The sequence below is a fragment of the Rhipicephalus sanguineus genome, chromosome 11, assembly GCF_013339695.2.
Source record: "Rhipicephalus sanguineus isolate Rsan-2018 chromosome 11, BIME_Rsan_1.4, whole genome shotgun sequence".
Taxonomy (NCBI): Eukaryota; Metazoa; Arthropoda; class Arachnida; order Ixodida; family Ixodidae; genus Rhipicephalus; species Rhipicephalus sanguineus.
Genome location: NC_051186.1, coordinates 143,164,605 through 143,236,693, shown reverse-complemented (window position 1 = coordinate 143,236,693; position 72,089 = coordinate 143,164,605). Strand labels below are relative to the sequence as shown.

The 72,089-nt window shown below is 47.3% G+C and overlaps 1 protein-coding gene across 1 annotated transcript; it reads left to right on the top strand.

The window, feature by feature from the left end:
* The first annotated feature begins 35,542 nt into the window (after positions 1–35,542).
* Positions 35,543–54,531, top strand: LOC125756459 (uncharacterized). Its single transcript, XM_049411268.1, has 3 exons — positions 35,543–36,703; positions 36,916–37,041; positions 54,307–54,531. The coding sequence occupies exons 1-3, from the start codon at positions 35,543–35,545 to the stop codon at positions 54,529–54,531; spliced, it is 1,512 nt and encodes a 503-aa protein (XP_049267225.1).
* The last annotated feature ends 17,558 nt before the right edge of the window (positions 54,532–72,089 follow it).

The following is a 72,089-nucleotide window of genomic DNA, read 5'->3' as shown; positions in this document are numbered from 1 at the left end:
AGGCCCGAACAATTAGTACTGTAGTCGCTTACTAGCAAGACATACCAGGAAAGAGAGGTACAAATCGAGAAGCGTAATGACATCACTACTCTAGATGACATGCTTTGGAAGTGTCCTGTGGCTTTCACAGACTGTGACAAAGAAAGACACTGGCGGCGACGAGTCCTTCACAGTGGAGTTGCTTTATATCAAGTACAGGCCATGCGGAAGGCCCCTAGTATGGCGGCTCTGTGGCATGACCACTCGTGAAATGTTGCGATGAGGGAAAAAAGAAAGAATAGGAAGGTAGACAGAAAAAAAAGCATGATCAACCAAGATAAACAAATATATACTCTACATATTCTGTAGATGTTTTATTTTTTATCAGAAAGTTGTTTTCCTTAGGAGTGTTGTATGATAATGATGTTAAGTTGATGTGAAATATTATTAGAATATAAGTACAAAGAAAATATCGTTTAGTCTCGAAAGTACTTATATGTAGTTCGTAGTAAAGACATACCAGTCGTCAGAAATTGTAAGGGAATGAGAGACACTCAGAATCCGAGAGGGGAGAAAAAAGAAAATTACGAAGCGAAGTAGCTCGAGGTCTTAGAGGAGGAGTGGAGGGGAAGAAAAGGCCAATGAAGAGCCAGGTCTCCTTCGGCAGTCTACGCAGGATTTGGAGAGGAAAAAGGAGCACCAGAGCCCAGATGGTGAACACACAAAAACAAGACAAAAGAGTCAGCAAAGATACAAAAACTAGAGTTAAAGTGTCGAAGACGGGTCTATTTTTGTAAGTCAAGAATACTTGTAAGTCAAGCATATTCTTGGAAGAAAACTTTCGAATGTCAAATCTATAAATTGTGTATTAGTAGACAAAAATAGTATTAATAAAATACGCTTATCTGCCGGCTTGTTCCCTTGGCTGGGGTTTCCTAGCCGGTAGTAATGTCCTTCTTTTTCTCTTTCTTCAAAATATTCTTTAGACGCCTGTCCTATTCATTTTTTTTCCTCCGATTCGGTAGCCCGCAATACTCTGGTGCAGCAGGCAGGGCATACTTTGTTCTTTTAAGCTGTTATTAATTTAGGATTAGTTTTTACCCACAAAACCCTTTCTGTCCCAACGTGCGAGCCGCCTGCGTCAACCTGAGGGTTTATCTTCGGGACCCGAATAAAGTTCATCATACCGTGCCAACTAAGTTAACAAGCATAGTGTTTGTGCGCACAGGCTATCGAGACCGCAGAGCACAGGTGACGACCGCGAACGCTCGCTGTCAAAATGCTGGCGTACGTAAACGCAGCCGCTGAAGCAAGCAAAGTGACCTTCGGGACGTCCCTTGCCCCCTTTTTCGCACACACTTCTGTCCTCTCGGCTGAAGGAAGGCGGCCAGTTTGACGATATCGAAGGCGCACTCCCGTCTGCTCTTCTCAAAGCGCCGACGAGAGCCGCACATTGTGAGAAACCAACCGACTCATACGACCGCTTATGTTTTACGTTATATATTTTTGTAATCATCGAGAACAGTAGTTTAAATCATAGTGTTAGCATTGCTTCTGCGCTTAATATGAGCTACGGAATATTTCTTGGTAGACAAGAGTATTGCATTTTCAAAAAATATGTTTGCGTCTATGCGAGAACAAGAACAATAATACAGCGAATGCCAGCATCGGAATACTTCGATTTCATTGTCGTTTACTAGAATTCGAAAAATACTTTGCCACATTTCTTATTGCACCTTGCAAACAAAGATTTATTTCTTCTTCGCATGCGTGGGTGTCACGTACGTGTTGCCCCGTAAGTCTGTTCTTAGCCTCCTGCAGTCGGGATCCTGAATCGTCACTGCGAGCATGGCTTGGTTCTAAATTTAGGCTTATGCAGCACCCTCCTATTTGGCGGATGGTAAAAGCGAGCCTCCGGATTGAGGAAGCACAGCAGCCGAGCTCACGAATGCGTTGCACAGCTGAGGTTGCTCACGCTTGAGCGCTTCCTGTACAACGATATTCGCCCCTCCGTCCAGAGACCGGAAGAAACTGGCCGCGATCCAGCAAAGGTGGCGTTGTTGACGCACCCGACGGTGGTTTCCTTTGCAATGTGAAGACGAATTGTGGAACGGGGCTTACATGAGATGATGAATCATTGTCGGCGCATTGTTAGGATCGCTTATCGTCGATTCTTTTCATTGGTTGGTCCCAGTGACAACGTAGAGGGCGTCGCGCTTGGACAAGTGATCAAGTCCGGAAGCAAACCTAAATGATCGAATCAAGTATATTACGTAAGCACAGGATTCGCAGTCTGTTGACTGCAGGACTGATATTATTGGTTCCTTGTCACTAGATTGCGTGCACTGCTGCAGGAGGAAGCAGTCAAGGCGGTGATGCGGGCTAGTTGGTTTGAATCACTAGTAAACATATTTGTAGCGCAAAAAAACCAGACGTAGACACAAGTAAGGAACACATACACAGGACTTGTGTCTACGTCTGGTTTTTTTGCGCTACAAATATGTTTACTAGGAGGAAGCAGTAAAGGCCATCCTTCTGTAAAGTCATACAAAACCGAACGGCGATTAAGAAATGCAAACTGACGTATGGGCTTACGTACTGGTCGTGATTATTCAATATAAGAAGTCGATGCCCTTCAAAATAGCAGCACGTGGTCTGTCGATTCTGCCACTGGGCTAAAAAGGGGAGTATATATAGTTCAAGTTTGAGCATTTGATCATGGTAATCGAGTTAAAATGGGCCAGTGAACTGTCAGAACACATGGAAATGACTGCGTCGCTTAAAGAGTGGAGCGGTGTAGTTTATATTTGCTTTGAGATTTTCTAATCGCGTCGACGTTTCATGCAACGCTTAGCCCCATGAAAGGAGTGTAGACATCGAAGGCATTGAAGTTTTAAGTTTATTTTCAGTTTTGACAATACATGAGACATGAATTGTCATTGGATGAAGACATTGGATGAAGACTCCAAAAACACCCGTCAGGAGGTAGAAAACGTTTGTGTGACGACATCATCGCGCTATCCCATGACAGCAACTTGACGAATGGTACCAAAGCGGTGACGTTAGCAAACCGATAGGCCGTCTGCTGCATTTCACACGTGCGTCTCCGCATGGCGGCACCACTTGCAACGAAACGCGCGGCTGTGTCTTCCGGCATGTCGTCGTCGCTGTCGGCTTGGAGTAATCCGACCATGAGCCCCCGCCTGGACGCGAGCAAGTTGAGGTAGAAAGCCTGTTCATTTTCGATCCGCTGGCATCTGACGCTGAAATGTTTTCGTAGAACTCGTGGTCGCAGTATCGTGTTCGCCGTGCACATTTCCAACGTCACACATTCTGCAGCTCTTTTTTGACGTTTTCCCTGATGATTATCGCGACAAGTCTGGAAGATTAGGGCAGCTACGCGCAATTGGTACGAATACCAAGGGAACAGAGGAGCTGCTGACGTTCCCCTCGCCCTCACTTCCCTTTCCCACCCCCTTGCTTTACTATGCTTTACCATCTGTCCCTCCTGCTTTCCTCACCTTCACACCATTCCTGTTTACCCTCGCTTGTCTTTCCGACATCCTTGCTATACTAACTATGCTGGACATGGCTATGCTATGCTTCCAGTTCACTTTGCACAGCTGAACCGAGTTTTCTGAAGTTGCCGGCCACGGAAAAACTCAAGCTTCAAAAGCTCCGCCGTTGCGTACCTTTGTAAGTACGCAAAGCTCATGGTGCAGTCAGTTTCGTGTCAGGTTGCCGTCCGAAATCGATGTATACGGTCCTTCAAGGGGCAAAACCTTGAAGCTAGGCGCCCTGAGTCAGCGTGACGCGCCTCGCACGTAGGAAATGTCCTTCGCCATGCTGGAGAGGCGGAGATTACGCACTGGTCGCCGCCAGATGGCCAACACCAACTCGCAGCTGAAAAGCTTGTGACTTGTGCCCCGATGAGACAAACGGCCGGCAGATGGGACATGCAGCGCGCTTCTCCTCTTACTGCGCGACACCCAGAGCAACAAACCGCAATGTCGGGAGACTAACGGCGTCACTAGCACTGCGGTCGCTCAGCGTGGAGCAAGCAGTCGGCGTCGCTGGCAGCGATGACAGGCCCGGCGGGCTCGCCAAGCTCTGACTCAGGCGTTATGCCTGCTTGCGACACCGACATCTCTCGAGAGTGAATCTTGTTTACGACTCCGATCCTCGTCACCGCTGTACGGTAAACAACAATATTTCGAAGACGGAAGTGACAATCACTGAGAAAGCGTTACCGGGCAAATCGCCTGTCTGCGCACGCTGCATATAGAGATGGGTGAGAGATTATGAGGTGCCAAAAAGAGCTGGATCATTCCCTCGAAATGCTCGCGAGCACTACTGGTTTTGGACCGAGGTCTGTGGAGCGCTCGAGCTATGCTTTTGTAAACACCTTGGTGCTTGCCCCTTCTTGCTGGTGAGTGCCAGCATGTCATCTTATTTCCGCGCAATCGCAGTATGATGAATACATTGTGAGGACGCACGCGCACGAGCGAGAAATTCAGGAGCAACCTGTAAGGGCGGGTGACCAGCGAAGCTGTTCGGCACAGAGGTGACACAGAATATAGAGCCATAAGACAGCCTGCAACTAAATTCCAAATCTCTGTCCAGAAAGTGCCTTTTCCGCTCATGCAAATAAAAGTGAAATCTCTACCGGGAAAGTGCCTTTTCAGTTTCTGCAAATAAATCCGAAATGACTCTCCAAAAACTCCAATTTCAATTTAGCGTGCGTCTCTTCAATGTTTGTTCATTCCAGCAGCGTGCGTCTTTCTGCGGCGGCGTAGGTCGTCTTGTCTGGCTCACCGCATGCGCTACACTGCAAACGGGTTTGAGCCTTTTAGGGAATTTCGGGCTCGACACATAACGTGCATCCAAAAGGTACTACGCAAAACCCCCTTCAAAAGGAGGTTTTATTTACATCCTTTGTTAAGGCAGTGATTAGGCGGAACTAAGGAGGTAAATTTGTGTTTTTATTGAACTCGTTTTGAGGGCTTGAACGGAGCGCATTGGATGTTTTTCTGGTTCTTTTGAGAGCTTTTAAAGCCTCCTTTTGGAAGTAAAGTTGGTGTTTTTATGTAACCCATTTTGGGGGCTTGAACAGACCACATTGAGAGTTTTTCTGCTTCTTTTGAGAGCTGTTAAAGCCTCCTTTTATACGAGGCCCTGAGTGGTAGCGAAATGAAAAAAAGAGTACATTTTAGGCACTATATTACGTTGACCGGCGAATTTCCGCTACTATTCAACACTAGAACATAATTGAAAATGGACATCAAAGTATTTATGGATAACCAAGACATTTGCATACAAGTACGCACGACACAGGAATCGAACTCGCGACCACACGCACCGAACGCAAACACTATAACCATTGCTCCACAACGCACCACTTGCTTGCGCGCTTTTTTCGTGGGTTTATATATGTACCAATATATGTACAAAGCGGCTGGTAACCCGTCGGCACAACTTCGAACTTCTGTTCTTGTACCATCGGCGTGTGTTTGCTGTTGCGTAAGCTCAATACATAATTTGTGGGGCGTCATGCAGGCCGAGCCGACGTAAACACCCTCGGCTCCGAATTCTCCGGTTCACCGTGTCGGGCCGCTAGAAAAATGATAAACGTGTGCCCTCTTTAGTGCTTCTCCATATATCGTAAATGCTTCCCTCGCGCTAAATTCGTGAATACCAGTGTGACAAAGGTATCTTCAGATGAGCGAACGTATGTGCATTCCATGAGCGTATGCTGTGGAGCAATTTTCGTTATTTCTGCAGCCGCGAACTGCGCGCGTCCAGATGCGGCAGCGTGTTCTGAGCGGTTCGAAGACCGCCTGCGTCATCATATGAAAGTTACACACGCAGATGCCCGACTTACAAGAACATTGTAACGCGCCTACATTAAGTGCATTTAGTGCGCGCGTACTGCCGCGAGCTGCCCGCAGGGGCAGCAGCGCGCTCTGGGCAGCTCTGGGAAACGAAAATCTGTTTCCGCAATTAGCGCTTATTCGCAATGCACTCTTTAGCGCGGCATACAGTGGTTCTCTATAACTCGTATTCAGTATTTAGTTGCTTTCATACTCGAAGACGACCTACTATATTACTCATTAATCTTTTTGTTAAGCATCACGCCTCCGCGTTAAAGCGAATACCCGAAGCTTGCCCCAAGGTCAAGCACAACCTCCCCAAACATACCAGTGACAGGTCCCCTGCAAAATAAAAAAGTTAATGTGCTTGCACTACTCTCTTGTGAACGCCCATGTGTACTTGGCCCTCCTCTAGCACAGATGATGTAGTATGAATTAAGAAATAGACATTACCGCCTTCCTCAATGAAACAGCGGTTATTCAGAAAATGATGGTTCTTTTGAATTGCTAGTATGATATTTTCACAGCAGTATGGTATTTTCACAGCGGCAGACAGGTTGGCTTGTTCGCAATTATGAAGTTCACATTCATAACACAGAAACATGAGGACTGTACCAAATATGCAAAAAAACTGGAAAAACTATCATGTGTGTACTCCTTCGACCACCTGCTCATTATGTTAAACTTTATTTATGCAACAGGCACTTTAAATTATGCTACTATGTATGAAATATCACCCAATCTACGTTAGCACACTGATTTCTGCCTAACTTTCCGTTGTCTATCTGTGCTCTACAATGTGTCATAATGCGTGCATCATCTGTTCAACTCGTTTGGTAAAAAAAACACAGGCAGTTATATTAAGCAGACAGTGTTTCAGCAATTTGTTTTGCATGCACAAGTTCATTTCTTTCATTTCTTTGCACGACAAGTAGTCATACTTCAATTGATACAAGAACCAGTGGTTGCAATATTTTATTGGAATCAAAACAGTAGCAGTCTCGTGTCAATGTAAGGATATATATATATTTCTGTCGTGGCGCTCACAACCTACTCCCGATACTGAACACGTGGAACAACATATACAGTAGAACCTGAGCACTATACATAATTCACAGCAGTAAAGGAACACGAAAGTGGGGTGTAAAATCATATGACAATGCACACTCACATGTGCACTTCAGCGTGCCAGTATGGAAGTACAATCCAAAGAAATGAGATACACGAGAAACTTGGTGTCAGCCTACACATGAAGGCAACTAAATTAGTACAAAAGGCTAGCATCACTTTTGAGAAACATGCAACCGTGAATACAGGCAGGTTGTACGGTTTTTGTTGCGTTAGTTTGCCACATGGCATCAAAACATATCACACATGACTGTGCAGTTAAGTTTTCTGCAGAAAAGACCAAAATAGACCTGTGGTGCTGGCTGTATGTCCACTCACCAAAATTCATAAAAACATTCAGCAATGCCCACAAAATGACAAGGTTGTCTTCACATATTGCTGTACATATTTACTCATAGGTATCTAAAATCTATTGTAAATTTCTGGACGTGTGCTTGCGAACTTGTCGGCATAATCACACGGCTGCAATATACCAGTACTTCAAATATGCATAATTAGTACAGCTATGTTTCAATGTTTTCATGCCAGCCAGTGCCATCTTTAATTCCTCACTTTATGGCTTATGCATAATTACCCCATTGAAAATTAATCCAAGTAACATGGCTGCGAAGTCAACTTGGAATTTCGCAATCACATGGAGTGTACAAAATTTTCCTATATATAGTGACTGGTGGCTTTGCACATTAGGACTTCATATCTTATGAGGTTGAATAAAAATCGACCACAAATGTATAGATGCTGTAACACAGCCAGGATTTAAGTTCATATGTAGTTTAGAAGAACTTGTTGGTGGGCGAGTTGGTGCATCTTAATACAAAAGGGATAACTGCGCTACCTGACACACACGTAACAACCATAACAACCTGCGCCTGTGTGTGTCTATGGTTGTTACGTGTGTGTCAGGTAGCGCAGTTATCCCTTTTGTTTTAAGTTCATAGTTAAACAAAACAGGTGCTAGTAGCGCGTCGTCCTGTCCCATTCATTTCTCTGTGTTGTGATTTTTTTAGCACCTTCTTTAACGACGAGTTTACACCAACTCGCCCAACTGTCCTGTTAGGACATAAGTTTGCTGAATAACGCTGGCTCCACTCAGCCTCTTTTTAACACAATGCGAAATTTTAAAATGCACACGATATCGGAAAGGTTACACACAGAATTGTGCATAACACTCAGCCTCAATCCCAGTAGAAGAGAAACTTGGGCTAGTTGGTGATTCTTCATTGTGAAGGAAAAAACAGCGCTACAAATGGACGAGGACTAAAGAAGAAAACACGACACAGGCTGCTAATGTCTGCTCCCAACAAGATGTCCTTGATTTGCCCCCGCTTGCATGCAAGAACTTCGGGGGTGCGCAAAACATGTACTTTCTGTCCGGTCAGGAAGAAGAATATATATGTTCATTGTACGTCTTGTGTTGTTGATAGGTTGCCATTACCATGCGGGAGGCTGTATAGAGGACACTCCGGGCGGTGCGGTAATGTTAGACTAAAGGAACACCTATCATCGTTAACGGCTTCCGGAGGTTTACATTTGCCGGCTCACTGTAGAGAGTGTGCCTGCCAGCCCATGGTGCAGGAAACCACGTGTTTGCTTGGCCATCGGGACAAGTGCACTAGGGAGGTGATGGAAGCATTTCACATTGAAAGGGAAGGGGAAGGGTGCGTGAGCAAACCGTCGGTTGCCCTTGGTGAGAAAGAAGTTAGATACCTGGATTCAATGCTGCCGCGTTAATAGCGTTTTTTTCTTTGTGGAATGCTATGCAGGCTTTTATATAGATGGGTTGTTCTTTTTTACTTTTTTTTATCGGATGTTCTTACAAATGTATAGATTCGTCATGAGTTGTTAGTTATGTAGATCTGGTTTGCTCTGCTGCGCAGACGATATGGAGGGTCATGTGACTGAGTCAGCTGCTGTATATATGTGTGCGTGTGTTTTCCAATAAAGTTCAGTTGCGAGTTCAGCGCGTGTGTCGTGTTTTCTTCTTTAGTCCTCGTCCATTTGTAGTGCTGTTTTTTCCTTCACAATGCTCAATCGCAGTGTTTGCTCAAATGTAGTAAGATGTACGAGATGTCCTACATAGTGTATAGTGAGGCACCGTAGAGTGTTCTCGCAATCGTGAGCATTGGCAAGGGGTTCCGAATGAGGCACTTGCCCCCCCCCCCCTAAACACAAACCAGCACTTCGCCTCATCCAGGCTACACCAGTGCTCTCCCGCTTACCCGGCCGCTATGTTACACCAGCTTGCACCCCCCAAGACAAAATCCTGCCGACACTCATGCCCACAATAGACTGTCTTGAGCACAAACAGGTGGGCGAGCAACTATTGCTGTTCTTGCAGAAGTGTATTGCTAAAAATGACACAGACAAGAAGCCCATAAAGTTTTCTGCATCCATAAAATGATTGTCTTAACCATGAAAGTCTCAACCAGACTCGCACTTGACTATCCTTATTGCATACTTTTTGACAAAACACAAAATAAATAAAAAATTGAGATACTGCTAATATTTCCTTTTGAGCTTTTCACTTAGTGTACACAGGGCGAAAAATAAACGCAAGTAAAAAAATACGAAACAACAACAGAAGTGTACTCTTGTCACGTTTACCATCATTCGGGTAGTTTTTGATGTAAGTAAACTAAGCATTACAAGTGCGCTTTAAAAGGAGCATGAATGTTGGTAAGGTCTTCTTGATCAGCCGCAGCTACTCTGTTTAGGAGTGAAGATTGGGCAACTTGGTATTGATTCATGGCAAAACAAACAGTGCACTTCTAATGAGTATAAAATAAGGCCTGGACACAAGAACAGCACTTTCACCTTGTCAAAGTGTGTCAACAGTCATAATACTGTGTATTGATCATAAAAACTACGGCAACATAATGCAAAACAGCAAAATAACAAGAGGGAATAAACAAGTTGACTCAACAACGTGGTTCAAAACAGATTCCACTGACTCTTATCAATGCACTTAAATTAGCCTTGCACATCTCCTAATGGCTGAGAATATGCACATGTAACCTTGGCAAGTTCCACTGCTGATATGTGACTAATGAAATTGCATTGCTTCCATGCCGTTGAACGGCTGTTCACTGTTTTCTGTTTTCACTGTTTTCTGATTTTCATTGTTTTCGCTAGCGCAAATGTTCACCCTTTTTGATTTTGTCACTTTGCAGTTCGCGTATGTGTTTTGCCTTTGAACGTGCACATGTTTCTGCTGCTCTGTCTTTTATTGTTTTGCTCAACAGTGCCTCATGCACTTCTCAAGCTACCATTGGAGCTTTTTGCTCGAGGCGCATGTCTTGTATTTTGCTGGGATAAAGGTTCATTCATTCAATACCATAAAATGCATGTGCTTCACAATACGCAGTCACTAAGCAGATGTCTGTCACATACTATGGCGTTAATTATATCGCTTTAACGTGATTTATTCTTTCTAGCTAAATGAATCCAGATAATGATGTTTATGTGCCTAGATATTGTATTTTACTGTACCTTGATACATATGTAGCAAGGTACAGTGCGTATGTACCTGAATATGGCATTTCAGGAGACAGGCAGAGTGCGCAATCCAACTTGTTGTCGAAAAGTCTTCTCACTTGCTGATAATCTGTGCTTCGGTGGGTTCTCACAGTTGCATGGCGGCAGAAGGATGTTCAGGGTAGTTCACAGTATCCAAGGTAGATGCTGCAAAACGAGAGCGCACGGATATGTCACACGTCAATGCGCACAAATCAACACTGAGACGAACTATCAGAGTTCAGAGTTCTTTATTTGCACGTAATAATGGTAGTTACAATTGGGTATTCTACAGATACAGAGGGAGGTCCCAAAGTCGGCAGACTGTACAGGGGACCTCCCAAAAGAAATGAGTAAACAAAAGTATGTTTAATGCAGCTAAATTGTACACAAAGTACACAATATGTACACAAGAGAAACAAATAAAGTTTGAAAACAGAATAAATAGAAAACTAAGTTGGCCTTTATGCACATTTCATCACATGGTGACGTGATATCTGCAGCCTTCTTTTTGCTTTAGTGTATATTCCCTGAAAGCAATCTCCTTCATTCATGCTTTCGCAAGCAAAAAAATTATATCGTGCAAACGCCTTTTTCAGGGCACACTCGTGCGTCGATTGACTGGTCGTGCGAAGCACGAGCTATATTCACAAGAATTTCAAAACACGCGTCACACATCGTCGCTATGTGATCTTAATTACTTTTTTTTGCTTTTTCACTGCACTTTTCATGCGACGAAGTGCTCTGAACGAAACCTACACGTGCCTGAGCGACGATAAGACACGCAATAAGAGAGAACGTAAGTATTACTTACCATTTTTGTTTCTGACTGTGCCAAGCACGCAGGGCGCCCATCATCTCTTGGTAATACACAGCGGCACGCTCGCTTCAGTCGACGGGCGATCGCGATTATCCAACTCGCAGTGCGGCATGTTGCACTGTCCTCAAGCCAGAGAACATCTATACCACTGTCAAACCACGCATTTCACATCCAGCGGCGAGAACACAGTGGGCTGCAGGCACAGAACGCGCACACACGGCTGACACAGCTGATCACTTCAGAAGCCGCGTCAGCCAAGGTGCGATATGATGAATACCGCGACGGCTCCGCTTCGGCATCACGCCGCCGCTGGCAATTAGGAACTTCAACGACTCTGTTCTCGCGTTTCTTTCTTGTTTTCTTGTTTTTTTTTTTCTTCGCGCGCTCATGCGTCGTGAAGTTTCGCTTCGGTAGCGCCTCTGGCGCCTTGTCTGGCTTGCTCTTGAGCTGGCGGCTGGCGGGCCGCAGCTGCCGCAGCTGCCGCAGCCGCGAAGGTCAAAGCGCTCTCTCGGAACGCATACAGGAACCCTTCAGAGGGGCCGGGCCGCTCGAGGAGAGTCGCGTATATCTTTTTCTTTGGGCTATCTGTGCACAGGATTTTATTCAGTGCTCTGGAGCATACCGCCTCTAGCCATTATGTTGTACACAAGCGTATACTGAGTGTGCGTGCGGTGCCGATCGGCCTAAACGAGGGTTCGCAGGCTTTTCCCTTTAGTTTCCTTCTTTATTTATTTCTATCTTTTACTCCCCCCCCCCCCACTCACGCCCCCGCGCAGCGGCGTATATGCCCGCCAGCACTGAAGGCATTATAGAAAGCATCGGAAAAAATAGAAAAAAAAAAACATGCCAGAGACGTGAGATGGGAGATTTTTGTTTGTGAACTTCATTTGACGAATGGCGTCAGAGAGCGAATTTACCTCTTTTATCCCACATATTTTATAACGAAGTAAAATTGAGGACGCAGAACCTTATTACACCCACCTCAATACACCCTAAGGGAGTATCGTCTAGATGCAGGTAGTATTGAGGATCGTGGCCCTTAAAACACCCAATTTGGCAAGTTTTCGTTTGCAGCGTAGCGCGTTTCGCGTGCGATCTTAATCGGTGTTTGTCGCCCGTATGCTCTCTTCTTCGTCTCTGTGGGCCAGCGGTGCCTGGCGGTGGTTCCCCTATTTCTGCGGCACAGATCAGTTTCGGGACGACGGATATGCCCCAGCCATAAAAATATCCGCTGTTACATACAATGCAGCAACAGTAAATGTAGTATATCATGCTGAAGGATGATGAATAGTGCGAGTGCGTGATAAAGGACAACATTCATCCTCCAGCAGAAAACAACGCCCGATATACATTCGAGCGACATCACATGACGGCACATATGAGATTGGACTTGAAGACATTTAGTGTGAGCCGGTAGCGATGCTTATAGATAATAGCACATTCGTCCAGGAAGGCTTGCATCCACGAGCAGTCCCCAGCAAACCAACACGAGCATTTATCAAAGTATTTACACGTGGACGGAGGCGATCTTTAGACATCGACCCGTGTCAACTACTTCTAGTGCTCGCGGAGGACACGCGAGAATTTAGGGCTGAGTAATGCACTTTCTTTCGTTTCCACCATCTTCAATTCGCGTCGTATTGACGTCATTCCGTCTCGAACATTTACATCAGAGCCCACATGACATTATTCTTCCGGCGCCCGATGGGAGAATAAACATGGGAGGGCCTGCTCGATGTTTTCGTGGTCAGACACTAGCGCGAGTTGAACATGCCTCTGTCCAGCGTGGTTCAGCGGTGCAACAATCCTACACGTTCACACGACACACTAATCGGCAGTTCGTTGCAAAAGCTCGGTGCACTAGAGCGTGACACCGACGCGCTAAACAGACGCGAACACGCGCACGCACACGCGCGCACGTCGCTACACACAGTGGCTTTTGGAACTCGCACGGGGTGATTCTAACCACGTGATCAGAAACCCCGTGGGTAGTATAATAAGGTCATGCCGCTTATATATTCCGTCGCTTAACTACGGGAGCATAATGACGGCCTTTCACTCGGCTATGAGGGAGTAAATTATTCGGGCATGGGAGATTTGGGGGCTGATAAGGTGGTAAAGGTTTGGAACAGCACAAAAGACGAAATACACAGAAGGATTAACAACACGAGCGCTGACTGACAACTGAGTACTTTACTCAAGCAAAACAGAAAAAGAAAGAGAAGAAAAATAACAAAACATGCGCGCTCAACCCATTCACATGACAAAGACTACAGGCTTGCATCGTCAATAGGTATTGCACCAACAATGCACCAGCTTGCCAATTCTGCAGTACTTGGCAATATATATGTTGGCCCCGTAAAGGAAATTTTCAAATTTACATAGGGCATTCGACATGAGCAGCAGTCACCCAAAAGAACAACTAGTAGTTCCCTCTGTTTTTAAGTGCGAAGCATTTTTTGGCGAACCAAAGGCACTTTGCCCGTTTCTTCCTGTCTATCTAGCCGCCTAGGTCTTGGCGCTGTCGTGGTCGTTGGCGTAGCTTGGCACATACGAAAAGTGGCATAGGATGACGTGAATGTAATGACGAGCAGGCCATGACACGATTATTGTGGCTTGCCTATCGCTTACGCCATGAAAATCATTCCTCCAGTCACGTGCGGCCCATACCAATATGCCGCGGCTTATGGTGTGCGGTTATCGGCCATAGGTGATTATCAGTCTATTCATGCAGACTTTGGAAATCTTAACCCGACAGTGTGAAGGACCCGTGTCACGGAAAATACGGCGCGGGATTGGATATGTTGCCCATGGGCTGAACATCCCCATGAAAGCGAAGAATAAAAACCGCGCCGGAATCAAGTGCAGTCATTCTGCATGGCAGTCCTACCACAGAGCCACGCCACTGCTTCGGAATAAGCGTCATGTCAGGACAACGCCAATTAGAGGGGTAGTGTCGGCTATCAGTGTAACAAGCATTGCATATCTACGACTCCGCAAGATATACCCAAGCGTAGCGCGAATACGCCTTCGACCGCTCCGTATGGTATGCACATCGTCGCCCCGTAGCGTGCACTTCGTGGCGATGAAACTGACCTCTCTGCTCTAACGTGAGGGCCGACGCTACGTCGGACCACGAGCTACGCTTTTGCACACCGGCATACACGGGATGTCTTTGCAAGCACACGATATGCGCCCAATACTCAATTCACACGAAGACGTCGAATGACCTCGTAACGCTTGGCTGAAAGCGAAAAATCCGCCATGGGCTGCCTGACTGCTTCGCATGTAATTGATTCCCAAAATGCGTGTAATCTCCCGGATTTTTTCCATGTTGACATCGACATATAGGAGCATTTAATGTGGCAGCCTTCTGGTACCGGCTTCCTCTTTCCACTTGGATAAATTATTCAAAACAAAACCGTTTATCGAGTTCCATAAGTCTTTATCGAAACGCTTCTCGTGTGAGTGGAAGCGGCGCGCACTTGCGATATTTCGTCATCTAGATTGAGTTGTCCAACTTGGCTGCCTGATGTCTTCGGTATTCAGCATCATATAAAGAAGTTCAGCACTTATTCACGCAGATGCTGCATTGTGATGGCACCGCCTCGGTACCACATCGTGGCTGCGCAGCATGCCACTACTGAATTTCCTGGCGCCTACTGCTCTTTCGGCACAGCAGTGACGGCGGGCCATAGGAACGGCGACGTGTCATTGTTAACACCAGCAACAAATTCATACTTCAAAATTTAAAACTTTGCTTCAACAAAGCTTGTGAAACTTGATGTTTTCGACATTTACTTGGCCTCTTCACGTCGCGTCAGTCGGGTAACTACGGCTTGGTATCTTCGTGGCGTGCTTGCGTAAGAACGTTGCGTTGGTAAAGCTGCCAAACCGGGTGGCAACTAATTATTCACACCTTCCCTTCGAAGAAATTTTTTTTGGCAAGTTGTGCGACCTGTTCTTACGCCTTCCATAGTTCCAGCCTTCTTCCCTCGTGTTTTCTCCGTCTCAGCTTGGTACTTCAGGGATGTTGTCGGCTGCTGCTAAAAAAAAGAAAAAAAAAGAAAGCTTTTCGCTTTCTCTAATAAATCCACCCACTAGAAAACAGCCCCAACGCTGTAGAAATTCGAATGTCGGGTCTTTCATCGGGGTCATATATCACCGAAGGCATTAATTAAACGGAGCGTGAAGAAAAGCCACGGGAACACCGCGAGTGTGACTCGTCCTATTTTCGACACTCTGGCAGGGGCGCATGTAGAGCTGTTGACTGCGTGCTCGGCGCTCGTCTCTTGGATTCGGTGCGAAACCGCGAGGCTTAATGGTCTTTGTTGCGTCCGAGCCGACGGCGACGCTCATGCGGCAGTGATGCTTCGGCTTACCACGTTCACCAGGACATTGCCAGCAGCAAGTTAACACTCTCGAATGGCGCGTACCGTCTTCGTGTCTTCCAGTACGAGAAATTAACAATAAATTTATTGCGAATAATGTTTATATGCTATCGGTATATTTAGTTGGCGATATCTCCAAACGACAATTTTTTTTTTGGTTTCGCACATTGTACGCTAGGCTAACAATAAAAAAAAATAAACGCGCTTGATCTAACGAAACCATTCTGTTGAATACTATATTTAAAACACGGACACAAACGCTTGTTAGCGGCAACGAAGCACCAAGTACGGGTTTTTGTGTATCAAGATGATTGTGCTCGTATAAAGGAGCCCTGAACACTTCGGTTGTCTAGGCTGAATGATAGCCCGATAGGCTCCCACAGTCCGACCTTACTCAGCCTAGAAAGCTGCAAATACATGAGCTTATTTCGCTCATCCAGTGACGTCACGCAGCGCTGCCAGCGCGGGCGTTTGCACTCCGCAGTCGCCTATGAGAACGCTCAGAAGCCAGTGGCGAAACAGCAGACTCTACTGCGATGCATAGTTGGACTATTACCGCTACAGCGCAAACGAGCTCGTTTCGCAGAAATTTAGGTGTCGGTGTCGGTGTCGGCGTCGTTTGTTGTGAGCGAAAACTCAGCGTTGTCTGTGAGCGAAAAATCGAGATAGATGCAAATAAATAAATAAGTAGCAAAAAATCATGGGTTCGAGTGAGAATCAAACCCAGGCCTTCTGCGTGGCAAGCAGGTGCTCTACTACAGAGCTATGCCAGTGCTTGAAGCTGATTGGGAAAAAAAGACATATGACGTTAATGTAGTGGGAGGAGTCTCCTTAACGCATGTAATATAACCAGGCGTCAAAACGCCTGAATTGCGCAACGAGTGGGCGTTTTAAAGGCCCACCGATTAGAAAGCGCTCAGGAATCACTAATCATCATCATTAGGAGCAACAGCATCAACAAAGTGCGCAGGTGAAGTACGGCGAAGTACCCACTACGCGTCCTTACGGACGCGTAGTGGGTACTTCGCCGATTCGCAAAGGGAAGAATTATGGCGTCGCGGGCACTTCGCAACTGTATTTGCAGTCGGCATCGTGCCGCGGCGGTTGCATTTTCGATGGAAGCGAAAATGTTTGAGGCCCGTGTGCTTAGATTTAGGTGCACGTTAAAGAACCCCAAATGGTCGAAATTTCCGGAGCCGTCCACTACGGCGTCTCTCATAATCATATCGTGGTTTAGGAACGTTAGACCCCAGATATTATTATTAATATTATTATTATTATTATTATTATTATTATTATTATTATTATTATTATTATTATTATTATTATTATTATTATTATTATCATCATCATCATCATCTTGTCGTACGCAATCTAGAACAGCTTAAAACTGCTAATGTTACGCGTACAGACGTTCTTGGCCGTGCGACGCGGTTGAGGTTTCCATCGATAAGCGAAGCCAGGCGAGCAAATGAGAAGGCAGTGCGAACGGGGCCCGATCGCGTTCTACTCTTGACGGCGAAGCTCAAGCGTCCTCCAAGTTTTCTTTTTTGGCGACAACCGCTAGTGTTCGGCGTTCAACAACAAGTGCAGAAGAAAAAACGAAAGTCAAATAACATCCCCGTTTTCGATATAATTCCGCGGTTAGCATTGATTATAACCAACCAGAGGTCAACGAATTGCTAAGCTCAAGGGCGCGCGTTCGATTCCCGGCGATAGCGGCCGCCTTTCCACGGGCGCGAAATACTGGAGGCTCGTGTGCTTAGATTCAGGTGGTCCAAATTTAATCCGGAGTCCTCCACTACGGCGTGCCTCATAATCATATGGCGGTTTTGGCAGGTAGAACCCCAGCAATTATTATTAAAGGGACACTAAAGAGCAAAACGATTTTTCTCATATTAGTAAAGCACCATTTCCCGATGAAAAAAACACCACGCTTGCTGCGAGAAGACGCTTAGTAAGCGAGAAAACGCGCAGAAACAAACTATAGGTGGCGACGCCACCTAGAAGTTTCCGCACCATTCGCCGTGGCGTCACATGTTTTGACGGCGTCTACTTGGGACTACGTAGTTCCTAATCGGTAAAAATGAAGTACATTTTCCTCTGAGGGGGCCATGAACTTAACATACCAAGTTTGGAGTAATTTTGTTGAGCCATTGGCGCCAAAGTACGATAAATGAACTTTGAAATCCGTGACGTCACGCGGGGAGCTTTCGGGGCGAAATCTAAAGATGAAACCTCGCCTCGCTGCAATCCCGAACGTGGGACACGCCATTTATGCGGACGATATCACGATCTGGGCACCGGGCGGATCGCTGGCCATGCTCGAACACTCGTTGCAAAGCGCACTGGAGGCTACGGAGGACTTTCTTTCAAACACGGGCCTTGAACTCTCCCCTGATAAATCAGAGCTACTGTTATACCGACCGTCTAGACAGGGGGTTCGAAACCTTGCGCCTCTGGCAACATTGCCGATAGAAATTCGAGCTAAGAATGGACAGCCCATACCGAGGAGGGACTCGGTAAAGATCCTAGGTTTCCTCATTGATGCCAGGGGCTGTAACTCGCAGGCCCTCAACAGGCTCACTGGACAGGCCAGTAATATACTAAGACTTGTATCCCGCGTTTCAAATCGAAGAGGTGGTCTCAAAGAGGGCAATCTGCTCAGAGCTTGCCAGGCATTCTTTCTCAGTAATGTTCTTTACATTGCGCCTTACCTTAATTGGGCTAAGGCGGAGAAGGCAAAACTTGACTCCCTCATCAGAACTGCTCTCAAGCGCGTGCTCAGCCTTCCGCATTTCACGAGCACCGAGAAGCTTCTGGAGCTATGTCTCCACAACACCGCTGACGAGCTAATAGAAGCTCACACAGCGGCTCAGATAACGCGACTTTCATCCACTAAGCCAGGGATTAAGCTTTTAGCAGAAGCGGGTATTCAGCCTAGACATGAACAGGCGACGAAAGTTAGCTTGTCCCGGGAGAACAGAAATCGCATCATGGTTGACCCCGTCCCGCGAAACATCCACCCAGTGTACCATAAGGGTCGAAGATTCGCGAGAGCCAAGGCCACCCTTCAAAAGATCAATCAACAGAAACTAGAGGCCCTCTTTGTCGATGCTGCCAGATATGACGGTGGAGATAAGTTTGCTATTTCTGTCGTTGACGCGGGAGGCAACATGCTTAATGCAGCCTCTGTTTATACGAAGACTGCCCACGTGGCGGAGGAAGCGGCGATCGCTCTGGCTTTTCACAGCGCAAAGGCTCCTGCTGTTGTATTCTCGGACTCGCGCACGGCAGTGAGATCCTTCTCGAGCGCCCTCGTGTCTGAACAGGCGAACAATATTGTGAACAATTCACTGCAACGAACGCGGGAGAACAGCGAAGGGGGGTACCACATCACGTGGTTCCCAGCTCATCTCGATGGCTTAGTTAACCCGCTCGGATGTAATCCTAACGAGCAGGCTCATCGGTTAGCGCGCGATTTCACGTACCGCGCTGCCACGGATAGCCAGGCTCGTAACGAAGTCGACATCCATAAAGATTCACTACGTACTTTTCGCGAAATTATTTCCCACTACCGCCTGGCCAGGAAAAAATTTCCACTACCCCACCCAAACCTGAACAAGCCTCAGGCTACCACATTCAGACTTCTGCAAACCCGTACGTATCCCACTCCTCGGTCCCTTAATAGGATAGACCCCGACCACTTACAGTCGTGCCCCAAATGCGGCCATGACTCATGCTCTTTCGACCACATGCTCTGGCTGTGCCCAACCCTTACTGCCTCTCCACCCTTCTCGAAGGATCAATGGGAGGAATCCCTGAAGAGTAGTGATCTCCACACCCAACTCCAGGCCGTCCAGAGGGCCCACGACATCGCGACGGAGCTTGGACTTCCAGTCCCATCGTGGGCGGAGCCACCAACTTGATGTGGGGGCCTCCGGCTCCTCAGATTCGAGTTCCTCAGGTCTCCAATAAAGTTCTTGTCATGTCATGTCATGACGTTTTCCTCTATTACCAACTTATGATGGCGAAATTAAGGAGATTAGAGTTCTAAGAGCACAATTTATCGATCTAAGCCGATTCATTGCTTCTCTTTAGTGTCCCTTTAATACAGGGCAGCGCTTGGTGGCGTCATTTCCGCCGGAAGTCGCGTTCGCGGGCGCCACACCGCGCTGGTGTGGTAGACTGTGACGTAGTGTTTTCCTTGCTGGATTAAAACATTAAATCGAAGAGTATCGGTGCTTTTGACTAACGTAAAAGTATCTCCTTCATAGTTTTATATGGAACCCAGAAATATGAAACAGGCCCTCGGAAAGTATTCGAGCGCCCATTTAAGTCAATCATTCAATCGAGCAATCAATCAACTTATTTGGCATTCATTACAACCTCAGAAACCGCATCAGCAAAGCGAAATTGTACAGCCATTTTTTTTTGTTTGCTGTACTCGTAGATAACCCTTTCACAATATCAAAAGGCCCATTCTTTCCGCTAGAATACGCTTCGTAATCCAGAAAGTGTGCGGAAGGAATATGCAGGTCGCAACGCCTCTTTGAAATTTCCGCATGAACTTGCCTACACGTCAAATATTTTGACGGCGTCTGCTAGGACTCACGTAGTTCTTAGACGAAAAAACGAAACACACTACTTTCTGTGGTGTAGACAGACTTAAGATAGCACGCTTCAAAAATTTCGTTGAGGCAATGCGGCTAAAACACGAAAAACAACTTTGACAACTTTAACAAGGCGCCCCGCTGACACCCAGCAGGCTGCAAATCAAGCGCACGCGCAATGGCTGGACGAATCGAGTAATCGAACTGCGATGCCACGTCGAGCGAGGCCGCTACCGCTGCTGCTAGACGAGCGTGCGAGATCCTAGGAACTGTGCTTTACACCGATGGCTCATGTAGAAAAGACCCGGGCACAGTCCAATACACGCGTGCAGAGACGCGAGTGGTTAGTGTTATGCTTGTTAGTGCCGGGAATTATTCGGTCTAGGAAGAAGTCAAAGTGGACGATTGGGCAAGCTAGTGAATCTTGGTCTAGGTATACTGCGCTAAAGCAAACAGCGATGAGGAAAAGGAGGGGCACAAGCGCAGGAACAAGACGTCGGCATATGTCACTGCAGCGAGCTTTGAAAAGCTTACAACGTCTGATAACTTCGACAAATCTCCTTTGTTTTCATCTGATTTCCCAGAAATGAGGTTTCCTTGGAAGAGCAGATGGTGTTCCTCGAGAAAGGAAGAAATAGACAGTTATAGTTTAGCGTTAGCGTGATAGCGGCGGTTAAGGGAATAGCGTTACCGTGCCGCAAACGTTGGTTGCGGAAAGCGTGTTTTAGTTTAGCGGGATAGCGTTTACGTGCCCAAGCCGGGACGGTAGCGTCACCTAGCGATGGGTGAATGCGTTAAAAAAAGTGAAAAGAACAAAACCGAGAATGCTCGCCTGTATCCCCACACGTAGCAATATTACTACTTTTTTTAGTGAAAATAAAAGTAAATAAATATGAACTAAGCACCAAAAGCGAAAATTTTCATGTGGCAGACTTGTTTACACCGATCTTCTGGATAGGCCTAGGGACTTCCGAAATGGGAAGCGATCTCAAAAACTACGCTAAGTTATCCGTAATACCGTGTCGTCGAAGCTACCTGAAGGCAAGCGAAGCCATTTCGCACAGTCGTTTGCAACGAAAGAAGTGGATCCGTCCACATCTACGCTAAATTCAGTTCGAAGCGGGCGTCGAAAACCGCCGCCATGTTTTACGTACACTACGTTAACCACGCAAATACGCTAACGCTAAATCTGAAAAATAGCATGCGTACGGTAAACGCTACGGGTCACGTACGGTACTGCGCATGCGCATTTCGGTCCCGCTCTTCCGGTAAGCCCGCTATTCCGGTAAGCCCGCTAAACTATAACTGTCTAATATCAGTTACGAGGCCACGATGTCGAGTTTCCCCACCGAACTTTTACCTTCACAGGTCTCGTCTGGCTCTGTCACCTTTATGCCTTCACTGCAATGAGAGTGAATCTCTTGGTCACTTCTTTTTGACTTGCCGCAGGTTAACAATTCAAAGGAAAAGACTACTAGAAGAATACCTTCGAAAGATGGGCTTAAATTTGTCACTTCCGGTGGTTCTTTCACTTGGTGCTACCGTGCTTGGTTTTAGCCACAGGAGTGTTTTCGACGCAGTATGCAATTTCCTGCGAGAGACTAAAAGACTTTAATGATAAGTGTAATTTAATTCAGTTTCTTTTTCGAACATTTCTTTCCTTTAAGGAGCACTGACATCAAATTTCAAAGTCGAGATGTGCCCTTCATTCGATTGCTCGGTATGCATAGGTCTCTTTGGCCAAATTTGAATGGCGTCCGTCGCGTGGAAGTAATTTTATTCCGAGGGCAAACAGCGTACGAAAGCTCAACGGAAGATTGATCACGCTGCGACATCGACACTAGTGCTACGTAACAAGTGTGATACATTCCGCAAATACCATCCTGAGTGACGATACGCCAGTAACAATGACGTCGACGATCTGAGTGTATTGTGACGCAACGGTTAGCGCGACCTTTATTAGGCCCCGAAGGCACGGTGAAGCGACCACACCCGAGGCACAGATCACAATCAAGCCGAGTTCCCACTACAGATGAAGACGACGAACACCCATGATGATGACCATGTACGAGGAGGGTAGATGTGTCTAATGAATGCCCACACTAACTTTCCCCCCCACGCGAGAGCGGTCATCCTGACCGCGGGTTAAAGCGAAGAACGCCTTGCGAAAGGCTTCATGCGTGACACGTGGACTATCTCTGCAGCCCGGCAGCGGCGGTCCGCTGGGAGAACAACGGGTGCCACGCGATAGTTGACGGGAGACGTTTGCTCCAAGACCGTGTAGGGGCCAATGAAGCGTAGTTGAAATTTGTCGCACAAGCCAGGAGTGCGAATGGGTGTAAGAAGCAGCACTTCATCGCCAGGGCTGAAGGACACGGCGCGATGAGAGGCATCATAGTCAAGCTTGCGGTCCTGTTGCCTTGCTTCAGTGTTGACGCGAGCCAGCTGGCGGCAATGAAGCAGCCGGGACACATATTCTTCACTGGTGGATGGAGATGGTTTAACAGGCGCAGAGGAGAAGGAAACGTCGAGGAAAGAAGAGGGCAAACGACCATGGACGAGGTAGAATGGCGAGTAACCTGTTGTGCGCTGTACGGAGGTATTGTACGCGAAAGTCACGAATGGCAAACTTGCGTCCCAGTTTCTGTGATCCGGTTGGATATACATGGCTATCATGTCTGACAGCGTACGATGAAAGCGTTCAGTCAGCCTGTTCGTTTGAGGATGGTAACTGGAGCTTGTTTTGTGGGTGGTGCCGGATACCTTGAGCACTTCGTCAACGAGTTGTGAAAGAAATGCCTTTCCACGGTCGCTCAGGATGACACGAGGAGCACCGTGACGAAGGATTAGGGATCGGAGTATAAAATCAGCAACTTCGGGAGCTGATGCGGAAGCCGCGGAAGCTGTTTCAGCGTAGCGTGTCAGATGGTCGACAGCTGTAACGATCCATCGATTACCGGCGACAGTCATAGGGAGTGGACCGTACAGATCGATGCCAACTACCTCAAATGGCTCCAGCGGACACGGGAGTGGTTGTAGTTGCCCGCTTTGAGCTGATGTGGGAAGCTTTTCGACGCTGACAAAGGACGCACGAAGCAACGTACTTCGCTACACTAGTGGACAAGCCCGGCCAGTAGTAGCGACATCTGATGCGATCGTACGTTTTCTGAAATCCCAAGTGGCCAGCGGTCATGTCGTCGTGGTATGCCTTGAGGACGTCAGCTCGAAGAGAGCGAGGTAGAACGGGCACCCAGCGTTGACCATCAGGATGGTAGATATGGCGGTACAGGACGCAGTTGTCGAGCTTGAATTGCGTCAGCTGTCGACGAAGACGTGCGTTAGGGGTCCGCGAAGTCCCGTCAAGGCGGTCCATGAGGCGGCGACAGCAAGGATCAGCGCGTTGGTGAGATAGCAATGAACCACACTCGTTCAAAGAAGTTGGGCCCATAGTAGCTAAGGATGAAACGTGTGAAGAAGGGACGGCCGAGAACTCGTCGCGTGCGGTCGTGGTGGTGTCGTGATACAGTTCCGAAGGAAGCGGGCAGCGCGAAAGCGCGTCGGCGTCTTGGTGTTTCTTTCCCGACTTGTACGTAATACTAAAGTCATATTCTTGCAAACGAAGAATCCAGCGACCAAGGCGGCCAGATAAGTTCTTGAGTGTCGAGAGCCAGCACAAGGCGTGATGGTCTGTAACCACAGTAAAGTGGCGGCCGTGAAGGTAAGGTCGAAACTTCTGTACAGACCAAACGACGGCTAGGCATTCCTGCTCGGTGATGGTATAATTCTTTTCTGCAGGTGTCAGTACACGGCTGGCGTATGAGACGACCCTCTCACGTGAAGACTGGTCTCGCTGTAGCAGAATACCACCAATGCCATGACCACTAGCGTCCGTATGCAGGAGTGTAGGTGCGGTTTCATCGAAATGGCAAAGGACTGGTTCGGACGTGAGGGCACACTTCAGATGGACAAACGCCGATTCACATTCAGGAGACCACACAAAGGGAACGCCGGAGCCGAGCAACTTGTGCAAAGGCGAAGCGATTGAGGCGAAGTCTCGAATGAATCGGCGAAAATAGGAAGCGAGGCCGAGGAAACTGCGCAAATCTTTGGCTTTTTCAGGACGCGGGAAGTGCTGGACAGCGGAAACCTTGTCTGGATCAGGACGAATGCCGTCCTTGCTTACGATGTGACCTAAGACTTTAATTGTCTTGCTCGCAAAACGGCACTTCTTGGTGTTCAGCTGAAGGCCGGCGTTGGCAAGACACGTGAGAACTTCGTCCAGACGTTGCAAGTGCTGATGGAATGTTGACGAGAAAATAACAATATCGTCCAAATAGCACAAGCAAGTTTTCCATTTCAGGCCTCGCAAAACGGTGTCAATCATGCGCTCGAATGTTGCTGGAGCATTGCAAAGGCCGAATGGCATGACGTTGAATTCGTAGAGGCCATCTGGTGTTGAAAACGCTGTCTTTTCTTTGTCGTCCTCGTGCATGGGTATCTGCCAATAGCCCGAACGCAGGTCTAGACTTGAGAAATACTCGGCACCCTGTAGCGAATCCAAGGCATCGTCTATGCGTGGCATGGGATAGACATCCCTGCGGGTGATGTTATTAAGGGCCCGGTAGTCTACGCAAAATCGCACCGAGCCGTCTTTTTTCCGTACTAAAACAACGGGAGATGACCAAGGACTCGCGGAGGGACGTATGATGTTCAGTTGCAACATATCGGCGACATTTTCTTCAATGACCTTCCGCTCGGATGAAGAGACGCGATATGGTCGACGGCGTACGATAGAAGTGCCATCCGTCTCGATCCGATGCGTGATAATGGACGTTTGTCCCAAAGGGGAGGAATGGGCATCAAACGATGTTGCATGCTTTTGTAGCAAGGCAAGCAACTCATCTGACTGCGATGATGTCAGGTCGGGACTGATAGTCGCAGCGAGAGCAGACGTGCCCGGGGAACGTTCAACAGAAGGAGGGTCAGAGGACGCCGGCACGAGCGGAACAACAGAGAGAGGCTGGGATTCCATGACGCAAGCCATTGTGGTGCCTTTAGGGATGAGAATTTTCTCGGACGTCTGGTTTGTAGCGTAGAGAAGTCCGCAGCCATCGTGGAACCGCACTATCCCTGAAGCAAAGGCTATCCCTCTAGCGAGACAGCGTGCAGATGGCAGGACAAGCACGTCCCCATAATCGATCACGTCAGAGGCGATCGTAACTATTCGTTGATGACCAGGTGGTATCTCGGTATCCTCCACAGCGAGCAAGCGAAGTGGCTTGTCATCCACAGAAAGGGCATAGTCGGTTTCCGTCATGTGAAGAACACGTTCTCGACAGCAGATGGAAGCGTTTGCCGTAGACAGAAAATCCCACCCTAATATAAGCTGGTGGGCACACGAACTCAGCACGGCGAACTGTACATAATGGAGAAGTCCATCAATGAAAACACGAGCGGTGCACATGGCGGAAGGTCGAATGGCGTCCCCTTGAGCAGCGAACAATGTAGGTCCATCATAAGGGGTGGTGACTTTCCGGAGACGGGAACACAGAGAGCGATCAATAACCGATAAACAAGCACCAGTGTCTATTAAAGCGTCCACGTATAAACCTTCGACTAAAACAGATACCATATTATACGGACGCACTGGAGGAATTTCTGTCTTGTCGTTCAATGCAGCTTTTCCTCCAAAAGCTGCATAGGTTAGTTTTCCGGGCGATGGTCGGTGAACTGCGAAACAGGTCGCAGTGGTGACGTAGAGCGGCGAAAGGGCGACGGTGAGCGGCGTCTAGTGGGGCGGTAAGTTGGTGCCGTCTCGGATGTTGCACTTGGGGATGGAGAGCGACGTGGCGGCGGAACGTAAGGACGGCGTTGAAACGTGGCCCCGGCGGCACCATCATCCCGTTCGTAGGCGTCGAATCCACGGCGCTCGTCCTGCTGACGCTTACGACAAAAGCGTGCAATGTGGCCACGATACCCGCAGTAATAGCACACCGGACGAGGTGATCGCCATGTTGGGTGAAAGGGCTGGCTAGGTGCACTCGGTGTCATCGAAGCCAGGTGGACCGGCGTCGAGTGTGCAGACATCGATTGCACGACGCCTGGTGAACCAGCGACGACTTGTGCGTACGTTGGCTGGAGTCGAGGGGTCAGAGAGTCCACATACGCTGGAGCAGCCATGGACGCCAATTCCTCCTTGATCACGTCGCGCAAAAGAGTGCTGGAGGCGGGATGTGGAGTCGGGGTCGCTGATAGGCCTAGAGATTGCAGCTCTTCCCGTATAATCGCGCGGATCATCGCACGCAACGAGGTATCGGCGGTGGCGGTGTTGTCAGGGCTATCCGGCGGCAACCGCTGAGACTCGAGCTCCTCTAGGCGTTGGCATGTGGCAACAACGTCGGCGACTGTGGTCGGGTTCTGTATGGCCAACGCATTGAAGGCGGTAGTGCCGATGCCTTTCAGTAGATGGCGAACCCTCTCCGATTCGGTCATGGAGGTGTTGAAACGGCGGCAAAGAGCAAGCACATCCTCAATGTATGAGGTGTAGGATTCGCCAAGTTGTTGCTTGCGAGTGTCCAAGGTCTTCTTTGCGAGGGCAGAACGAACTGCCGGAGTACCGAAAATTTGGCGAAGCTGTTGCTTGAAATGGGTGCAGTCCGTGAAATCAATTTCGTGATTGAAATACCATGTTTTCGCGACGTCCGTGAGGTAGAAAGATACACGGCGAAGCTTGGCCGGATCATCCCAGTTGTTTGTTGAACTCACTCGGTCGTAGTGGTCCAACCAATCTTCCACATCTTCACCTCGAAGTCCGGCGAACATGGGGGGGGTCACGCTGGTGGCCACTGATAATCCAGGGTGGATAGGCCGTGGTAGTCGGGGCCGTGGAGGTAGATGCAGGTGCGCCGGTTGGCTCGTCCTGAGGCATGTTACCGGACACCTGGTACAGATGGCGACCTGAGCGGAGCTCCAGGAGGTAGAGCAGGTTGGGAGAGGCAGGAAGATCGATGAGCAGCCTCCACCACTTGTGACGCAACGGTTAGCGCGACCTTTATTAGGCCCCGAAGGCACGGTGAAGCGACCACACCCGAGGCACAGATCACAATCAAGCCGAGTTCCCACTACAGATGAAGACGACGAACACCCATGATGATGACCATGTACGAGGAGGGTAGATGTGTCTAATGAATGCCCACAGTATTTATTGTGCCGCCGACGCCAGGCGACGCTCTCGCCGACTCTCACTCCCAGCCAGTGGCTCTCCTTGCTGTTCCGATCCGTGCCTGCGATTCATCGTGTCGTATCGACTGATTTCTCGTGTAATCCTCGGCGCGAGTGCGATCAATCGGAGCGACTACGTGCCAGCATGTTGGGGAACCGCTGCGTAGTACGGACGTGCTCGTCGAGGCGCGGAAAAAGCGGAAAGTGCGTGGCGTTTCATTACACGTACGGTACACGCCGACACGACCACAAGCTATCAAAGTGGAGCAGCCTATAGATGAATACCATCGTTAACAAGTAACATTTACGTAGAGTTATTAGTGAATGTTAGTGCGTCCGTAGACTTCCATACCGGGTTACTGCAGCCGTAACCGTGAGAGGCTGGACAGGTGGGGCCATCTGGCGGCGCAAAGAAGAACCTGGCAAGCACAGAATGGTTATTGTAGAAACCTGTTGTGTTCTATTTCTCCGCTGGTGCGCATTCGCTATGCCGATATTCCATAGACTCCTTTACGTATACCGGAATTCTGTGCACGCTAAAATTCTCTGATATAGCTAATTGAGACAACCAGCGAGTATGGCCCAAGCGTGCGTCCCCGGGCACCTCCTCGTTGCTGCTTGGAACAGCGTTCTTTTTTTTAATCGCTGTTTTGCAAAGGGTCGAAGCTAAAATGATTCGCGACGTCACGTATCGCGGTGATTCTAAGTTCCAGAATGCCGTCCTCAACACTAGTCGATACTTTTGATGGCGACGACGGCGATGCTGGTGACAAGGCATGACTGAACGTGCGCGCCTAGCAGACGAAATGTTAGCTGAGCAGCTGATCCTCACGTCACTCCTTTCTGTGGACAAGTGGTAAACTGGGGCGTGGTCTGGAATTGACCACGAGGGAGCGCTGCCAGCGCTAAGAAAGAGCTGCGAGGGTTCTGCTAGAGGACGGACGTGTTTTTAGTGGGCTCCGGAATGACAGCGTCAGATAAGTTTTTTTTTTTTTGCATGATTCGAGCTTGTTTTTTTAGTTATATGAGTACATAAGCCACTAGATTGAAGCTTTGAAGCATAATAGGGCTTACAATTTTGTACTGTTTCCTGTGTGACAGTCGCCTGGGTTTTTTTTTTCCGTTCGGTCACCACGTGTCTGAAAGGCACACATGTGCTTTGAAGTATAGCATACTTGCGGAGTTTTGTGATACCATTTGACTTTAATTGTACCTAATCCGCCGTGTGAACGATCTAGCCATGGTCAAAAAGACCGTAAAGTGTTCAGGGTGCGGAATGGGATGGAAAATAGAGGTTTGTACGGATGAGAAGACAGAGGGAGCTGACGCAAAGTGTAAGCAATGCGAGTTAGAGGCGAAAATGGAAATAATGATGGCTGCCCAGAATAAGCTCATGGTAAGAATCGCCGAGCTGGAGATCGCGTTGGCGACAGAGCGGGAAAAAACGATGGCTATGGGGGAAAGGCTTAAGTCAGCCGAGGAGGGGTTAGCAAAGGTAGTCATGGTGAACAAAGAAGCAAGCGACAGCGGGAACAGCGGGGCATCGACCCCCACAGTGGTAGACTCGAAGGGGGAAACAGGTTTGGAAAAGACAGGTGCAAGGGTCACAGGACCCAGCTTCCGCGAAGTAGTTTTGGGAAGGGGAGGGGACAAAGCAGCAGTGGCACGCGCTAGTAACCGAGGCAGTGGCCAGGTGCGGGACGGTCCAGCAGAAGAGTCGGAGCACGTGATAATCGCCGGGGACTCGAATTTAGTTAGATGCGAAGAAGCAGTCAAGGAAAGGGTGAGAGGCGACGAACGAGTTTTAATAGGGAAGTTCCCGGGACATAGGCTGGGATCAGTGATGAGACGAGCTAGCGCCAAACTCGCAACTAAGGCTAATGGACGTAACCTCGTGATAATCGCGGCAAGTCTAAACGACGTCTTGAATGAAGAATCAGCCGAACTAGCGACCACATTGGCGAAAGGGGTCGAGGACATGCGCGCCATTTCCTCTCAGGTGCAGATAGTGTTATGCACAATACCGGAAGTACCAGTGAGAGATATCAACTTGCAAAGAGCTGTTGTCGACGCAAACAAAGAGATATGGCGAATTAGTCGAGAGAAGGGCTTCGAGGTAGTGGATATAAACAGGGAGGTGCACAGGTGGGGCGGTTTCCAAAGAGACAGAATTCACTTCGATAAGAGGCTTGGTCATGAGGTGGGCTGGCGACTGGCAGGACGCGCAGTAGCTTTTTTGGGGGGCACGCGGGCCCTTCGGTGCCCACGGTAGCTTGTAATGAGGAAAACAACCAGGGGGACTCTTTGACAGGCAGTATAGCGAAAAACCAGTGAAAAGGTAAAAGAAGGGAGAAGGCGCGTGTTGCAATTAGTTACATAAACATGCAGGGTGGCAGAAAAAAGGCAAAATGGTTAGAGATTGAGGAGCAGTTAAGCAAGGAACAGATAGGTGTTTATGCGGTTACAGAAACACACCTTAGAGACTTGGAAGAGCCACCACATATTGACAATTATATTTGGGAAGGATGTAACAGGATCACCTCAGAAAGGAGAGGTGGGGGTGTTGGAATGCTAATCTATAGCAGAACAAAATTGGATAGAGTGAAACAAACGTGTTCAGAGCACATGTGGGTTTCGGGCACAGTAGGTGGAAAGAAAACGTGGCTAGGTGTAGCTTACTTGTGGACAGGCAATAACTGCAGAGAAAAGAATCTGGAGATAGTGAAATGCATAAGCACCGATATTAAAGAATTTGGTCATGATGCCGAAATAATCCTTCTAGGGGACATGAACGCTCACATTCATGACCTTGACGGATATTCAGACACCAATGGCAAGTTATTGCTAGATCTCTGCGAGCAACGTAGTCTTGAGATAGTTAACGTGGGGCCTAAGTGTGAGGGGCAGATCACGTGGGAAGTCGGAAACCGGCAATCGAGCATTGATGACAGAAGGAATATATGACAAACTTAGAGAGATGAGAATAGACGAGGAAGGAGGCATTAACAGCTTGGGTAGTGATCATAAACGCATAATATTACAAATGGGATATAAAACTGAAAATAAGAACATAGAATCAAAGTTTGGCAGCTTGTATCTAAATGACAAACAAATAACAAATATAGCCGCAAGAGTCGAGGAAAAAGTAGTCGAACTACCAGGCCAAGACTGGAAGTATAGTGAGCTGCTGCATGTAATCACGAAAGAAATGGAAAAAGAGAAGAAAACTATTTGTTGGAAAGGAAAGAGAAAGCCAAAAAGTTGGTGGAACAAAGAAATCCGGGAGGCGATCGAGAAGCGACGTGAGGCATCACGGGAGCACAGACAAGCAAAAAAGGAGAAGCGGCCACAGGACGAAGTCAACCAAATATGGGAAATATATTTAGAGCAAAAATCCATTGTGCAGAAATTAGTAGAGGCAAAAATTAAAGGTGAAAGTGAACGCTGGATGACAGAGATTCGCGAAAAGAAGAAGGCCGCGCCTAGGATATTTTGGAGCCACCTAAAAGCGCTGGGTAGGAAGTCTGTCACAATGCAACAACATATGGTAGATGAAGGAGGAAATCAATTGGAAGGGTATGAAGCGCTAGGTTACATCCGAAAGATAACAGCTGATTCGTTTAAAAAGGTCGCCCCGGGGATTTCCCCAGTGAGTAAAAGTACGCAAAGGAGTGCAACCGACGAAGATGTAGTACTAGAGAATTTCAATTGGAAGAAGGCCGAAGGAAAAATTCCTAAGCGCACTACTCCGGGCTTAGATGGGGTTCCCGTTAGCCTCATTAACGAACTCGGACATAAAACTAAAGAAGCACTGCTGAAAGCCGTAGAAAAGTGCTTACAGGAGAGGGAAATACCAGACAGTTGGCGAAAAAGTAGAATGAACTTAATCTATAAAGGCAGGGGAGAAAAGGATAACATTCGCTCGTATAGACCGCTAACCATTACATCGGTGCTATACAGGTTGGCGATGCAGGCAGTAAAATTAAAAATAGAAGCGTGGGTAGAACAAAATGATATTTTGGGAGAACTTCAGAATGGATTTCGAATTGACAGGCGGTTAGACGATAATCTGTTTGTTCTTACCCAGTGTATAGAAATATCGAAAATAGAAAACAGGCCCTTATACGTAGCTTATCTAGATATTACCGGGGCGTATGACAACGTTAATCAGGAAATTTTGTGGGATATACTGAAAGAAGTGGGCATAGGTGACGACTGTATACAGCTTTTGAGGGAAATATACCGAGAAAATACAGTTTGTGTAGAATGGGAAGGAATAAGTAGCAAGGACAGCGTTGAAATTAGCAAGGGGCTGAGACAGGGATGTCCTTTGTCCCCGCTGTTATTCATGCTGTACATGGTGAGGATGGAAAAAGCGCTAGAAGGTAGCAACATTGGATTTAATTTGTCACACAAGCAGGTCGGCACGATGGTTGAGCAGAAGCTTCCAGGTCTATTTTATGCTGATGATATTGTCTTATTTGCGGACAGTCAAGATGATATGCAGCGACTGGCAGATATATGCGGAAGGGAATGTGAGGCTCTAGGACTAGGATTTAGTGCAACAAAATGTGGATTGATGGTATTCAATGATCACGAAGACCGTGTGGTCTTTATACAGGGCCAAAAAATACCGAGGGTAAGCGAGTACAAGTACCTCGGAGTATGGGTAAATGAGGGGGATAGATATATGGAGGTACAAGAGAAAGCATCGGTAGCAAAGGGAAAGAGGAATGCTGCAATTATGAAGCACAGAGCTTTATGGGGATACAATAGGTACGAGGTGCTTCGAGGGCTGTGGAAGGGTGTGATGGTCCCGGGGCTTACATTTGGGAACTCAGTAGTGTGCATGAAGTCAGAGGTACAAGCAGGAATGGATGTAAATCAAAGGACGGTGGGCCGCCTCGCGTTGGGCGCTCACGGGAAGACGACAAATGAGGCTGTAAAGGGTGATATGGGATGGACAGGCTTTGAAGTGAGGGAAGCTCAGAGCGAAATGAGATTCGAAGAGAGGCTGAGAAAAATGAAGAACAGTAGATGGGCAGAGAAGGTTTTCAGGTATTTGTATAGAAAAAGCGCTGACACGCAGTGGAGAAAGAGAACTAGGATGCTCACCAGTAAATATACGGCTAGCAGTGCGGGCGATATGGCAACAAGGAGCATTAAGCGGAAGGTCAGAGAGGCGGAGAGGACTTATTGGATGGCAGCGATGGAAAAGAAGCCGGCTCTGAGTAACTACCGAAAGGGAAAAAACGAAATAAGGAGGGAAAGGTTTTATGATAATTCAAGGGGAAGCGCTTTACTGTTTGAAGCAAGGTCGGGCTGCCTTAGAACGCGTAGTTATAAAGCGAGATTCAGTAACGAAGAAGAACAATGTACATGCTGCGGGGGAACTAAGGAAACGATGGAACATGTACTGATTGAAGGTGGCGATATTCACCCAGGTATACGTGTGGGCACGAGTCTACATGAAGCCTTGGGTTTTAGGGACAACAATGGAAAGCTGCACACGTCTGCGATAGAAATAACTAAGAGACGGTTAGAGTATTGGTGGCAGAAAAGTAGAGATAAAGAACAAAAATAAATAATGGGGGAAAAATAAGGTCATTCTGCCTTAAGAGGCATGGACCGTGAATTTATATTTTTTTGGTATAATAACATAGATTTAATCAATGTAGATAAGGTATTAGGCCAACATGAAACAAGAAAGCTTTTTTTTTTTCTTCGAGCCTGGTGGCAGACATGTCACCGCCCCGTTTTAAAGGGGAAGCTCATAGCATCCATCCATCCATCCATGGCGGGCTTGCCGGCCGTTTTGAATCGTGCTAGATACCGGTGATATAAATCAATGAAACAAATAGCTATTCGTCCCTCAGTTGCATTTTCGGTCGCGAATCGGTAATAGGGGGTAGATAACTACTCGTCGACGCAAAAATCTTGACATGCGTAAATTTGATGTCAGTGCTCCTTTAAGCACAGCTGTCTATACATACAGAAGAACGTGTTGTTGGGCGAGTTGGTGCTTGCTGAATTACATAATGCAGCGCTAAAAACACACACACCACAAAGTAAGGAACACAAAGCGACGGGACAGGCGCTACTCACAACTTTAATGAAGACTACAAGATTGTGGCACATATATACACATCCCAATGCGCAAACGCAACGTCACAAACCATAGGGGGCGTATCATATCAAAGATTTGAAAAAATTGTGTTCCACATTGTACAGGAAGACTGACGTCTGACTGACGCAATCATCATTCTTCTCTTTGATGTAGAGAGCCTCGAGAAGTTCACGCGCCGTTTTATCATGGCTTCTGCCCAGAATCCTCACATCATTCTGTCTATACATGTATTTTTGGCCATTTTTTTTCTCATTAAGGTTTAAGAAGATAAACTATTCATTTTAAACGCATAAACTATTCATTTTAAAAACCGTTTCAACAGAATGCGTTGGCGGGCTAGTTGGTGAGAATCCATATTGCTTTTTAGCGCAAAAAACGACACCACAAGAAAGAAGACGGGACACAGCGCTTCTCTCAACTGACATGGTTTATTGCGTCACTCCACTCTTTATAGCAACCAGATACCGGTAGGACATGCGCCGTGCACTCTTATGCGCACAACCACCACACCTTGGACACCTGAGCGCAATCATGAAAGCGAATCCAAAAAACAAAATTCAGAGGAAAACAAGGTAATTGAAGGCACACTAATGCACTGCGACCCCAACGATTGAATGAAAAAAGCTTCTGATAATTCTCGGGCGGCGGTGTCACGACTACTCACGACTCTTCGAGTCGTGACACCACCGCCCGAGAATTATCAGGAGCTTTTTTCATTCAATCGTTGGGTTCGCAGTGCATTAGTGTGCCTTCAATTACCTTGTTTTCCTCTGAATTTTGTTTTTTGGATTCGCTTTCATGATTGCGCTCAGGTGTCCAATGTGTGGTGGTTGTGCGCATAGAGTGCACGGCGCATGTCTTACCGGTATCTGGTTGCTATAAAGAGTGGAGTGACGCAATAAACCATGTCAGTTGAGAGTAGCGCTGTGTTGCGTCTTCTTTCTTGTGGTGTCGTTTTTTGCGCTAAAAAAGCAATATAAAAACCGTTTCCTTCAGAAAGTGAATTAATTCTTTAAGAAAGTCACCGTCCGATTCATAGCCTATCCCCCGAAGTGGGTTGCGCAAGGTGCCTGAGGAACAACAACAATAACAAGTTCTCAGATATGATGCCGCGCGGTCAGTGAAGGACCTCATTTTTGATAGTTCACAGCGCTGAAGTGGCGAGGACGAAGTACAAAGAAGGCGACGACACGAGCGCTGGTGCCGTCGCTTTCTTCGTACTTCGTCCTCGTCCCTTTAGCGTTGTAAACTATAAAAAAAAATTGGGGGACCCTTAAGGTTCGGCTTACAGAGTTGAACGCGATAGCGAAATCCGGCCCCTATTGCGCACTTCAACGACTAAGTGCATACTTATTAATGTGTATTGTTACACACACACGCGCGATTGGTACAGGTTTTTGATCTAAAGCAACAGTCGCATGGCCTCCAAGATACACGCCGCGCGCTTTCCATCTCGGAGGCCATTAAAAGTCGAGACATATTTCTCACAATACCTCACAGATGGCAGCACATTATCTAGCGTTTGCTGTTTGCTTGGTCAACGCCTTCTCTAGAAAGCCCATATCCAGCCCAGGCTTGATATGTTTTCCGCTAGATGGAAATAATTGTCCATTTTTAGAGCTGTTTGAAAGCTCGTGTGTCTTTTTAGCGGCGATGGCTGCACTATCCCGGCCATTTTCGACGTAGTTTGATGGCCTCGAAAATGCGCCTACAAATCGCCGAATGCGCTCGTTTTCGTCGTGACACCTGCCGAACAAAATACGTTAAGGAGACTCCTTCCACTACGTGGCATTTATGTAGTGTTTTTTTTTCCGAAGTAGCTACAAGTAACACTGTGGGGGAAGACGACGAAGACGACGGACCGAACGGTCGCGTTTTTCATGTTCTCCGCCTCAAAGGATCTATCGGCCTTGAGCCGAGGTGCTGCTCAGGCTTCAGCCAGCAGTAATGACTACCGTGTTGTGCTGCCCCGCCTTCCTACCGGTAAGCTGGTTGTGGACTCCGTTTTTCTGCACGCGGACTTGGCTGGTCGCCCTTACCGTGCTCAAGACTTCAGAGATGCTCTTCGGAACATTATCGACCTAAAGGAAATCAGCTCCATAGGTCAGTTCCAAATGTCGCACGTATGGATGGTGACGTGCAAGTCAACAATTTCGAAAACAAAGTTAGTCACACGTGGTGAATTTCTTGTCAAGAGCCGTCGATGCCTTGTGGTTGACCCGGAACCCACAGAAGTAAAGATGAAGCTCCTGTGGCTTCCTGAGCACTTAGAAGACACCTACATTCGAGATGCCTTGCATGTTTTCGGGAAGATCAAGTCAATATCAATAGAAAGCTGGAAAGTAGCGGACATGGAGCAAATGCGGACTCTAAATCGTGATGTTGTATTGTCCCTTGCCGATGGAATCCGAGTGGGTGACATTCCACATCTCCTGACAGTCTGCGGAGTTCAAAGTCTTGTCCTCATTCCTGGGCGGCCACCACTTTGTCTTCGCTGTAATAAGGTAGGGCACATTCGTCGTAACTGCAGGACTCCTCGCTGCGACGACTGTCGACGCTTTGGTCATTCAGCTGAGGAATGTGTCATGACTTACGCCAACAAACTACGACAACGTACGCAGCAACCAGATGAGAACTTGCAAGAGCATATCATGGATGCCACAGAAGTTCTCGACGCGACGGGAGACACTTCGTCAAGCACAGATGCTACAGGATTAAGCAGAACGCCTACTGAAGACGCAAAGAAAACAACAGTTGATGCGTCCGAGGAAGCTGTGGTAAACGAAGAACCGAGTGGACCATGCAAGCAGTTGGACCAAATTTGTCCTGACCAGCCTGTTAAGGAACAGGCCGTACCTTCGGAGACTTCCAGTGAAGAGGCACCAGATAAGAGCGCCTCAGTTCCGCAGCAGCCGTTTCATCCTGCCTCGGTCTCGGAAGACGACATGCATGTTTCTGTGGATGCGGCAATCCCCAAGCGCCGCGCGACGTACAGCTCCGATTCAAGCAAGGAGAGCGACACAACGAGTGTGAATCGGAAGGTGCGCCGTCGCCGAACATCGAAACACAACGGAAATTGTCGGCGGTCGCGATCGAGGAGGCCTGGTGGGGGTTCAAGAGAAGCCTCACCGTCGGCGGTGACCTATAGAAGTGATCCCAAGGGACAGTAAGCATACTGTTGGTAGACATCATGGCGCAGTCCGAGCGACTCACTTTTGCAACATTGAATGTTCGTGGCCTTAGGTCTTTCCAGAAACAGGCTCAGCTCCGCAGGCTTTTTACAAGGAAACGACTCGATTTTGTCGCCATCCAGGAGACAAAGATCGAGAGTGACGAAGACACTGAGAAGGCCCTACGGCCCTTCCTGTCCGACTATAACGTTTGCGTTTCACACGCAAAGGGTCTGTCTGCGGGCTGCTGGTTGTTTCTGAGAAAGAGTCTACCCTGTACAGCAGTTACTACTCACGTTGACAGTGAAGGCAGGTACATATGCTGCGATTTTGTGTTGCATGGAGTGCCGTGGCGTATTATCAACTTGTATGCATTCAATGAGATTTCAAAAGGGTTCAGTTATTTGAAGATATGTCCAAACTAATTAACTGTGATTATTTCACTGTACTAATGGGCGACTTTAACTGTGTATGCAATCCTAGTGATCGCAACAATCCTAATAGTCACCGAGACAGGAGTGGTGAAGTTTTAAGTGGTATTATAGATAATGCAGGGCTCATTGACATCGGTACTTTCGGTCAAATAACTGCGTATACTCGACTTCAGGGAAGCTCTTCTGCTCGCCTTGATCGAATTTACGTATCTTCATCACTCCTACCCCGGGAACTTTCGTGCAGCACTGAGCCAGTTTCATTTTCGGATCACTGTATTGTTATCGCAAAAATTGGTGCAAGCCGCCGAAATCACTTCCGACCACAGTGGGCACTTTGGAAGATGAACTCGGACCTCCTAAACGATCAGGAATTCGTTAATAGAGTTAAAGAGGCAGTGAGAAATTCTTTTTCTAAAGGATTACATGTATTCGCTGCTTGGGAGCTTTTTAAGCAGGAGGTTCGTGCACTAGCTATAGAATGTGGATCTGTCAAATCGTACTATCGAAAGAACGAGGAAAAGAGATTATTTGAAAGTCTATGTAACCTTTACGAGATTGAATGCGAAAAACCAGGCGCATACATTAATGAAATAGAAAGCATTAAATGCCAGCTACAAAATTATGATGCTGCTCGCTACAGAGGTGCACGTATTCGATCTCGGAACAGCAGGACTTTGAATTCTGAGCTACCGACACGTCAAGCTTTACTTGATGAGCGGCGCCACGCAATGTCCAAGTTTATTCCAGATCTGATTTCTAACGGTGCTGTTCTAACAGATACAGCAGACATTATCTTGCAATTCGAAAGGTACTACAAGGTGTTGTTTAGTGCTCTTCCTGATGACCATGGTGGCGAAAACAAAACAAATTTTGTTTCTCTGTTAAGCCCATTGAGCGAAGATGATTGCGCAATCATTAGTAGTCCCATCACGTTAGAGGAAATTAAGCAGGCCATTGAGCAACTACCTTTGTCAAAAACACCTGGCCCTGATGGGATTCCTGCTGAATTTTACAAATCATTCAAAACAACTCTCAGTACTATTCTGCTGGATATATTTAGACAAAGTTACGTCATGAAGACTCTCCCGCAGTCTTTTTGCAAAAGCCATACTGTTCTCATTCCAAAAAGTTCTGAAAAGGAAAAACTTCGTTCTGTTGAAGGCTACAGGCCAATAGCGTTGACAAATGTTGACTACAAAATTTTTGCTAAGATATTATCAAATCGGTTACAGTTTGTGATGTCAATACTTATTGGTTCTCATCAGACATGTGGAATTAGGGGTCGCTCCATACAAACAAATATTCACATCGCTCGAACACTTCTTCAGTATTGCTACAGTTGTCAAGGACAGCTTGCTATGCTACAGGTAGACCTTGCCAAAGCTTTTGACCGTGTTAGTCCTTCCTTTCTGTTTTCCCTTCTGCAACATGCAAATGTTGGCTCTGTTCTGCTGGAAGGCGTTAAACTTTGTTACAATGACTGTTCAACGCGACTAATTATTAATGGCCATCTGTCAAAACCGGTATCTATTTGCTCTTCTGTAAAGCAAGGCTGCCCAATGTCCCCACTGCTGTTCGCACTTTATCTTGAACCGCTATGCCTGAGCATAATACGATCGAATAGTATTCGCGGCTTCAATATATTAGGCAATGAAGTTAAGGTATTGGCTTATGCAGATGACGTAGCTTTCTTTTGCTCAGACAAACGAAGTATTGAGAATGTGGTATCTACAATAAGTAAATTCGGCATTGTATCAGGTGCTCGTTTAAACACATCTAAAAGTTTAGGATTATGGTTTGGATCATGGGGTAGTACGCCGGAGAAGTTCGCAGGAATTAATTGGACTCGTATTCCACCAAAGTACCTCGGTGTGCCGCTAGATGCGTACAGATTCAGCGCACGATACTGGAAAGAACGTGTTCCTAAGCTTGAACGACAGGCCCAGACTTACGTTCCACATCGCCTTTCCATCTTTGGGAGAGCTAAAGCTTGCAATACATTTTTAGCCACAAAGCTATACTATGTATTGCAACTTATTCATTGCGCTCGATCTTACATACAGCGCTTTCATCGGACTTTCGCAACTTTCGTGTGGTCTTCGACGTTTGAACCAATGAGACGGGATAACCTATTCAGGCCAGTTAAGGAGGGAGGGCTGGGTTTAGTTCATTTATATCTATGGCAAATTGTTTCACGGTTCTACTTTTTTCGCGACAGTTCGCATCCCATTATTCGATCATTCTTGCAGATTACGTTTGTTAATGCTTTACCTGACTTGATTGTTTCCTCAGATTTCTCTGTACGCCCGTGTTTGTGGGGATTTATGCAGGAAGTTTTCATCGCTGTACGGTTTCTCAAGGTCCGGTTTTCCATAGAATATCTATACACAGTATCACGCAAGCGACTCTACAAGGATTTGTTATCCATGCTTTTTCCACCTCCACTTTACCGCTCATTATATTCTCACCTTCCAGGACATGATGTACTAAAACGAGTTCGGAAAATGCATCTTTCTCCTGATACAAAAACCTTCTTTTACAAACTCCATACTGATACACTGCCGGTGAAATCATGGTTGCAGAGGAAAGGTATTTTTGTTTCTTCAGTTAACTGTCGTCTCTGCGATGTACCAGAGACAGTAGAACACTGTTTTATTAGCTGCAAAGATGCCATTCTATTTTGGGACATCCTTCAACGAACTGTTCAAAAATATTTTAACATTAACTCGCATACTATACGTTACCTTCTCCCAACGTCTCTTGATGAAGTGCCCTTTGACATGTTTTTCCTTATGGGACTGCACAGTCTGTGGAAAACGCGCATGCAAGACCGTAATGCAGAACTAACCACTGCTTCAAGTATGCATTTCATGCGTATGGCTCTCCATCTAAAGGACATTTACGAAGAACTTGACATCACACCAGACTGGCACCCCATCTTGATGAGGTGTTCATCCTTACCAGCCTCCACGTGTAACAAGCTCTGAAGAGTGACTTTTCCTGCTTCTCTGGACTTGCACAGTATATATGCATGTAAGCTTTTGAATGCTTGTGCAGTGCTTGTGCGATTATTGTCGCTAAGTGAATGCATCACTACGTCATAGCGTTTGTGATAATTTCAAATACGCATTATAATAAATACCATGAAAGAAAAAAAAAAAAAAAGTAACACTGTGGCGTTGTGATAGCACACCTGCTTGCCACGAGTACGGCCCGGGTTCGATACTCAATGGGACCGAAGATTTTACTTTTTTTTTATTTGCTTCTTTCTCGATTTTTCGCTCACAACCAACGGGGCCGACAGCGGAATTTTTGCGACACGAGCTCTCTAACGCTATCGCGTTAAAACGAACTGCCAACAGTTAGCCCAGGTTTCCCTTGTGCAGTGAAGGAGTGTTTTGAAGAAGTGAGAAAAGGCGTCGATGCCGAGAAGAGACTTGTAATCGCCGACTGCCGAAGGCGAATTCCTGCTCGGTGGTACAGTTTACGTGAGCGGGTGTCTCCGGAAGATGAATCTTCGAGAAATAGCAGGAAAATACGCCGTGGACTGGACTGGACAAGCTCCGGTGAACATGAAAAGGCTTTAAGTGTTCTTGAATATTCTCGAGTGCCTTGCATTAGGGCGCCATTCGATTAATTGTTCCCCATTGTTGTTGAAACCCATTTCAGTTGTATTTCGATTTAACCAGCTAATTATGTATATATGTGTCATGTTTCTACTGCCTTAATTTAGGATATACTGTTTGGTGTTATCCACCATTGGCTCTGAGTCGGTCTTTGGACCACAAGCGGCGTTTGCTGGCGCTCTAAAAGGACCTACTCTTAAATTGTCCGTGCTTTCGTGGCGCGTTTCGGGGTGCCGATATGTAAGCAGTAGGAACCTGCTCGACAATTGCCTGACCATCAATGGGTGTGTGACAATGCTCGGTGGGAAATAGAATAATGAGACTCTTACTTGCATTTTATGTTTCACTAATCAACCTATAATCGCGAAATGAACGACCATAAAGTGCCCAAATATAATTGATCATGCCGAAACAAATCAATTTTTCCTGCTTAGTGTCCCTTAAACGTATAGTTCATGTAAGGTAAACAGATACGCATGTTTGCTGATGTTAGGAGCAGACAACGCCTTAGTGACGAATTTATCTCCATTTCCTGTCGCCTGAATGGCTTCAATGTCCTCCTGGCTGAGTGATCAATAGCTAAACAATATGAATTCGGCATCACTCCGCTCACTCTTTACATCTTGACACTACATGCAAATAAAACGACAAACGGCAGTGATTGCTTATCAAACCCACATTCATCTTGCCTGCTTTGCTTAAGAAGAAACATGGTTGATCCCTCCGTCATAGGAATTGGTATAACACGAAAGGAAAACTCGCAGAAATAGTTGAACGTTGATATAAAGACCTCACAATGTCTATTGGTGTTTGGCAGCTCGTGCACCGCTTGATATGGAAGCACCCACGTTGACGCCTCGTGGCAAATCTCCATCCCGACGACTAACGTCCACGAACATGATTAAACCTTTGTGGTATCTGTAGTAGTGTACACACACCTGGACACAACATATGGTGAATCCAGCGCAAAGATGGCTTCAACATGCGCATAATAAACATTAACTCTACATGTCTCCTTCAAAGCGTCATCATTTGAGGAGAGAAACGGCAGGGTGTGCGCTCCCAAGTACAGTCGGTGCACTCGAAGCAGTAGGCGGCTGAGAAAGACCGTTGGTCCATTTGGAAGCGGCCCTACGCTGGCGAGGACGCGTCACGATGACGCGAAAGGCGAATCGCGTGACTGCGTCGTCACCGAATGGAATCACCGTGGACGCCGCATTTCACCGACCATAGCGTTTTCTGCAATATCGGAGCGAAAGCCTCCACCGCGCTCAAACTACCGAAACGCTCGCACTCGCTGCTCGTTAACCCCTTAACCGCTTATGACGAGCTGACCTCGTCATGAGAAATTGTCACATTTTTGCTTATGATGAGCTGCGCTCGTCATGGCTCTTCAGCAGTGTTTCAAGAGGCTTTTGACGAGCCCAGCTCGTTAAATGGCGTTTTCCTATTTAAAACATAGATGACAGCACGGGTTCCGTGCTTGGCGCTTTTATTCAATGTATAGTGAACTAGAACGCGTACTAGTTCACTGAAATTGAATGAGAGCCTGCACACTAAACGGCGAACTGTGCGCCTTGCGTATCCCGTGCGTTGTAAACGAACTGTGCCGTATTTTGAACGCGATCACAAGGATGGTAGCCTTATCTAGTTTGTATTGAACTGTCGAGGAATAGTACATTTTGGTTACGGGAAGTGAAATAGAACCCATACTGTCTGGAGTTGCAGAAATTTCTGTCGGAATACCCGTCAAATGCCCCAGGTATGGGGTATTACAAGACCCGCAGCCAGGGGGGGAGGTTCTAGACCCCCCTGCGTCACAAAATTCTGATTGAGGGGGTGTTGTACTGAAAATACCTAATCAAAATGTGTGTTTTTCAAGGCCTTAGGCAAGTGCCCCCCGCCGAAAAAAAATCCTGCCTGCGGACCTGGATATTACATGACGGTGCGAAATATGATGAATGAAGCGCTTTTATAAGCCGTAAGACGTTTTCGCAAGTTCTTTTCGCTATTGAACATGTTACTGATGCATTTCACTCCACAAAATTTTTTTTGCAATTTTGGAAGAATTTTTTGTAATTTAATTGGCCCTTAAGGGGTTAATGTCTTGATGCATTACTTGTGGCCTCCGAGATTGGCTCCGGCAACGTGTCATTGCTCGTGTTGCTGAGGCCCTTCCATTCGCGCGTGGAAAGCGTAATCAGAGAAAGCGGTGTGACAGCCAGAAGAGAGTCGGTTATGGGACGCTGAGCTTCTTTCACGGTGTAAGATACAAACACTTCTACACCATGGCTTCTTTACTGAGCTTTCTGAGCTTAGGCTCAGGTCGCCATCCCTCGAAATGTTAAAGAGTTAACAGAAAGATCACACCACGGCCGGGCTAGAAACGTGACGGGAAACGCGGCGAACGTCTTGTCTCCCCTCTAGTCTCGCCGTCATTTCTCATGGTTCGAGCGGGAAACGCGGTGTGTTAGCCAATTTTTTTCCATATAGATGCATGCTATGAGCGAGGCTTGGGCTAAAGCCGCCACTTCGCGGTGTAAGGCATTCACAAATGTCATCTTCATGAAATCGCACCGGGGCGCCCTGGTGCACCGTTTCGTCCAATCATCGTAGCGCCTTGGTGCCCCGGTGAGCACCGGGGCGATTTCATGAAAATGCCAACAGTTAAACTTCTTTTGGAAAGGCGCCGTAGCAACGGAGCAACGACACATTGACGGAGCTAATGGCGAAGGCCATGCATTACTCCACTCCACCGCTCCTAGACGGCGACACCCCCCCGCGAACCAAGATCACTGTGAGAGAAAGAGATAAAAGGCGCCTTCGTGAAGCCTCCAGCATCTGTGGCCGTGCGCAGTGGCTAGAGCGTCCGTCACCTATTGTCGCCGACCGAGAGGCCATGGGTTCAACACCCGTTTACGGAACTTCTTTACTTCTCATTTCTTTTGTTTGCATCTGACCGTTTGCATTTTGTTGACGTATTTCCGCGATGGAAATACGTCATGAACGTCTTGGTGGACCCCGGCATGAAACACTATCCTGTTAAAAAAAAAGTCACAGTTTCGCCGCCAGGGCGAAGCAATAAGTGCGATAGCAACAAAGTAAAATGTCACGCGAACAACGGCAAGCAGCTGGAAGCGTGCAGCATGCTGCTCATGCACAAAGCACGCATGAAAAGAACACACAGGACGAGCGCGAACTAACAACTGTCACAGCTCGATACTTAAAGCGCACTGCTCAAACACAAAGGACGCACGAAACGAACGCACAGGCGTACACAGGACGAGGGCGAACTAACAAGTGTCACAGTTGTTACTTCTTTGTGTTTGAGCAGCGCGCTCCTTTCGCAAACGCAGCCGCTGCAGCGAGTGACCTTCGTGCACTCTAACTTAAGCGCAAACTTTGCGCTGAACGCAGAAGATGCACAAACCGCCCCATCATGAGATAAGCGCGCGCTCACGCGCGACCATGCCCTGTAGGGAAACGCACAGGTGGTAAAGGCAGGAGGCCCACCCACATCGCGACGAGCGGGGCCAGGACCTTTAAACATGCCCGTCGCGCCATCTCGCTGGTGAGAAAGAGAACACGTTAAAGTGCCCCCCAGCTCTGCGTACCGGAAGCGGTCAATGATGTATATAAATAGCTCGCCGCTAGTATGCTGCAGGACGCGCGCTTCATAGCCGAGCCGTCTAACGCCGTGCGCTGCGGAGGGAGGGGTCACAGGTTCGAATGGACGGTCGCGCGCTTCAGGAAATACTTTTTTGAATTATTTTTTGCGGCATTTATATATATATATATATATATATATATACATATATATATATATATATATATATATATATATATATATATATGGAATGAAGAAAGAAACTACGACTTTCGTTGGTTTGGCACTGTATATTTTCACTAACGTTTCGTCTGGTGGCACTTTGACAAAGTCTGGTCCACCAGACGAAACGTTAGTGAAAATATACAGTGCCAAACCAACGAAAGTCGTAGTTTCTTTCTTCATTCCTTATTCTATCGGGGTCCGCGTGATTCTTTTCCCATTAATATATATATATATATATATATATATATATATATATATATATATATATATACACATATATATATATATATATATATTTATATATATATAGGGACATGACGGCAACGCCGACGGCAAAAGCCTAGCGAGAGTGACCATATAATTGCGATTAGTAGATGGAATCACAGGGGACAACACAAGCCCGGACTAACAAATGTTTATTTTACGAAATCATGATGAAATACATATGCACAAGGAAAGGGGGTAAGAAACATTCACACATGCGCAAGAAACACATCAAGAGATATACTATCCGCAACCTGGCGCTCACGTGTCTCGAGGTCTACTATCTTCCCTGCTCTGAATGAACGACACCTCCTCATCTGTTAATGATACTGAAGGAGCGCAACACAGGTATCAACGCCAGCGCGACGCATCGTGAAAGCGTCGATAATTTCCCTTTCTTTCGAGTTTTTACATCGCGTACAATCGTGGTGCAACCGAATTTTGGATGGCACTGACACCTGCTGCAATGAGTAGCCATGTTTCCGGGGTGAGTAATGGGCTTGCAGTTATAGTTATGCTCGCGCAGTGGTGTGTTAATGCACCTCCCGGTTTGTCCAATGTACTTCCTTCCGCAGGCCAGTGTAACACAATAAACAACTTCTTCTGTTGATGTCTTTCTTTTTTTTTCTGTAGGGTGCCTCGATGCAAGCGTTCTTTCACTGGCATCACTGGCTTCACTGGCTGTCACACAGCTTTGCCTGGTTGCGCTCTCACTTCGCGAACGAATCGACCTCGCGTTGCCGGAGGTGATCGCGGACGCAACGGGAGAGACGTCCCAATTGCGTCAGAAGCATAGCGAAGGCCGTAGGAAGGAACACCCACGCGATATGGTGCACGCGCCTCTCCAGTCCAGCCACGTGATGACATTAACGAGCGCCGACTGGGAGCGTTTCGGTAGTCTTAGCGCAGCGGAGGCTAATCGCAATATTGTAGGAAACTCTGCAGTCGATGAAATGCGGCATGGTCGGTGATTTGATGTGGTGACGACGCATTTACGTGATTTGCATTTCATGTCAGCGTGTCACGCCTCCTCGTCAGCGTAGAGCACCTACCAAATGGACGAACGGCGTTTCTCTGCCACCTACTGCTCCGAGAGCGTACTCACCACATGCTGTGTCCAGGAGTATTTCAACTAATACATCTACCACAAAGGTTAAATCATGATCATTGACGTTAGCCGTCGGGATTAAGATGTGCCACCACGCGTCAACATAGGGGCATCCGCGTCAAACGGTGCTATAGTAACAAGCACCAAATGGACATCGTGGAAGCTCTTGTAGATCAAATTACAATAAACAATCAACCCCTTCTGTAAGGACACCTTTCATTTTCGCCTTATACCGATTCCTATCATAGAGGAATCAACCATCGTTTTTTGTCCTTCTTTTTTTTTTCATTTTCGTAAGTCTGTTTTAAGGTATAACAGAGTACTAGTATGTTTAGAAGAGCGGTTGTCGGATGCAGTATTACTGCGTTTTGAAGAAACACTTCATTACATAAAAATAGGAGCTGGCCCCAAGAATTAAAAGAAACAACAACTGCTAAATGACTTCGTGTCAAGGCCCGTCCACCTCGCCACACAAGCCTGCCAACTGCCTTCAAAAAAGCGACCGCACTTGCTGTTAGAAATCATTCATCTGAATTCTCATATCGGAACCTCGGATGCCACCGGAGCCGACTATGTTTAGCAGGCGAAAATTGACGTGAGAGCAGAGAACCTTGAAAACCCGACGAGAAAGGAGAACTCGAAAGGTGAACGCCCAGTTTGGACTGTGTCGCAATGACCATGCGGTCTTTTCTTTCTGCCAATTGAGCGACGCTCTTTTCAACACGGCATGGCGGAGCGCCGCGTGGTCATTGGCGTGTCGCAGGATGGTTTCTTTCCAACACTTTTTCTTCTTGCGTGTCGCCTTCGAAACACCTAAAAACGCCTCAGGGAGACCGCTTCCACTTTCTTTTCCAGGAACAGTTTAGAAACGCTACATTGCGACAGGTAGGTTGTGCGCAAGCGCAGTTCAACTCGCTCTTGCCGCGAGGACATGCAATGGCGGTGGCAGCTGAAAATGGCTTTCGGAGGACCTTTCATGAATATATATGCAAGCCAGGTACTTCCAAGCAGAACGACAAAGTTACTCGCTTGGGACAAGCGCTTCGTTGCAACTGTTTAAAGAAGAAACTTCGAAAGGTAGCTGCCCTTAATAGGCTTTTTTTTGCGTTTTGAGCGCTCGTGTCGTCCGTTTCTCGTCCTTTGTCAGTGCTGCGCTGCACGTTTACCCGAAGATGTTAATATACCAACTCGCCCCGATAGCCGTAGTAGGTCCTTAATACGCCCTCTCTTGCACAACCACCTCGATCGATAACAAGAGAGCTACAGTGCTAATACATTAATTAAACGTCATATTATCCACCATAAAAATATAAGCATAAGCGCAACAAAATTTCTTCTCGACAGTTCCTTATTCTACATTCCAGCATCTGACAATATTTATAGTTCAACACATGTACATGTACATGTGCATTGTACATTTTAACGCACTTGAAGCGCTTACTATATTTCTTTGTATTTTTTTTCTTGTTTTGTCTTCTCAGAACATTTTCTTTTTCTTTTTTTTCTTCCTCTTTATTTTTTGCAAGCGTATAATCAGCATAATTAGCTACATTTGACCTTGTAAAACTAGTGCACCTGCGCCCGTCGTGAATGCTCTACGTTATCAATGTGTAACTGTGGAGCAACTATTAATATGCATTTTCTTGTTGTTTTTTTTTTCACTTTTTATCAAGTGCTGTACCCTGTCGTTTCACCGCCGATGGGTGGCTGGGGCTTTGTCAAGCTGTCATTGGATAGCTTTTACAGCGAAAGCTGTTATGAGATCATTTCGTGGGCCGTTTTTGGCACCGTAGTTGTCCGCCGCCGCCGCCGGTATCCGTAACCACTATCGCTCAAAATAATAAAAAAAACGAAATGGAACGAGGGTCGAACCTGGGCGCTCTGCGTGGGAGCCCAGCATTCAACCTCTGAGCCATGCCGGTGCTTGAAACTGCTTTGCAAAAAGGTCCTATACAGGCTTCATGTCGGCAAGGAACCACATTAACATATGCAGTATAGCCTGGTAGAAGAGTAAAATAAGCACCAAGCGTCGCACAACGCGAGTTCTGTAACCAGGCGTCACACAGTGCGAATTGCGCAACGAGTAGGTTGTTGAATGCTTCCAACCCATTACAAAGGGCTTCGCCATAATTCTTCGTCGTCATCAGGCACAGCATCAACAAAGTGCACATAATGCCTTAGAGGTGTTTAGCCGGTACCACGGTTCTGCGCAGAATGACCGAAAAATTGCATAGCGGCTGCTTCCCTACTTCACAAAAATTATGATTTATAGCGTAGTGGGTACGTTGCTGTGTAGTTGTATTAATAGCCACAGGATAGTATATAACGGGCTCTAGAAATGCCGCTCTTCGAGCTTTCGCTGTGACTGTGCTGCGCTTTCCGCGCAGGCCTGGCGTTTTAGGGGCGAAGCGCCTTAAGGCGGCACCCGTTCGTCCCTCGTAGTCGTAGTCGTAGTGCGTAACCAGTCTTACGCTTTGACCTCCAAGGTGGTGCCGGTGGGAGATTTTTCCTGTGCGTTGTTGAACAATAAAAAATTCGCAGCGTTAGCTAAAAGCCGACTTCTTCTGTCTCTCATTCCCATTAGCAGCCATTCTTTACCTCCAAGGCCTGGTGAGATTTCTCCTGTGCGTGATTAAGCAATAAAAATTTTGTTCAAAACGCCGTTGATTGATGAAATAAACCAACGAAAGACGCCAGATGTTTTGTAAAAGCAAAACGAAAGAACGCCAGATGTTTCTAAAGCAAAACGAAACGACGCCAGCTGCTTAACGAAAGACGCCAGATGTTTTCTAAAGCAATGGTTTTCTAAACAATGAAAATTCACAGCGTACATGTAAAATTAAAGTGAGCTGCAAGTCGTCGTAACTCATCGAACCTTTAGTAGAAACGCGCCCGATCTCACGTCGGTGATGATGTACTGGGCAGAATTCACGGAAGATTCACGGTTTACCGATGAACCTCCGCAGCTTCGCCCACTCATCATCATTCACTCCGTGGATATGCTGTGATTTTTTTCCCAGCCACCTTTTTTCACCGTATATGTCTTGTTTTTGGTGAAAATAAAGTTCTTTGATTGATTGATTGATTGATTATTTGATTGATTGATTGATTGATTGATTGATTGATTGATTGATTGATTGATTGATTGATTGATTGATTGATTGATTGATTGACAACACCTTTAGTGGGAAGCCAATCGCCGGACCTATTCTAAGCAGTGTGTCGGAACGGAACGAAAACCAAAAACGAAAAATGAAAAAAAAAAAGCTATATTTTTGACCGGAACGAAAACGTAACCGAAACTTTATCTATTACTTCGTTCCGGAGTGCAAGAGAAATTTTTAAAATCGTTTTTCTGTTCACGAGAAAACTTGGTAATCCGGAACAACTGAGGTCATGCAACGTGAGCAATTATGAATATCCCAGGGTACAGTATTAGCGCGTACCTCAGGCAGGAATTCCAAAGCAAAGTTATGTTGAAATTGTGCGAAAAACGAAAACAGTGGCAACCAGAGATGTTTATATTAACGCAACTAGACTTTTGCGCGCCTGTCACGCAGGCCAGCGTGGAGAGGGCATTGTCGGCGCTGATGTTTGTTACAGCGATATATGTTATGAGATCACTACAGCCAATTGTGGTGCCATAATTGTCCGCCGCCGCCGGTGTCCGTAACCGCCATCGCGTGAAATAAGAAAAACTGAAATGGGAAAGAAATTTCTAGGATCGGATAGGATTTTAACCCACGCCCTCTGCGTGGCAGTCGAGTATTCAACCGCAGTGCCACGCTGGTGCTCGGGACTCCTTCGCAAAAAATACTCTATACAAGTGTCATGTCGGGCAAGGAATCGTGTTAACATATTTAATAGCATGGCAGAAGAGTAAAATAACAACCTGGCGTCACAAAATGCGAATTGCGCAACGGTCGTTGAATGCGGTCGTTGAATGCTTCCAAGCCGCTACAAAGGGCTCAGCCATAATTCTTCGTCGTCATCAGGCGTCGCATCAACAAACTGCACATAATGCCTTACAGATGTGTAGCGGGTACCATGATTCTCTGAAGAATGACGAAAAATGGCATAGTGGGTGCTTCACTGCTTCAGAAAAATTACGATGATTTATAGCGTAGTGGGTACCTTGCATGTGTACTTCTATTAGTTGTCCCAAGAGAGTCTGCAACGGACTCTCTGGGCCGCTCTTCCAGCTTTCGATGTGACTGTGCTGCGTGTTCCGCGCAAGCCTGGCGATCTTTTAAATGCGAATGCATTTCTTAGTCGGGCTATGTCAGGCATCCGACGTTTTCCGCGCGCCTATCCGCTCTCACTCCCTCTCCCATAGCAACAGCTGCGGGCGCGCGCGCTTATCCTCGCCCCTAGCAACCAGAGCAAGTGGTGCGGGCGGAGTAGCGGAGAGTGAGTGGAGTGGAGGAGCGCGCTCTGGTGTGTGAGGGCGCTCGCATCGCGCGAGCTCGGCGGAGCTCCCGCGTGTGTGGAGAGAGTGTAGGAGAGGGTAGGTGCAGTGCTTCGCCGCTCCTTCTCTCGCCGTTCGCTCTCTCTCCTCCCTGCGCCACCGCCTGAATGCAGTGCGTTTGAAACGCGCTTGTAGCGTTTGTGCTGCCTTGGCACAGCCTGAAAACAGCGCGTTCTAAACGCGTTTGTGCTGCATTGAAGGCGGTGGCGACACCCCTGAGGTGATTACGAACGCACGTAGGAAGCGTTCGTTGAAAGAGGCGCCCAAAAGGGAGACACTTGATCACGTCGATGTGTCCAGCTTTACGCCATTAAAATTACTACGCCGTGTCCTCTCTGCGCAAGAAATGCATTCGCATTTCCTCACGATTCCCTTCGGGGAGGTGGGGGCATTTTTTTTATCAGAACAGCGGTCTCGCACATCAGAGAATACGCTCAGTGACGTGCTGTCTCTGAGATCTTGCTCACTCCCTTGACACAAAACATTGTTCCCGCTAAATAAATCGTAATTGACTTTTGAGAAAATAGATACTACGACTTCGGAGGGTATACTGGTTTGTGCAAGTTGGTAGGAATTGGTGGTAGAGTTACGTTCGCTCCTCTGAAGAACGTGTTTTACCCCTGCCCCGTTTTCTTAAGAGGAAGGGAAGTAACTATATTACAAGTTTAATGTTTTTTATGATTACCTTAACTTCAAACTTTTGCATAAGAAGACCGTTACGAACCGTTACGAAGCATTTTTTTTTCGTTCCGGAACAGAAACGAAACGGAAATTTTTGCAGTGGAACGAAACTAAAAACGAAACGAAAAACATTTCGTTCCGACACCCTGATTCCAAGGGCTGTCGTATGGGCCCGCCGAAACGCACCACGAAAGCACGAATAATTTAAAGGAGTACTGACATGACTTTGAGACATCGTAAAAGGGACGCTTTTCGTTTCCTTGGTGTGCAGTGTTAACGCTCTCCACATACCGGAGGAGTCAAACAACGCGTGTAAGATATTTTACTTTGATTTTAAGGTTTTCATCGCTGAGCATCAGTAAGCCAGCCCCACCGCAGTGGACATTATCGCGACGAGTCAACACAGTTATACTGAGTGAGCGAACTCTGCGTTCTGCATGCAGCCTAAATCGCAGAAATCACTGTCGGGGTCACTGGACGATAATTAACTCATCGTTGTTTGCGTGCACTACGAGCAGGTGACGGATCTGCCGCTAGAGCACTGGGAGTTGCTGTCTCCACGTGACGTCGCACTGTGATGGCACGTCACTGAGAAGCCGCCCTTTCGATATCGAAACCGAAAGTGTTTCTTTAAGCTAGCAGTATAACATATAGATTCGATGCATTCCCAGGCGCCACAGTACTGTTTTTAGTGTTCTCGACACCAGTGCTTTTATTTAGAGCGACAATCTGAAAATATTCAAAATTCTTGTCAGCACTCCTTTAACAGTAGGCACTTTCAGCGTGCCAGCGAAAGACGGATGTAGCAGGATCGCAAGTTGGGCTAGCTGGTGAAACTTATTACGATGAAAGACGGACGTGGTTCAATGAACGAATCATAGCCAAGAGCTGATAAAAGAAAAAATAGATTCTCAGTGTAACGTGTATGCGTAATATGTATTCATGCCGTAGGGTAAACTAGCGAACTAAAAAAAAAGGTAGCACATCTCACATACATGCACACTTGGCTGCTTAGTTCACGATACAACTCGGATGGATTTAACACCAATGGGGGAACATTGAATCAATGCGCTCAATACAAGCCGTTGAGAATCTCCAAGAACGCCTAAGGGAACTCTGCAACACTTTTCCTAGTAATAATCTGTAATGGCGTCATTAAAGGAGTTTGTGGCCTCACGAATCGACTGCCGCGACAATTTTTAGAATCTGTCAAGTACGAGCGCAATTCGAGGGATTTGTAGCACGCTGTAACCGCTTTCTCTCGTCCCTAGCAGGGAGGGATGGATGACACGTGGGAAAGAAGTTGCGTCTAGCACGTATCATGACACCGAGGACTTTCCTTCTTTAGGAGCGAAGCTCCTTAGGCCGGCACTCCTCCGCGCCGTCGAAGCTCACTTCTCTTAAGCGTCGCTTTAGGTTGCAGTGGCCGGTGATTTAAGAGGAAATGTTTAGGCCTTGAGCGGTTTGGTTCTAGCGCACCAGCAATTCGAGGTTAAAAGAAATAAGCTCTGTGCACAACAGGTTATAATGGTCGTCTTCACGTTCACCACATTTATCGTAGATTGTGAAATTACAATCAACATTCTAGCGCACTACAAGCGCTTTGCCGAAGGTAGTAGAAGACGCTCTCCCCACCCAGCGCCGGCGCCAAAATACAATGAAACGCTGCGCGCCCCGAAAGGCTTGACCACACGAACGCGTTGCAGCGTGTCAGCGCGTGACGTTTTGACGCGGCGTCGCGGCCTCTCCCTGTGGGGAGAGAGGGTGCGCGGCTACGCGAAGCTGCGCGCCCTCCCTCTCTCCATAGGAAGAGGGCACGGCGCCGCGTCAAAAGATCACGCGCGGGCACGCTGCAACGCGTGCGTGTGGTCAGGCCTGAACGCCGTGCGCGGCGTTCCGTCGCCGCCGTCGAAGATCGCCGCCGCATCACTGCTGATCCGCGTTCCGTCGCGGCGGCAGTCGGACGCACGTCACGTCGGCTCCGTCGGAATTCGTTTAATGTTGTGGAAATTCGACAGCTCTCCACCGGAAACTGGTCTCAGCGTCTCCGCGAAGTCGCCAGGAAGCTCTGGATACCTATTTTGTCCAGGTAGGCCCATTTTTCGGCAATCTACGACTGGTTGAAGTTCACGCGACGCCCGAGCCCGGCTGAGCCCAACGCCGGCCAGGCTTACGCCGGGGCTCCCCAGCCATGGCAGCGTCCACGAAGACAGGCTACAACCCCAACACGATGCAGTGGGTTGAAATCGAGGCCGAAAGCACGGCAAGAGCCCATACCAGGTGAAGACGAGTATCTGCAGATCATGGTACGCCAAATGCAAGAGAAACTAGCTAAAATGAAGCCCCGAGGCTTGGCAGCCGCCGCCCAGCCACAGGCTCGCAAACCAGGATCGACATCCGCTGCTAACGCTGAGTCCCCAAAGCAGCTGTCGTCGTGGAAGCCGACACACACCTCGGATCCGGTCGGACGAGCTGGGGATTGTGCTTAAACCGAGAATGACTATGGATCTCCACGCTGCGTTTGGCCCGGGCGGGATCGGCACCGCAGTGCAACGCCTGACTGGCAGTACCGCGAACGCTGGTATCTCCGTGTGGCCGGTGTGGGACCAAAACATCGTTGTGGGCATGAATACGGAAATGCTAGCCTCGAAGCTCATCGGGGACGTCACGCTGACGATCGGGGACCGCCAAGTACCGTTTCAGGGACAATTAAAATCGGCCGGAGAAACCTGCAAAGGCGTCGTCACCGTCGCAGAAAACGAAACTTCGGAAACTTGGCACCTCTAACGTTGCAGTGGTGACCTTCAAGGGACGTCGCGTTCCAAGATACATTCATTACTGCTCTGAAAACGTGTCGGTGGGCTACTACAAGAAAACGGTTCCGGCGTGTTACCGGTGCGGAACGGTGGGCCACAGACCGGATGCGTGCCCAAACCCGGACAATCGGCGGTGCATTCACTGCGGCGCGAAGGTGGACATCACCCCGGACGGCCCCGCGGAGCAAAAATGTCAACCCGAGTGCCTCATATGCGGCTAAAACCATTTCACCGGCTCTGCGCAGTGCGTGGGAAAATTCAGGAAGGCGTGGAAGCTCGCTGCACCGCAGCCGCAACACGGACAAAAAAGCAAGCAAGGAGGGCCCCCATCACCTCCCAAGACTGGCGCGAAGCAGCAGTTCAAGCAAAACAAGCCCAAGCCGAGCAATGTACCAGCCGGACAGAAGCCGAAGCCGCCTACTTCCAGGCCGGGGATTTTCCACAGCTGGCAAGCCCACCCAAACCGGTGAGCAATTGGGCAGGGGTCTCCACTCAGTCTCCCATCACCACATCCGCCTCTCCTTCCCATCCGGAAATACTAAAACAATTGGAAGCCATGCAAAAACGAATTGAAATTCTTGAACACGAAAATGAGATGCTGAAGGCGACGCAGGCAGCTCCTCCTCCACCACGAACGGAACCGGAGGCTATGCACGCCTCGGCAAGCTCGGACGACGAGCAGGAGACTGGGTCGGACGTATCAGCTAACACTAATGTCTCTAAAACCGTAGTAGCCACTTCAGACGACATAGAAGCAAGACTTAGCAGACTTGAGACAAAACTTGAAGAGCAAAACAAAATGATATTAGAACAAACAAAGCTTACGGTTGAACAAATTATTCCACAGTAGCTGAACCTATCAGTCCAGTGGCGATTCAGGAACTCAAGCAGAGTGTCGTGCCGATTCTCCCGGCCAGCATACTACAAACCGTTCAAAATTGCCTCACCCCCCAATTGGAAGAGATCAAACTAGCATTCAGACGTCGGAACAACGCCGACGCAAAATTGTTCATCGTAACCCGGCAAATTCTGAATCCGAGAGCAATATAGAACAACCAGTAACATATCAAACTGAGTCTCCCATGCCTAATCAGGCTCCCACGCTGACCCCAGTGGGGACAATAGCGCCCCAGTGGGACAATAGTTCATCATGGCAGGCATTTCTAAACATAATAATAAAAGATCCAAACAAGAGCAACTTGAGATTTTCCAATGGAACTGCAGGGGGTTCAAAGATAGGAAAAAGAGGGCCACTCTCAGTGTCTTCCTGCAGACCCAAACTTATACGCCCGCAGTTTTGGCGTTGCAAGAGACCGGCCTACAGGCTAAACTGTGCGCCTGTGCTCCTGAGCTTTGCGCCTGTGCTCGTCTGGTCTTCTCTTGTGTTGTGTGGTGTTGCGCCTTTCACGATGGTTCCCATGTCTGAACACCAACTAGCCCAACAGTCAACTCTCTTAAAGGCTAAACTGCCTGGAGAACCCTCGGCCCTCAGTCCCTAGCAGCTGCGAAGACTCTGACCAAGGCGGCGGTCAGACCTGCGACGCAGCAGAGGGTGCTAACAATCTCTGGGTCCGGACAGGCCGCCATTGGAATCTGCATTTGGCTACGTATAACGCTAGAATTTTATCTAGTGAGGCGAGTCTAGCTGCACTATTCGAGGAATTAGAGGGTGTTAAATGGGATATAATAGGGCTCAGTGAGGTTGGAGGCCACAGGAGGCCTATACAGTGCTGAAGAACGGACACGCCCTATTCTATCGTGGATTAGCTGACAGAAGAGAACTAGGGTTGGGGTTTTTTATTCATAAAACTATAGCTGGTAATATAGAGGAATACTATAGCATTATGAGAGGGTGATATGTATCGTAATTAAGTTTAATAAGAGGCACAAGATGTAGGTGGTACAGGCCTACGTGCCTACATCCAGCCATGATGATCTACTGGTTGAACGTTTCTACGAAAACGTAGAATCAGCAATGAGTAAGGTAAAGACACATTATACTGTACTAATGGCGACATTAATGCAAAGGTAGGCAAGAAGCAGGCTGGAGATCATGCAGTTGGGGAATATGGCATCGGCTCTAGAAACGCCAGAGGGGAGTTACTAGTAGAGTTTGCAGAACGCAATAATTTACGCATCTTGAATACCTTCTACAGAAAACGGGCTACTCGTGAGTGGACGTGGAGGAGTCCTAATGGCGAAACTAAAAATGAAATAGACTTCATAATGTGCGGCCACCCGGGCAATGTACAGGATGTGGAAGTAGTTAACAAGATCCGATGCAGTGACCATAGAATGGTAAGATCTAGAATTCAACTAGATGTGAGGAAGGAACGGCAGAAACTGATACGCAAGAAGCCGATTAATGAACTAGCTCTGAGAGGGAAAGTACAGGAATTCAGAGTTTCACTTCAGAATAGGTACGCGGCTTTAACCGAGGAAACCGACCTTAGCGTTGACGCAGTAAATGATAATCTGACTAGTATCATTAAGGAGTGTGCAGTGGAAGTCGGGGGTACAGTCGTTAGACAGGACACTGGTAAGCTATCCGAAGAGACTAAAAACCTCATTAAGAAACGTCAAGCTATGAAAGCCTCAAATGCAACAGACAAAATAGAGCTGGCGGAGCTTTCGAAGTTAATCAATAGGCGTATAGTAGCCGACATAAGAAAGTATAATATGGAGAGAATTGAGCACGCTTTAAAGAACGGAAGAAGCCTCAAAGCTATGAAGACAAAACTGTGCATAGGCAAAAATCAGATGTATGCATTAAGGGACAAGGAAAGGAAGGCAAGGTCACAACCAATATGGATAGAAGAGTTGAGGCAGCGGAAGAGTTCTACAGAGATCTGTACAGCAGCCGAGACAGTCAGCATGATAACGTAAGAAGCAGTAATAGCGCAGAGGAATCTGACATCCCACCAGTATTGACAGGAGAAGTAAAGAAAGCCCTAAAGGGAATGCAAAGAGGCAAAGCCGCTGGTGAGGATCAGGTAACATCAGACCTGTTGAAAGACGGTGGAGAGATTATGTTAGAAAAACTGGCCACCCTGTATACGAAGTGTCTCTCGACGGGGAGGATACCAGAATCTTGGAAGAATGCTAACATCATCTCGATCCATAAGAAAGGGGACGTCAAGGACCTGAAAAATTACAGGCCCATAAGCTTACTGTCCGTTGTCTATGAGCTATTTACAAAAGTAATTGCTCACAGAATTAATACGACATTAAAGTTCAATCAACCAAGGGACCAGGCAGGATTTCGTACAGGCTTCTCAGCAATGGACCATATTCATACTATCAATCACGTGATAGAGAAATGCGCGGAATACAACCAACCCTTATACATAGCCTTCATAGATTACGAGAAGGCATTTGATTCGGTGGAGACATCAGCAGTCATGCAGGCACTGCGGAATCAGGGCATCGACGAAGCCTATATAAACATAACATGGAAGAAATCTACAGCGGATCCACAGCCACTATAGTGCACCATAAAAAAAGCGACAGAATCCCAATAAAGAAGGGCGTACGGCAGGGAGACACGATCTCTCCAATGTTATTCACCGCGTGTTTACAGGAGGTTTTCAGGGCCCTAGATTGGGAAGAATTAGGGATAAGAGTTAATGGAGAGTATCTCAGTAAACTGCGATTCGCTGATGACATTGCATTGATGAGTAACGCGGGAGACGAATTACAGCTCATGATTACTGAACTGGATACGGAAAGTAGAAGAGTAGGTCTGAAAATTAATATGCACAAAACTAAAGTAATGTGGAACAATCTTGGCAGAGAACAGCGCTTTGCGATAGGTAGCGAGACACTGGAAGTTGTAAAGGAGTACGTCTACTTAGGACAGGTAGTAACCGCGGAGCCGAACCATGAGAGTGAAATAACTAGAAGAATAAGGATGGGATGGGGCTCATTCGGCAAGCATTATCAAATCATGAATGGTAATCTACCGCTATCCCTCAAGAGGAAGGTATATAACAGCTGCATCTTACCGGTACTTACCTACGGGGCAGAAACTTGGAGACATACAAAGAGGGTTCAACTTAAATTGAGGAAGACGCAGCGAGCGATGGAAAGGAAAATGAGAGGAATAACCTTAAGAGACAGGAAGAGAGCAGAGTGGGTCAGGGAACAAACGGGGGTTAAGGACATCATAGTTGAAATCAAGAAGAAGAAATTGATATGGGCTGGGCACGTAGCACGTCGGCAGGATAACCGGTGGTCATTAAGGGTAACTGACTGGATTCCAAGAGATGGCAAACGCGTGAGGGGGAGACAGAAAATTAGGTGGCTAGATGAGATTAAGAAGTTTGTAGGTATAACGTGGCAGCAGAAAGCACAGGACCGGGTTGATTGGCGGAACATGGGAGAGGCCTTTGCCCTGCAGTGGGCGTAGACAGGCTGATGATGATGATGATGATGACAACACATTTCAGGGAGGTGCTTCCACCTGTGTTCTCGTCCACAATGAGTACACTGCTTGTCAGATAGATCTCGATCCTTCAGACGGGCAAGAGTACATGATGGTCAAAATCCTTCCCAATAGAAGACGAGATCCTAGATTGCATGTGCTAAGTGTATACAGCTCTCCCAAATCTAGGCAAAGAGTCTTCAACGAAATCTTTTATGAGGCAATTAAGGAAGCCGACAAACACCCACTAGTGATCGTGGGTGACTTTAACGCCCCCAGCTACCACTGGGGTTACGCTCGCTCCCAAAGGATGGAAATTGGCAGAACTCATATCCACTCTCCGTCTATCACTCCTCACAGACCCGACGAAGCCCACTAGAGTTGGGAATTCCGTAAACCGGGATACTTGCCCGGATCTAACACTGGTTAAAAATTGGCCGTGTATCTGCGTGCTTCGCTGCAAATGTCGGCCAAAGACGATAGAAGAGTCGCTGCGTGAGATATGGACGCCATCTGGCAGTACGTCGGGAAACATGAGTGCTGTGTTGCGGGCTGGTAGTCCCGGCGCAGCAGCAGGCGAAGACCGGCGGTGACCAATGCGGCCGGCGGGGACACTAGTCAGCCCGAACACGCGGTTTGGCGGGAAGCGCCGAAGCAGAAGGAACGTCCGCACTCAACGAGTGCTCTCCACACACTCTTTTATTTACACGTCGCCTGAGTAAAACAGGAATGCCAGAGCGGCACCCCATGACATTCATACAGTGCAATACGGAACCGAAACCGAAACACAACAATGAGCTCGTGCAGAGGGCACGGAGGAAGACAAGTTTCAGCGCAGTCGCATTTTCAGCGCAGCTTAAGAAACTAGGGTCTTTAGAATTACGTAACTATGTATTTTCTATTAAAGGAACACAGCACCTAATACTTACCTAGTGATGTTGCGCCTCAGATATGCGTAATGTTTGCCTTTGATCAACAACGTACACAAGTATGAACCTAGTCATCCGTTCAAGGTGGCTGGCCCTTGGGCAAGTAGTTCAACTTTGGCCGGGTGGCTGAAGCGAGGGACGTGCCGACAAACAGAAAGACAGACCAAAATTTAGGCGTTTAAGTTCCCCAAGAAAGACTATCGTCTTTAATAACAGGTATAGCCGCATGAGTCGAGGAAGAAGAAGGCAAAATACCAGGCAAGGAGAGGCAGTATTGTGAGCTGTTATTTCTAATGACGAAGCAGATAGGGAGAGAGAAGAAAACTGTTTGCTGGAAAGGAAAGAGGAAGCCAAAAAGTTGGTGGAACAAGGAAATCCGGGAGGCGATCGAGGAGCGACGCAAAGCATCACGGGAGCACAGAAAGGCAAAAAAGGAGAAGCGGCCGCAGGAAGAAATCAGCAAAATATGGGAAATATATTTAGAGAAATAATCCGTTGTACAGATATAGGTCGAAGAAAAAAATTAAAGGTGAAAGTGAACGCTGGGTGAGATTCACGAAAAAGAGAAAAAGCCGGGCCTAGAGTATTTTGGAGCCATATAAAGCGCTGCGTAGGACGTCTGTCACAATGCAACAACATATTGTATATTAAGGAGGAAATCAAGTTAGAAGGGGGGCAGATCGGGCCACTTGGTGCTGCATGATCGGTAGCGTAATAGTGCGGAAACATATATGTATATATGAAGGGTGGTCCAGCTATCACGCAGCATAATTAAAAAAGAGAGAAATGGCTTTACGCGAAGCAAACCTACTGCGTAATCTTCCTAGTACACCGGAGTAGCTACTGCTCATTTTTTTTGTTAATGAGGTTTAGTTCATTAGTCACGATTATATTTGTAACTCGACAAGTACTCACCTAATTGGCAAAATGTCAATGAGGCGTATGTAGGCATCTTCAAATGGCATCTATCTGCTATTTTAAACAACGTGCTAATTGCTAGCTCATTTTTTCCGGTTCATCAGGAAAGCCCGCGAAATAAGAAAAATGACACGTGACTAGGCCGATGCGCGCATCGGGAACCAGCGCCCTCAGACAGGCTATGAGGTAGCCAGTATCAGGAAAAAATGCAAAAGAAAAAGTATGGATCGCCCAATCTGCCACTCCCCGGCCTAGGAAACGCACCACTTGGTTTTAGAGTCGGGTCGTAATCAGAACAGCACTCCTGCCGCGTTATCAATGAGAACAGTGTGCCGTGAGATATGGATTATGATAGCGGCGTACTCTCGAACGGAATGAATCCCAGCGAAAATGCGACGCATATTGTGGGCGCCCGACCTGTACCCTTGCCAAAATGCGAAACGCTGTCTCTGGCAACGGACAACAGGCAAAGCGATTGTTTGCAGCAAGCTTATTCGAGGGCGGTGGTTTCCTTTGCGGGTGCGAGCGTACTCACGTGTTATTTTTCATATTTCGCGGGCTTTCTTTATTAGCCGGAAAAAAATGAAAACGTAATTAGTACGTTGTTGAAAATTTCGCAGTTAGATGTGGTTTGAACATGCCTAGATATGCCTACCGGCAAAAAAGAGAAAGCTCCAACCAGAAATTGTCCAGTCGTGGCATATACGACAAACAGCGGGGAACATCAACCGCACCACCGGGACAGTGCCCTCCCTCTAATGCCAAGGCTTGCCACAAGTGTCGGCAGGAAGGCGTATATGAGCGCCGTGCGTCTCAGGCCGTCTCACCCCTGAAGCCGGTCGGGCTTCGAAAGGTCGGGCATGTAAAAATAAATTTCTGGTTGGAGTTTTCTCTTTTTCGCCGTTAGTCTGCTACCCAACCAGGTGGACGTCTGCCGAATGTTTACCTTTAATTACTTAGATATGCCTCAATGACATTGTCATGATTACGCGAGTACTTGTCGAGTTATGGATATAATTATGACTAATTACTAGAAACCTCTTTAACGAAATATTAGCAGTGGCTACTCCAGTGTATTAGGAACAATATGCAGTACGTTTGCTTCGCGTAATGCAGTTCCTCTTTCCTTAAATTGTGCTGCGTGATAGCTGGGATACCCTGTATATCGCTTCGTTTCACAATGAAGCTCAGTGGAAAGTTAGCGCTTGTCCGCGTCCCTCCTTGTTCCTTGCCCTGTTCCCGCGCAATTACGCTACCGATCATGGAAGGGTACGAAGCTCTAGGTTTTCTCGTTTAAAAAAGTTCGTTTAAAAAGTTCGCCCAGGGAATTTCCCCGCTGAGGGAAAGTATGACGGAGAGCGCAACCGAGGAAGCGCTTGTATTTGACAATTTCAAGTGGAAGAAGGCCGAAGGAAAAATTTCAAAGGGCACTGCCGCGGGTTTAGATGGGGTTCCCGTTAGCCTCATTAACGAACTAGGACGTAACGCTAAAGAAGCCCTGCTGAAATCGGTAGAAAAATGCTTAAAGGACAGGCAAATACCGGATAGTCGGCGAAAAAGTAGAATGAACTTAATCTATAAAGGCAAGGGAGAAAAGGATAACATTCGCTCGTATAGACCGCTAACCATTACATCGGTACTGTATACAGGTTGGGTATGCAGACAGTAAACTTAAATATAGAAACTTGGGCAGAAGATAACAATATTTTGGGAGAACTTCAGAACGGACTTTCAATCGGCAGACGGTTAGACGATAACCTGTTTGGTCTTACTCATTGTTTAGAAACATCCAAAATAGAAAACAGGCCCCTGTACGTGGCTTTTCTAGACATCACTCAGGCGCATGACAAGGTTAATCAGGAAATATTGTGCGATATATTGAAAAAAATGAACAGCTTTCGAGGGAGATATACCGAGAAAATACAGTTTGCATATAATGGGAAAGAATGAGTAGCAAAGAGAATGTTGAGATTAGCAAGGGGCTGAGACAGGGATGTCCTTTGTCCCCGCTGTTGTTCACGCTGTGCATGCTGAGTATGGAAAAAGTGCTAGAAGGTAGCAACATTGGTTTTAATCTGTCACACAAACAGGGCGGCGTGATAATTGAGCAGAAGCTTCCAGGTTTATTTTATGCGGACGATATCGTCTTATTTGCGGACAGTCGAGATGATATACAGCGCTGGCGGATATATACGGAAAGGAACGTGAAGCTTTAGGACTAAGATTTAGTGGAACAAAATGTGAATTGATGGTATTCAATGATCCCAATTACGAGGCGGTGTGATTACCGGGCCAAGAAATACCGAGGGTAAGCAAATACAAGTACCTCGGAGTATAAGTAAATGAGAGTGGTAGATACATGGAGGTACAGGAAAAAGCCTCGGCAGCAAAGGGAAAGAGGAATGCTGCAATAATGAAGCACAGATCGTTGTGGTGATACAATAGATACGAGATGCTTCGAGGTCTGCGGAAAGGTGTAATGGTTCCGGGGCTTACTTTTGGGAACTCAGTGGTGTGCATGAGGGCAGAGGTGCAATCGGGAATGGATGTAAATCAAAGGACTGTGGGACGCCTCGCGTTGGGTGCTCACGGGAAGACGACAAATGAGGCTGTAAAGATCGATATGGGATGGGCAGGTTTTGAGATGAGGGATGCTCGGACCAAAATGATGTTCGAAGAGAGGCTAAGGAATATGAAAGAGAGTGGATGGGCCGAGAAGGTGTTTCGGTATTTGTATAGGAAGAACGTTGACTCACAGTGGAGAAAAAGATCTTGGAGGCTCACCAGCAAATATACGGCTGGCAGTGTAAGCGATATGGAAACAACGAACGTTAAACAAAAAGTCAGAGAGGCGCAGAAGGTTTATTGCATAGCAGGGTTGGAAAAAATAACGGCTATGAGTAACTGCCGAAAGGGCGAAAACGAAATAAGGAGGGAAGCATTTCAGGATAGGTCAAGTGGAAACCCTTTACTGTTTGAAGCGAGGTCGGGTTGCCTTGGAGCGCGCAGTTAAAAGCGAGTTTCAATAAAGAAGAAGAAAAATGTACATGCTGTGGCAAAGCTAAGGAAACGACGGAGCATATTCTGATCGAATGTGGATTAATCCACACAGGTGTATGTTTGGGCACAAGCGCACATGCGGCCTTACATTTTCGGGATAACAATGGAAACTGAACATGTCCGCCATAGAAGTAAGAGACGGTTAGAGTATTGTTCGCAGAAAAGTAGAGAGAAAGGACAAAAATGAGTAGTGGGAAAAATAAAGTCATTCCGCCGTAAGGGTTAGAGAGCTGTGCTGTGAAATTGTTTTTTGTCTTTTCTACAGCAAGAATTGATTTATTCGAAGTAGACAAGGGATTAGGCCAACATGAAAAAAGAAAGCGTGTTTTGATTTCTTGTTCTTTTTTCGAGTCTGGTGGCGCACGTCACGACACCGTTATAAAGGGAACGCTCATAGCATCCATCCATCCATCCTTGCTGCCTCAGCATCGCCAGGGATACCAAGCAAAAGAGACGTTCGCGGAACAAATGAACTCAACGCGCTCAAGTGTCTCTCTTTTGAGCACTTCTCACATATTCAAGGAAGGCTTCCTGCGTGCGGGCATACTCTTTTTGAGGTGTTGAAAATATGCATGCTCCCCCACCCCAGCCCCCCAAAGAAAAATCTAGGGAAGGGTGTTCATCTCCACTAACGTGAAAACAGAAGGGCGAAGCATGCCGTGTGCGCCGGTGTTTCCCACAGCAAAATCACTGCAAATGGGCAATGAGAGACCCGCAGTCCGCTTTTAGTTGCCGTGCACGCTGCGAATCTTTATTGCTCAACTTCGCACAAGAGAAATCTCCAACCAGCACTACATTGCAGATCAAGATCCAATGCCTATATATATTGTGTGGCGAGCGGTTGTGCAGTGCGAGCAGTCGGTTTTTTCAATCAAGAAACTCGCCAGCGGAGACTGCCTGCGTCGGCGTTACCTCTCGCGGGGGAGGGCGCGTTCTCGTTCTTTGCGAGCTGGTAGTTCAGCGTTCGTCGCAGAAAGAGGGTTTCCATAGTCAACGCGCGCCGTTCGCTCTCTCTCGCCACACAGCGAGCGCTTAGGCCGTCCATTTGCTTGAGCGCCCTGTCTTGCGCTCAAGCTCAGGGACCGTCACGACAGCAGACGACGACGGTGTACGCCGACACGCCGAGGCCGTAAGGCGCTTCGCCCCTAAAAGCTCTGCCGGGCCCAATTTATGATGCCTCCTGTTCTGGACGTGGCAGCGACGTCTTTTGATGCCCTGTCCACATCCAAGCCGTCTTTCACCCAGTATAAGGACCAGGCGTTGTTGGGTCTTGATAAGTCAATGTTTCAGTCACCGGTAATGATGAGAGCCACAGCCACTATAGTCCTCCATAAAGAAAGCGACGGAATCCCAATAAAGAAGGGCGTACGGCAGGGAGACACGATCTCTCCAATGCTATTCACCGCGTGTTTACTGGAGGTTTTCAGGGCCCCGGATTGGGAAGAATTAGGCATAAGAGTTAATGGAGAGTATCTCAGTAACCTGTGATTCGCTGATGATATTGCATTGATGAGTAACGCGGGAGAAGAATTACAGCTCATGATTACTGAACTGGATGCGGAAAGTAGAAGAATAGGTCTGCAAATTAATATGCATAAAACTAAAGTAATGCGGAACAATCTTGGCAGAGAACAGCGCTTTGCGATAGGTGGCGAGACACTGGAAGTTGTAAAGGAGTACGTCTACTTAGGACAGGTAGTAACCGCGGAGCCGAACCATGAGAGTGAAATAACTAGAAGAATAAGGATGGGATGGGGCTCATTCGGCAAACATTATCAAATCATGAATGGTAGTCTACCACTATCCGTAAAGAGGAAGGTATATAACAGCTGCATCTTATCGGTACTTGCCTACGGAGCAGAAACCTGGGGACTTACAAAGAGGGTTCAACTTAAATTGAGGACGACGCAGCGAGCGATGGAAAGGAAAATGATAGGTGTAACTATAAGAGACAGGAAGAGAGCAGAGTGGGTCAGGGAACAAACGAGGGTTAAGTATATCATAGTTGAAATCAAGAAGAAGAAATGGATATGGGCCGGGCGCGTAGCACGTCGGCAAGATAACCGGCGGTCATTAAGTGTAACTGACTGGATTCCAAGAGATGGCAAACGCGTGAAGGGGAGACAGAAAATTAGGTGGGTAGATGAGATTAAGGAGTTTGTAGGTAAAACGTGGCAGCAAAAAGCAGAGGGCCGGGTTGATTTGCAGAACGTGGGAGAGGCCTTTGCCCTGCAGTGGGCGTAGACAGGCTGATGATGAATGATGAGAGGCCTGGTTCTCTCGGCAGATTTATTGTAGGGAAGCATTGACCCTGGTTTTTTTTTTGTAATCGACGTTGTCCACGTTGCGGACCACGTGGACTAGTAGATGGTAGTTGAGCGTCTTCCAGGGGTGTTCTGTCTTCAGCTCCCTCACTTTCCTTGCGTCCGCAGCGGTGGTGTAACGGTTACGGTGCTCGGCTGCTGACCCTAAGTTCGCGGGTCTGATCCCGGCCGCGGCGGTCGCATTTCACTGGAGGCAAAATGCTAGATGCCCGTGTACTGTGCGATCTCGGTGCATATTAAAGAATACCAGGTGGTCAAAACTTCCGGAGCCCTCCGCTATGGAGTCTCTCATAATCATATCGTGGTTTTGGGACATACAACCTCAACAATTATTCCATCCACAGACTAATGGACTTACTGGACGTCTTAACCGCACACTCACAGAGATGCTTTCCATGTACGTCTCTCAAGATCATCGCGACTGGGATGCCACGTTGGCCTATGTGACTTTTGCACATAACTCCTCTAGACATGATACCACGGGAGTTTCACCTTTTTATCTTTTGTATGGTCGCCACCCCATATTGCCGTTTGACACCGTCTTACCTTCCGCGCCATCTGTTACCATGTACGCTCACGACGCTATTGACCGGGCTCACATGGCTCGTCAAGTCGCCCGATCTCGTCTCGCCACGTCGCAGGAGATGCAGCAAGCCCGTTATGACCACCGGCATCGTAATATGAAGTTTGTCCCAGGTGATTGGGTGCTCCTTTGGTCACCATGTCGCCGTGTAGGGCTCTCCGAGAAACTCCTGTCCCGCTACACAGGACCCTACCAAGTCTTGCGTCAAGTTAGCGACGTTAATTACGAGATTGCGCCGTTGCACTTCGATTCGTCAAGTGCGCCACCTGTTGACATTGTGCATGTTTCGCGGATGAAGCCCTACTTCTCTCGCAATTCATCACCGGACCTGCGCCGAGACGACGCTACAACGCCCGGGGGTCCTGTTACGGAGAGGAAGTGAAGGAATACGAAGGGCTGAAGAGCCTGACTGGCGCGCGAGTGTGGCGGTCAGCCATCTTGACTCTTTTTCTAATTCCTCTCTGTAAATACATATTTTATATACTCATACAACACCGTATCAATATTATTATCACTTTCCTTGCGTGTCAATATGTGCGTTCGCCCTTACTGTGTTGGGTGAGACTGTGTATCACCTGTGGCACATACCCGCATAACATGAACTCTGGTATGGGGGTATGTGAGTTCATGTTATGCGGGTATGTGCCACACGTGACTGAGAGAAAGGGTTTCATGACGTACGCGACAGGTATTTTGTGTTATTCATCTCATGACCAATGAATCGTCTTCGCCATACACTGATCCCTTGCTATGCCAATTTCGGTATATTACAAGTTATGGAGACGACCGAGACAGCGCCCAGACGTAGGCGGCTACATAGATAGATAGATAGATAGATAGATAGATAGATAGATAGATAGATAGATAGATAGATAGATAGATAGATAGATAGATAGATAGATAGATAGATAGATAGATAGATAGATAGATAGATAGATAGATAGATAGATAGATAGATAGATAGATAGATAGATAGATAGATAGATAGATAGATAGATAGATAGATAGATAGATAGATAGATAGATAGATAGATAGATTCCCCCCCCCCTGAGTTTAAGCCCTGCTTCTGCTTCGCTACCAGAGGACGCGCGCCGATTTGTCCGGCGAGGGATGCAATAACTTCACGGGTGAGAGAGAGAGAGAGAGAGAAGATGAAAATAGAAAGGAATTCTTGGCGAAAAACATTTGTTTGCCGAGGCGAGATTCGAGCTCTCGTACCCACTATCCGAAGGCGAGCGTCCTAACCACTCGGCTATCCATTTCAAGATGTTAAAAACGCGTAGAACGATTAGGAAGGGACGAGACAACAGAGGTAAAGAGCGCTGACTTTCAACTAGTTTTATTTCGATAAGAAGTGCATATATACATGGCAAGGGAGAGGGCGCTAGACGAGAAAAGAAAAGAGAGGATGTACAGGCGCTGCCATCGTTGCCTCATCGTCTCCAATACAGCGCGCATATCACCATGAAACGAATCCACAGCAACTTGCCCAAGCGTCAACCCTTGCAAATCGGCTATCCAGGCACGCTGGCAGAGCAGAGCGTAGCCTTGTATAGGATAGCACAGCAAGTTGCTAGGAAAGTGAGAGTGAGGAGGAGAGATTTGAGGGTTAGGAGGAGGATGGGAGAACGAGGAGAGAGAGAAATGGAAACAGACAAATAGACAGAAGAAAAGGCAGGAAAAAGAAAAAAAGAGATAAAGGCGACAGACCGACTAAAGGGCGAGAGAGAAATAAGTGCAGGGAAGAATCAGAGAAATAGCTAGAAGGTGAGGGAGCGACTACACAGAGAGAGGTATAGATAAAAAGAAAAAAAGAGAGAAAGAAATAGAAGAAGCCGAACGGAAAGAAGTAGGGAGAGAAAGACTTTGAAAGCAACGCAGGAACAGAGAAAAATATAGAAGACCGACTGGAGAGAGAGAGAGAAGACGGGGAAGCAAGAGAGAAAAAGGGTAGAAAGACAGAGAGAGACAGAAACAAGAGGCAAGAAAAAAGAAAGTATAGGCATAGTACAGAACAGCAAGTATACTTTGCCGTGTGGCGCAGGAAAACTATCATCCTTATCAGCGGGCTGTCGTCGTTAACTTCTTCAAGCTCCTCCTCTTCTTCCTCGTCCGCTTCGCTCGCAGGCGCCGATTTCTCCGGCTAGAGATGCAGTGACGCTGATGGGGGAGAGAACGGCTACGGGGAGAGAGACAGCCATAGTGCAGGAAAAGGTGGGAAAGACAGGTGAGAGGGAAAAGCCTGGAGGTGCTCTGCGGTGACCCATCCTTGCGCCACTTAGTCGCGCTAATTTTTTTCGTTTCGGTTTTAGTTTCGTTCCTCCGAAACAAGTTCCGTTCCGTGTCTGTGCCAGAACGAAGAAAAGAATGTTGCGTAACGGTTCGTAGCGGTATTTATTCTGATGCAAAAATTAATATTAAAATTTAATAATACTGTCAACCCTCTGTTGAGGGTTCTTACAGGGAGGGTAGGAATAAATGCAAAGAAACCAAACAATCAGGTATGTCAAGTGGCAGCGTAATCATTTAAATACGTGTCTAACAATTTTTCCAATTGTAAACATCACTTGCATTTACCACAAAGCTTGGTAAAGCATTCCAAAGCTCAATCACAGCTGCGAAAAAGGAATGACGAAACACATCTCTGCGAGCCGGCAGTAAAACACAATTGCGATTAACACGATCGCTTCGTTTCCCTGGCTTCTTCAAGTACTCATCTTTGTTAATTTTTAGCTGCCCGTGCAGCATCCTAAAAAAAAATACCTTGAGCCGGTTCTTTCGTGCTTCTAGTGGTTCCAGTTCACATGGCTCTAACATCTGCGTGACAGAATCCAAGCGGTGGTATTTTGTGCATATGAGGCGCACCTCATGGCGCTTCGTATGCAAATATTTAAAGACGTAGTATTTAAAGACATAGTTTTCAGTTTTCTCATAAAAGAATTATGAATTCTCTGAGCAGGCTGAACGGTTTGCGTCAAGGGAGTGAGCATTATCTCAGCAGCAGCACGTCATCGAGCGTAGTCTGTGGTATGAGACACCGCTATTTTGATAAAACAAACTTTAGCGCCGAATGCCCACTAGACGCTGGCTTGCGCGACTGGCACACCGAGGTCCACTTGTGTTGATATATGCAGCTCCGGTTGCCACTTGTTTCGTTTTTCGCAAATATTCAGCAAATATTTACTTTGGAACTCCTGTCTGAGGTACGGGCTCCTCTGAGATACGCATTATTGCTCACGTAGTATGACCTCGGTTGGTTCGGATCGCCAACTCTTCTCTTGAACCGAGAACCAATAAAAATATTTTGGTTTCGCTCCGGGACGATATAATAGGTAACCTTACGGTTACGTTTTCGTTCCGGTGAAAAATGTTTTTTTGTCGTTTTTAGGTTTCGTCCCGTTCCGACCCACTGGCCAGAGTGCATTTCTGAACGCGATGATTTCGTGTCGTTGCAAAAATTAAAATCTAGTGTCAGCCAACGATTGGCTGATACGTTTGATCGTATGTAAGCGTGGCTTGTCGCAGTCGGCAATCAAGAAAAGCAAGCAGAGCCTACTGGTTATGCGACTTGCCTTCGAACCTTCCGGATTCAATCCGTGCCTCGCCAGAAAAATGTACTTAGTTTCATTTTCCCGCGACGAGTGAACGCGAACGGTGGCACAGGGTGGACTGAGTGAGCTGCGCTGTAACCACTGGTCTCTGTGAAGAAAGCTGGCTCGCGGTCTTTTTTTTAACACTGTTGATAACCTGCCGGTATGAAGATGTAGTGTCACGTGCACGTTTGTTACGGTAATGGATGAAGCAACCAAACCGGCAAAGCTGACCCTCTTTAGATGGCGAACTTTTACTCAGCGGAACAACACATTCACAACACAGTGACATCGGCGAGCATGCTCGTAGGTCGTCGAAAATCTGATCTGCGGCAAAACGTGCGGTCTTTCGTGCTTGCGTAATCGCACACTCCCGCTTAGTCTCCTGTGCTCACGTAAGCTCTAGAATGTACAGAGCTTTCCAGGTTACCTAGGTCGTCAGATTAAGATCGTCGAAAACCTTACAGAAGTCTGCAACATATCTAGGCAAGGATTTCGCTGAGCGATCCACCATAAAAAAAACAAAAACAAAAACAGACAAGAACAAGAATGTGCGTCATTACCATTCTCTGGGAACTCTATGAGCCGCTGCTGAAATGCACTAAAGTAAAACGCATAAAGCACGAGAAAAAGTCCCAGAAATTTGTGAACGTGCGTAACAAGTTCTAAAAAAATTAATTGTGGGGCTAGTTGGTCGTGCGTAATGAGGTTTAACGCGCACTACGTGGACGACTTAAGCTCGGGAACATTGCCACTGTGATTTCATGATTCGTTTGAGCTATGAGCTCAAAGCCGAAACAAAAATCAAGCAGCGCAAGCTGAGCGCCCAAGAGGAAAGAAATATAGAAGTACTTAGGAAACGCTTGCACTGTACAGGCTGGCCGCTGAAAGACTTGTCAAGCTCAAGTGTAATGTGCTCGAATGATGAGCTGAAGTTCCATCCTGCTTCTGTTAAATGTACTAAGGAGTATTATATTTAATCTCATGAACTGTGTTAACGTCTCGAAATGGGCTGGTTGGTACATACTGCTTTTTGAACGAAGAAACAGCGCTAGAACAAGGACGAAGACGAGTACAGCGCCGTGTTTTTCTTCTCTCGTCTTCGTCCTTGTTCTAGCGCTGTTTCTTCGTTCAGAAAGCTTCAAGGAGCACTGACATCAAATTTCAAGATCGAGATGTGCCCATCATTCGATCGCTTGGTATGCATAGGTCTTCTTGGCCAAATTTGGACGGCATCCGTCGCGTGGAAGTTATTTTAATTCGATGTCAAACAGCGTAGGAGAAAAAACAAAAAATCGGCTGCCCTGCAACATCGACACTAGTGCTACGTGTTCGGTGTGATACATTGCACAAAAATCACCCTGAGTGACGATACGCTAGTAACAATGACGTCGACGATCTCTGAGTGTGTTTGGAGCCGACTGCCAGCCATGCTTTCACTCTCTTTGCTGTGTCGAAGCGTGCGGCGTGCGTTTGCGGGGCGCACATGCACAATACGACGACTGGCACCCGGCGAGGCCTATTGTTCCGCACCCCTCTCGCTTTGTTGTCGGGCTGCTCTCGAGGTAGTTTTCGTGAGGGGTCACGCGCTTAACAGGTTTAACCCATACCGAGGCACCCACATACTTTCAATCTCTACCGCGCGCGGGGCCCCGATTTGAAAACCGCGCTTTCTACGTCACCACAGCTTGAGTGCACGTGGTCTTTGACGCTCCCCGCATGGGTCGCTAGTTTCTTGTGGTTTTTAGGCGGGCGTTTTGAAGTGACGCTAAAATGGTCACAATTAACTACGCTAGAATTAGTTATACGATACGCTAGAGCATTTACGATTTAACTTAGGGATTACCAGACCCAAAGCTACAAATTACAGTAAAAAAGTCACCAACAAAAATTTTGCTGTCAGGGGTCCTTTCAATCTCATAGTTATAACCTGCCAGTATTAGCAATAATGAGTACGATGAATGCAGAAGGAATAGAGGATAGCACTCACAACTTCATTCTATCCTGCGTATGTGAAGGGGTGGGCAAATCCTGTCCTGGGCTCAGGCATTGAGGATGCCTGGAGCGCCAGGGTGCCTCCGACGGCCTTACTGGCAGGGCTGGGCACTGGCGGCGCCGCACCCACGGAGTGGCCACACACGGCGTCGCCACGAGGCACTGTAACGAACGCACTTTTCCAACGGCGACACGCTCTGAAACT

Bases quoted from the DNA above. Each gene is read 5' to 3' on its own strand.
- LOC125756459 (XM_049411268.1), top strand. From the start codon at position 35,543: ATGTTCTCCGCCTCAAAGGATCTATCGGCCTTGAGCCGAGGTGCTGCT. The intron at 36,704-36,915 runs GTGCGCCGTCGC...AGGTCTTTCCAG, and splicing joins CAACGAGTGTGAATCGGAAG to AAACAGGCTCAGCTCCGCAG. The intron at 37,042-54,306 runs GTTTGCGTTTCA...GGCTCTGCGCAG, and splicing joins CCTTCCTGTCCGACTATAAC to TGCGTGGGAAAATTCAGGAA.